Genomic DNA, 59,195 nt, shown 5'->3' with positions numbered 1-59,195 from the left:
CTTACCATCAGAGCAACCCCACCCCCTCTGCCCACCTGTCTGTCTTTTCTATACGTTGTGTACCCCTGAATATGCAGTTCCCAGCCCTGGTCCTCTTGTAGCCATGTCTCAGTGATCCCTACAACATCATACTTGCCCATGACTAACTGAGCCTCAAGCTCATCCACTTTATTTTTTATACTACGCGCATTTCAGTACAACACTTTAACTTCTGTATTTACCTCCCCTCTCACATCGTTCACAATTGGCCCTGCCCTTAATTTCTTTTCCCCTCTAGAACTTCTGTTCCCATTCTTCCGAGAGTCTTTTGCAATATCTCCTGTATTCCCTTTTACCTCATCTTCATATTCACAATTTGTTAACCCCTCCCCCCCACTACTTAGTTTAAAGCCACAGGTGTCACACTAGCAAACCTGCCTGCCAGAATGTTTGTACCCCTGCTGTTAAGATGCAACCCGTCCCTTTTGTACAAGTACAGTCCAGAGATAACCACCTTCGACGTCCTACTTCTCAGTGTTTTTCCCAACTCTCTAAACTCCCGCTGTAGCACCTCCTTCCTCTTCCGCCCGACGTCATTCGTGCCCACGTGCACAACGACTTCAGGTTGATCGCCTTCCCTCACTAGGATTTTCTGAAGCCGGAGATGATTGCACATACCATCTCCTGCCTCCAATGAAGCAGAATACAATGAAACATCAGAGCAACAAATGTTCACAAGGATTTACTGCAGTTGAAGTTTACAAGAAATAAATGCCTGGAAATGTGATGGTCTCGGTGGATTAAGCGTGCGTGGCGTTTAGCGATGGACTTTGTTGTCAGTCGTGGCGAACGTTGACGAGACTTTGCAGACCTGTGACTGCCCGCTCTCATTTCCAAACCCCGTTTGTCGAGCCGTTCCCAGATATTCTTGGAGTAAATAACAACGGTCTCGCGTTTCCCCAAATAACTCCCGACACCTGTTGGCAGTGGAGGGAACGGGCACATCCTAGACCAGCAACCACTTCAGCAGTACCTAGTTTCATGTAGAGAAGTTCGAGGTGCATTTTCAAGTCAATTTCTCGACAGGTGTACATACGTCTGTAGGTGCGGTGAAATGTTATGAACGGTAACTAGAAAGGGTATTCTGACACTGGGCTCAAGGATGGTTTCCTCAGAGCTTGAAGCTTGAAGGTGCAGGTGTGTAGATGCAGTGAAATGTTCTGAACAGTAGATACAAAGGATCTTTCCCTCAAGTTGGGCCAAATGGTTTCCTCACAGCTGGAAGCTTGTGGACGGTGGATGTGGCGGTTGTATCTCAGTTACGGACGCCCATCGTGTGTCTATGTACAGGGCCAAACTCGAGTGTGGTTCAGTAGCTTCGGTCCAGTTGGCAGCACTCTTGCCCGAGTTGGGAGATTTTGAAGTGTGGCTTCCCGCGAGAGAACCGAAGCCAAATTCCTCAGGGCAGCACAGTCAAAGGTGCCACCCATCCAATGATGGTTCTACCGAGGCCCTTCAGCTCTTTTCAAATGACTTTAAAGAACCCATGGCGTAATTCTGAAGCAACATCAAAATCCTGGCCAAAGCATGGCAATGGCGATCATCAAACCCCAATCACAGTCACTTCATTTTATAAATAATCGCCTCCAAAGACGGTCGGAGCAGTCAGCAGAGGGAAATCTTCTCATGATTGATACGTGGTCGTTGTGATGATGAATTTGATGGTGCTGCAACGCCCTCAGTTGAGATGAAGAGCCTGCCTCATGAGTTCGTAGGTGGTAAAGGCCACAGCCTGAGAGGGGATACAGCGGATGTAATTGAGAGTGAGGCCTCGGTATAGGCCCCTCCGTAAGCCGTGTTGCTCGTAGACATATCTCAGAGTCTTGGACATTGTCCTGGTTAAGGAGAAAGATAGAACAAGAAATCATCATCACTTACACATAAAAGTGCCACAGTTTAATTAGTGTCCCTCCGAATCAACTGAATAATTACAACCTCATTGATTAAATGAAACGGGTGGGGGCTTGGAACGCAGCGCCAGGGGTGGTAGTGGCGGAGGTAGATATGGTGGTGGCGTTTCAGAAGCTTTTAGATGTTTGCATAGAAGTGCACAAGAACACAAGAAAATAGGAGCAGGAGCAGGCCAACCGGCCCCTCGAGCCCGCTTCGCCATTCAATACGATCATGGCTGATCCCACCCCAACCCCCTTCCCACTATCGCCCTTCTTCCCACCCAAAAGAACCGTGTGATCTCCTGGGAGAGGCGAAAAACCGGATAAAAACCCAGGCCAATTTGAGAAAGAAATCCGGGAAATTCCTCTCCGACCCCAAGTTAGGCGATCGAAACTTGTCCAGGAGATTACTCAGGTCTTACTATACTAACAATAGCTCATGTCCACTTCCCTGCCCGCTCCCCGTAACCCCTAATTCCCTTGTCTATTAAAAAACAATCTATTTCCGTGCTAAGTGCATGGGATAGGGGTCAGGTACAGGCAGATGAGATCAGTTTAACGGGGCATCGTGTTCAAAACAAACATATCCCAAAGGCCCGATCCTGTGCTGTACCGTTCTATGTTCTATGTTCTATGACTGTAATGGCAGTTTCTATACCGTCTCAAAGTTCCACTTCGATAGCCATTACTGCTCGGGGATGGGATGGAGGTATAGTTTACCCACACACCGCACTCTGAGATAACAAAAACAAATCTTCCAAACGCTGTTTCTTGATTAATTGGTCTTTATTAAAGTAGCACAAAAGTAATTCATAACTTTTCGTTCTTATCAACTGTTTCTTCTTCAAACAATACGGTAAAATTTGTGTAGTCGTTACCGTGTAGTCCTTGTGAGTGTGGCTGGCGCGAGTGTGGCAGTCATGAGTGTGGCAGTCGTGAGTGTGACTGGCGCGAGCGTGGTAAAAAATTGTATGCTCTCCATCCTCCGAGACTAAACTGACCCACAATCCCTGTCGCTACATTAGCCTCCTCCCATGTGGACACTCCCCATTACGTATCAAATCACATCCACAAGCATGCAAAAAAGACAGAAACATGAAATATTATTAACATAGCCATAATACAATGACAGTAACTAAATTAAGCGTAAATGGCTCCTACAATGACCATCAGGGGCGGCACGGTGGCGCAGAGGTAAAGTTGCTGCCTTACAGCGCCAGAGACCCGGGTTCGATCCTGACTAGGGGGGCTGTCTTTCCTACACACGTGATATCCATTTGTTGCTCATGGACATCAAAACTGCACACTCATCATATTACAGTCAATGATTTGGATGCACCTGCGATTTGTGAAGATTGCTTTACTGTGCAGCACAGATAGAACCCGAGACGTTTCATGTTGGCATTGTTACCAGAAATACTGTTACTTACACATATTTGTCAGCTTCAGCCAAAGCGGAACCCAATTGCATTCGCCGTCGAGCCACGTCTAGTGGGTACCTACAAAACACACAGTTTGTTAATAATTTGTTAAAATTAACCATTGGTATTGCATTTTTTTGTTCCGAATCAACCTTCAGGAAAACAAGCTGAATCAGTATCAAGGTCAAATCTCAGTTCATGCATCTGATTTTAAAAGGAACACTCCTCTTGGAAAGTCTGCGTGTCATAGAGACGACCAGCATGGAAAAAGGCCCTTCAACCCCAGTTTTGACGCAGGCCCTTCGGCCCAACTTGCCCATGTTGACCAACATGTCCCATCTACATTAGTTCCACCTGCCTGCATTTGGCCCATATCCCTCTGTACCTACCTAATTGTTTCGTAAATGTTGCGATAGTATTTGCCTCAACTACCTCCTCCGGCAGCTTGATCCATACACCTACCACCCTTAGTGTTAAAAAGTTACCCCTCTGTTGTACTTCGTGGTCCGGTATCTGTTATACCTTTGTTATGACTCTGGACGGACCACAAGTACACATGTTTAAAAGGTTTAAAGGCTGGAGCTTAAATCCATGCTATTTATTCCACGGCCACCTGGAACCAGAGTGACCACCAAATCACCTCATTCTCTTATATACATGTTACTACACAGGCAAACAAAGTAGTCCTTGTGATACAACAAAGTAGCCCTTGCAATATCAAAACACCCTCTGGTTCCTATTAAATCTTTCCCCCCTCACCTTAAACCCATGTCCTCTAGTTCTTGATTCCCCTGCTCTGCGCAAGAGACTGTGCGTTTACCCGATCTATTCCTCATGGTTTTCTACACCTCAATAAGATCACCCCCTCATCCTCCTGCGCTCCAAGGAAGAGGCTCCTAGTTTGCTCAACCTCTCCCTATTGCTCAGACCCTCGAGTCCTGGCAACGTCCTCGTAAATTTTCTCTGTACCCTTTCCAGGTTAACAACATTATCCCCCATAACACGGTGCCCAAAACTGAACACAATACGTTAAATGTGGCCTCACCAACGTTTAATATAACTGAAACATGACCTCCCAACTTCTATACTCAATACTTTGACTGATGAAGGCAAATGTGCAGAAATTCTTTTTGAGCACCCAATCTACCTGCGATGCCACTTTTAAGGAAGCATGTACCTGCACTCTTTGATCCCTCTGCTCTACACCACTCCTCAGAGCACAAGCATTCATTGGGTAGGCCCTGCCTATGTTAGACTTCCCAGAATGAAACACCTCACATTTCTCTACATTAAATTCCATCAACCTTTCCTCAGCCCACTTACCCAACCGGTCGGTCTAGATCCTGCTGCAATTTTTGACAACCATCTTCGCTTTCTACAATACCTCCATCTCCCTCCACTTCTTTCCTATCCGTGTACTTGTTTAAATGTCTCACAAAGATTGAAATTGTGCCCGCCTTCCTGTGGCAGCTTGTTCCACATCAGACCCGCCATCATCTGTGCAGTGGTGGGTGTGTGGATAAACCTTCCCCTCATGTCTCCCGAATCTTTCCCGTATAGGATGGAGATGGACAGTGGAGTGAGCGAGCACCTTTGGGGAAGGGCGGTGGGAGGCGGTGGAGAAAAAAAAAAAGAGCGTCTACTGATGCTGTGATATCCATCCACACGTACCAGGCCCGAATCCAACATGGATGGGTGACGTTTCGGGTCGGGACCCTTCTTCAGACCGACTGTAGTATAGAGAATGCGGGGATAAAACTGAGAGTTCAGCATTGTGTCTACCTTTGGTATAAACCAGCATCTGCAGTGCCTTTTTATTACACATTAACTATTTCAACTTTTTCTTATGAATATGGGCAAGTATTTCCAACTGAATTGTATCTTGTAAATATCTCTCAATAAAGAAATATTTGTACTTTTCGTGAATTATATCTTTAAAATAGAAGTGAAGTATTCATAGAGTCATAGAGTGATACAGTGTGGAAACAGGCCCTTCGGCCCAACTTGCCCACACCGGCCAACAATGTCTCATCTACACTAGTCCCGCCTGCCTGCACTTGGTCCATATCCCTCCAAACCTGTCTTATCCATGTACCTGCCTAACTGTTTCTTAACCGCTGGGATAGTCCCAGCCTCAACTACCTCCTCTGGCAGCTTGTTCCATACACCCACCACCCCTTGTGTGAAAAAGTTACCCCTCGGATTCCTATTAAATCTTTTCCCCTTCACCTTGAACCTATGTCCTCTGGTCCTCAATTCCCCTACTCTGGGCATCTGCCCGATCTATTCCTCTCATGGCCCGGATCATTCACGGCACGGATCAATACTTTCTCCACCCTGGCCCCCCCCCATGCCAACAAAGGTGAAGATGAAAACTTACGATATTGTTTGGGCTAACGCCCCCGCTATTCCACCACACATCAGATTCACGTGAGGTTTTAATACCAAGACATTGGGATTGTCAGAAGAAGGCCTTCCCAGCGCACCAGGGGCGTGGCTGAGTCCAACACTCTTCAAGGTGCCGAACGTGAAGAAGGAAATACCTGAAAATAATATCAATGATGCAAAATAAATGTCTCGATTTTTTTAAATTGCTGCCAATCCTGAAAAACACAAGATGCTGCAATTGCAAATGGGCTCTTCTGATCAAACTAAAAAATACTGAAGAGTAGGATGTAAAATAAATCAACATGGAGGATGCAGGATAAACGCTGCAGCGGGCCAGTGTGGGACTGTTTAAATCTTCAAGCTGCAGAAATACATAACATCTCACTGAGTAACACTTCAAGGGCGGCACAGTGGTTGAGTCGCTGCCTCACAGCTCCAGAGACCCGGGCTCGAACCCGACTCAGGGTGCTGCCTGAATGGAGTTTATATGTTCTCCCTGTGACTGCGTGGGTCTTCTCCGGGTGCTCCGGTTTCCTCCCACACTCCAAAGACGTCCAGGCCTGCAGGTTATTTGGCTTCTGTAAAATTGTAAATGTAAATTGCCCCTCGTGTGTGGGATAGTGCTAGTGCATGGGGTGATCGCTGGCTGGCACGGACTCGCTGGGCCGAAGGGCCTGCTTTGACGCTGTATCTCTAACGGCAGCGGCTGACTAGCAGTCTGTCCGTCTTTTTTTCCCCTTTTTTTGTTGTGTGTCGGTGTTGGGATGGTTTTTATATATATTTTTTTGGTTGTGTATGTGTGGGAGGGGGTGGTGGTGTGGGTGGGTGGGTGTGGGGGGGGAACTTTTCTCTTCCTCACGGCGCGGGGTGCGGCTCGGCTGCGGGGCCTAACATCGCCCGCTGCGGCTCGGCCGCTGGTCTTTACATCCCGGTGCGGCTCGGCCGCTGGACTTTACATCCCGGTGCGGCTTGGCCGCTGGACTTTACATCCCGGTGCGGCTTGGCCGCTGGACTTAACAGTGCCCGGTGCAGCTCGGCTGCGGGGCTTAACATCGCCCGGTGCAGCTCGGCTGCGGGGCTTAACATCGCCCGGTGCAGCTCGGCTGCGGGACTTTTCACCGCTGGTGCGGCTCGGCTGCGGGACTTAACATCGCCCGGTGCGGCTCGGCCGCGGGGCTTAACATCGCCCGGTGCAGCTCGGCTGCGGGGCTTTTCATCGCTGGTGCGGCTCGGCTGCGGACTTGACATCGCCCGGTGCGGCTCGACCACGGGACTTAGCTGCGCAAGGCTTGGTCGCGGGCCTTTCATCGCCCGGTTCGGCCGTGAGACGTTTCAGCGCCCGGTGCGGGGACTGTGCGGGTCGGTCGGGGACGAGCTGTCTGTCCGTGGGCGTGGGGAAGAGAGTGGAAGTTTTGTTGCCTCCATCACAGTGAGGGGGTGTTTGGAGTCACTGTGATGGACGTTTGTGTTGGGGTTATGTGTCTTGTGTTCTTTTTTTTTCTATGACTGCTATGTAGTTTCGTTCGGTACTTCGGTACCGAACGACAAATAAAGCTCTGTTATACCTGTTATACTGTTAACAGAAGTAAAAATGGCAAAATTGGGAGAGTATTTACTAAATTCATCATAACCCGTTTTCACATTACCCTGCCAAAAACTATTATAAATTTTACACCAGCAAAAATAAACCAAATGAGATAAAATGTCCTTCTACATTACCTGCATAAGGAGCCATGCCAATGATAGTAGGAGTCAGGCCTCTGTAAAATCCTCGATATCCTCCTTCCTTACAAAACAAGAAGAAAAAAACAAGATATGTATAATATTACAGTGAAACTAAGTTACCACATGTTAATAACAAATTTAAGTCAGGACCGTATGTAAAGGTATTGATTTCCTTGAAATCTGACAACATAAGGCAAGTGAGCAGAGTCCATAGTCTGTCCAGTCGAGATAATGTATCACAGGGAAAATATATAGGAAGGAACTGCAGATCCTGGTTTATATCGAAGACAGACACAAAATGCTGAAGTAACTGCAGGTCAAGCAGCCTCTCTGGAGAAAAAGAATAGGTGACGTTTCGGGTCAGTCTGAAAAATGATTCCAACCCGAAACGTCATTTATGCCTTGTCCCCAGAGATGCTGCCTGATATGCCAAGGAATTGCAGCATTTTTGTGTCTATCTTCTTAATTTATCACAGGCACCAGTGAATAATTCAAGAGTTCTCAGTGAAATAGAGTGGGGATGAAAAAAGTCAAAATGTCAATTACGGAAACAAATATACGTGTGTACAATAAATCTAACAATACATAAAAACAGAGGACGGTACAGGAACAGGAGCTTTGAACCACCATGTCTGCACCAACTATAATGCCATCTGCCTGCACATGGTCCATATCCCTCCATATTCTGCCTGTACTTTGTGTCTGCTTCAAAGATCGCTATCACCTTCCCCTATCACCTTCCCAGGCAGGCACCTACTATTCAATGTGTAAAAAAGAAAATCGCCTCACAAATCTCCTTTAAACTTTCCCTCTTTGACATCTTGTATTTTGTGCGAATGCTCCTGTTACAGTGATACAATAGAAAGTATTCAGATGCGATGTATCTCAGCCTGGTATGGCCACTGCTCTGCTCTTCAGCACCTGAACCTTCAGAGAGTGGTGAACACGGCCTAGCCCATCATAGACTGGTGCCTTCCTTCTAGGGGTGCCAACTATCTCACTCGCAAATAAGGGACAAGGTGACGTCACCGCCCCGCATGACCTTACCCAGCCAACGGCCACGTGCTCTCACTCCACCAATGGCAGACGCCCGGGCCAGAAGGCAGGTTTCCAAGCAACCTCCGTTAGGCGGTGCCCGGGACTCTGGACCTACACTGCCCGGGCCTACAGCAGCCACAGGGCCTAGTGTTTGGACCTACAGCCCCCCCCCCCGAGCCTAATACGGGTCAAGGGCGGTCCCGTACAGGACAAACCAATTTAGCCCAAAATACGGGATGTTCTGGCTAATACGGGACAGTTGGCAACCCTGCTTCCTTCTATCTTGAACAACTTCCTATTTTGAGGAATAGATCGGGTAGATGCACAGGGTCTCTTGCCCAGAGTAGGTGAATCGAGGATCAGAGGACATAGGTGTAAGGTGAATAAGAAAAGATATCATAGGAATCTGTGGGGTAACGTTTTCCACACAAAGCGTGGTGGGGGTATGGAACAAGCTGCCAGAAGAGGTAGTAGGGGAGGTAGGGCTAGTGTAGCTGGGACATGTTGACCAGTGTGGGCAAGTTGGGCCTGTTTCCACGCTATGACTTTATCTTCATGGCGCATTGCATCAGGAAAGCTGGAAATATAGTCAAAGATGACAGTCGCCCTGGCCATTTCCTTTTCTCATCCACCGACCGGAGGAACATAGAATAGAGCGGCACGGTGGCGCAGCGGTAGAGATGCGGCTTTGATCCCGACTACGGGTGCTGTCTGTACGGAGTTTGTACGTTCTCCCAGTGACCGCGTGGGTTTTCTCCAAGATCTTCAGTTTTCCTCCCACACTCCAAAGACATACGGGTATGTAGGTATATTGGCTTGGTATAAGTGTAAATTGTCCCTAGTGTGCGTAGGATTGCATTAATGTGCCGGGATTGCTGGTTGATGCGGACTCGGTGGGCCGAAGGGCCTGATTCCGCGCTGTATCTCTAAACTAAAATGCCCCTAGTGTGTCGGAAGCGGATGAGAAAGTGGGAACTAGTGTGAACGGGCGATCGATGGTCAGCGTGGACTGAGTGGCCTGTTATTTTTTTTAAGCTGTATCTGTAAACTAAGCTTAAAAATGTCATAAGGTTTAAGGATGCAGTGACTTTTCTTGACTGCTGCAATCATGAAATCAAGTGGACTCTGTTGTGGACATAGATTGAGTTGGGGAACAGAGGTTTAAAAGCTCAGCACTTTAAAGAAAATATACACAGGCTCAAAGACCATAAAGAGGCGAATGAAGCAAAATGCACCTGAGTTATAAAGGCTTCAGGGGGCAAGGGCTGCAAGTTATTGTCAACTATTGCATTTTGTTAGGCATAAAACTCTGTCCTTATAAAATTATTTTACCCAGATATTCTGGATGCTGCCCAAGAACTGTTCGCGTCATGCACCAATAATAACTTGCAAATGACTACCTTTGAATTCCTCGTTAAACATCCTCCCCGTGATCTGCCCACAGAAGTTCATCCTTAGAATCAAGAGCTGAACGTAAGATCGCAAGTTCCAGTGAGAGAAAGAGACAATGATGGCAAGGTTTGGGACCCGTGGGCGATGTGAAATTTTAGAAATTTAGTCAAAAAGCAAAATAAAGCACATACAAGGATTTAGAAGGCTGATATCAGACGTGGCCCTGAAGGAATATAAAGAAAGCAAGAAAAAGCGAATCAGGAGGGCCTGAAGAGGTCATGAAATGTCCTTGTGAGTACGATTAAAAAAATTCAAGGTCGACACAAAATGCCGGAATAACTCAGCGGGTCAGGCAGCATCCCGGGAGAAAAGGAATGGGTGACGTTTCGGGTCGAGACCCTTCTTCAGACCGAAAAAAATTCAAAGGTATTTTCATGTTCATCAGCTATAGGAGCAGAATTAGGCCATTCGGCCCATCAAGTCTACTCGGCCATTTAATCATGGCTGATCTATCTTTTCCTCAACCCCATTCTCCTGCCGTCTGACCATAACCCCTCACACCCGCACTGATCAAGAATCTCAATCTCCGCCTTAAAAATATCCATTGACGGCCTCCACAGACTTCCGTGGCAATGAATTTCACATATTTCGCCACCCTTTGACTAAAAAGATTTTATACAACCACTAAAAAGAGGGTAACAAGGGAGAGGGTTGAACCATGAAGAATAAAGGAGGGAATTTGAGCTTGGAGTCAGACGATGTAGCCACAAGGGTCTAAGGGAGTACTTTGCATCTGTGTTCACCAAGGAGGAGGAGGATGCAGAGAATAGAGATTGGTGTGGAAGGCACCAAGATTCAAGGTCATTTTGAGATCGAGAAGGTGGCAGTGTTGAGCCTCTTGAAAAGCCTTAAAGTGCCACAGCGCCAGAGGCCCGGGTTTGATCCTGACCACAGGTGCTCTCTGTGCGGAGTTTGCGTGTTCTCCCCGTGGCTGCGTGCGTTTCCTCCGGGTGCTTCGGCTTCCTCCCACATCCCAAAGACGCGCGAGATTGTCGTTTAATTGGCCTCTGCAAATTGCCCCTTGCGTGCGGGAAGCGGAAAAACAGAGAAATAGCGTGAACGGGGGGGATGAATGGTGGATGTGGACCCAGTGGGCCGAAGGGCCTGCTTCCATGCTGTGTCTCCAAACTAAACTAAACTAGTCCAACATTTTACAATTCAAGCAACGATGCTGCCATTGCTGTACTCTTGAGGAATTATTGGCTTCCCCAGAAGGCTGTTATGTCGGAAGGAACTGCAGATCCTGGTTTCCACAGAAGATGGACCCAAAAGGCTGGAGTATCTCAGCAGTCTGAAGAAGGGTCTTGTGCGGACTGTTGAGCTTAGGGTTTTCATGCATCATGTGTTTGGCCCTTCCGATCAGCTCAGCAGTCATTCATTCTATCCATCTCTATATACATTTAAACAGCAGGCGATCACCCACGTTACACCGAGTCCAATGGTTATGGTGTTGAGCCATTGCTTCGAGTCCTTTCCTTCAGCAGTAAAGCAAGCAAGACTCCAGCTTGGAAAGCCAAAGAGAAATTACAGTGTTTTAATGGAGGGATGTCTGAGAAAAAAGCCTGCAGAAAATATGAATGAAACCCAGATCTATTTACTACTATTTAATTGAATTTAGTTTAGTTTAGAGATAGTGCGGAAATAGGTCCTTTGGCCTACCAAGGCCGCGCCGACCAGCGATCCCCGCACACTAACACTATCCTATACACACTAGGGACAATTTACATCTTAACCGAGCCAGTTAGCCTACAAACCTGTACGTCTTTGGAGTGTGGTAGGAAACCAGAGCTTCTGAAGAAAACACACGCAGGCCATGGGGAGAATGTACAAACTCAGTACAGACAGCACCCTTAGTCAGGACCGAACCCGGGTGTCTGGCGCTGTAAGGCAACAACTCTACCGCTGCACCACTGTGCTGCTCAGTGAATTTTGCACACAAATATGCTCGTTGCATCCATCATAAAATAACTGAAAGCCAGTAACGTATAAACAGTACGCAAAACAAATGTGCACCGGGTTCTTGAAGATACGGCTAGTAAACTCAAAGCTACCATAATCACAAGTCCTTAGCTGGAGTCCTACATAGTGTGACGGAAAGTTTCGGTACGCACCTGTGTGTAAATAACTCTGAAAGCATCAATGATTCCAGCGTACCTGTGCTCACCCTTTACCTGGAAGGCCAGACGTGCTCGGATCATATCCAGCGGATAGGTGCATATCACTGCAGTAATCCCTGTAAGACAACACTATTTATTGGCCAGCGTCAGTAAAAACTCCCAACATGTGAGGTTGAGATATGTTAACTGCAATACCAGTACATTAACAGCTTGTATAACACAATGAAAGCTAGCCATCTCAGTTTGGAGACACAGCATGGAAATAGGCCCTTCGGCCCACCAAGTCCACGCCAACCATCGATCACCCATTCATACTTGTTCTGTGTTATCCCACTTTCTCATGCACTCCCTACTCAAGTTAGAGGCCAATTAACCTACAAACCCACGTCTTTGGGAAGAGAGGGGAATCTGGAGCACCTGGAGGAAACCCATGCAGTCACAGGGTGAACATGCAAACTCTACACTGACAGCACCCGTAGTCAGGATCCAACCTGGGCCCCTGGAGCTGTGAGGCAGCAGCTCTACCAGCTGCACCAATGTACCACCCTTGTTGTAAAATAACCACCTATAACATAAATCAATTTCTCACAAGCCTTAAGAACATATCATATCATATCATATATATACAGCCGGAAACAGGCCTTTTCGGCCCTCCAAGTCCGTGCCGCCCAGCAATCCCCGTACATTAACACTATCCTACACCCACTAGGGACAATTTTTACATTTACATTTACCCAGCCAATTAACCTACATACCTGTACGTCTTTGGAGTGTGGGAGGAAACCGAAGATCTCGGAGAAAACCCACGCAGGTCACGGGGAGAACGTACAAACTCCTTACGGTGCAGCACCCGTAGTCAGGATCGAACCCGAGTCTCCGGCGCTGCATTCGCTGTAAAGCAGCAACTCTACCGCTGCGCTACCGTGCCGCCATACAACAGGATAACACAGGAACAGGCCCACATCTGCACCAACCATTATACCAAACTACACGAATATAAGAAATAGGAAAACTAAATGGCTGCTCCACCATACAGTAAGATCACGGCCTCAATGCCATTTTCCACATTCAGTCCACCCATCCCACGACTGCCTTTGTGCAGACTGATATCGATTCCATCGCCACAGCTCTCTGGGATAAGGAATGAGAACAGCACAGGTGACGCAGCTGATAGAGCTGCTGCCTCACCGCACCAGAAACCCAGTTTCAATCCTGACCGTGGGCGCTGTCCGCATAGTTTGCACGTTCTCCCTGTGCTCGTGCGGGTTTTCTCCGGGTGCTCCAGAGTCCTCCCACATCCCAAAGACGTGTAGGTTACTTGACCGTTGTAAATTGGCCCTAATGTGCAGGATAGTGTTATGGTACTCTGTGATCACTGGTCGGCGCACACTCTGCGGGCCGACGGGACCCGTTTCCTTGCAGTATCTGGGCACGGGGAGCCGGTGTCAGTAATATGACGAGTTAACTGGTGTGTGCGGATGATTAACAAATGGCAAGATGATGTCAGTAAACTTGATGATTATTCCTTCTTCCTACCAACTGGGAATATTCAAATCCTGATCCTTGCGATTCGTGTAAATATTCATTTCAAAACTTCTCGATTCAGGAATGAGATATTTGGGAATGTTGCAACAATTCTCGACTGAAGATACCCTGGTAATGTATCTGGAATTCAAAAGGAGAGAAATACCTGCCATGGATCCAGCCATTAATCGGTGAATGTGCCCGGCAATACCTAGTTTGTTGATCAAAAACTGTACAAAACAAAAGAATGAGCTGTTTAGTTTCCAATTTTAAATTCAAACTCCAACCTAATTTGTACTGATGCAACAGCACCATGTGGCATTTCCAGTAAAGGTAAAATAGGTCTATATTATATATTATGTCCATCTGCAATATTAATTCGATATCAACCACCGATTTTCCGGCAACCTTGGTTCCAGAGGCTTTGTGGATTATCCGTTTTGCTAGACCAACAGAGGTCACGGTCTCCGAGAGAGTCCAATGGTACCGGAATGGTCTGCCTTGGCAGCCGAGATATCGGCCCGAGGACACGCCAGCGGCAGGGGCCTATTGCGACCCATGGATCAGCCTCGGAGGTCAGCTATGGGAACTGACCTGCTGCCCCCAGCCGGCCAGAGATCCAGAACCCTGCAAATTGGCCGCAGACTGCAAATTCAACCCGCCAATCGGTGCACAAGTTTCGATGAGGTCGAGATCGGCCACCTCACCCGGCCTAGGCGCCAAATTTTCAGGGGGGACTTCCGGTGTGGGGGGGGGGGGGGGGAGGGAGGGTGTATTGATTTCAAGTGCGCTCTCGTAATTCTGTCTGGATTTTTGAGATTTAGAGATACAGCGCGGAAATAGGCCCTTCGGCCCACCGGGTCCGCACCGCCCAGCGATCCCCGCACATTAACACTATCTTACACACCCTAGGGGGAATTTTTACATTTTACAATACGGTCGCTGTCGATATGCATCAAAAGAACCATGAGATCATCCGACCAAAGAGCCACACAGTGCACAGGTGGAATCACCATTGCTCATCCAACACATTGAGAAATACTCGATGCTGCAAAAAAAGCTGCAGTTCACAGAAAAACATACTGTCCTGAGGTGTGATAGCATAGAAGCCAATTACTGGATGAATACCTGGATACCAAGACTGCTGACCAGAGGAAAAAGGGAAATTTAAATTAGAGTCATACAGTGTGGAAACAGGCACTTCAGCCCAACTTGCCCACAACAAACAAAATGCCCCATCTACACTACTCCCACCAGCCTGAATTTGGCTCGTATCCCTCCAAACATCCCATCCAAATGTTTCTTTAAATGTATTGATAATACCTGCCTCAACTACCTCCTCTGGCAGGTTGTTCCAAATACCTACCACCCTTTGTGTAAAAGATTTAAATAATTAATAAATCATTTTTTAAATGATTATCTATATTGTAGTGGCCTAGCATCAGCCACTCTTTTAGGCAGTGCATTCCAGTCACTTATTATTGTGTGGTTGAAGGTGGCCCCTGCCACAGATCCTCCCTGAATCTTTTCCCCCTCACCCTAAACCTACACCCTCTAGCTTTATCAGCCTCTGATACTGGGAAAGGTTCCCTGCGCTCTTCTCTACTTATACCCCTCAATTTTATACATGGTAGGGCGGCACGGTGGCGCAGCGGTAGAGCTACTGCCTTACAGCGCCAGAGAGCCAAGTTCGATCCTGACCACGGGCGCTGTCTGTGCAGAGTTTGTACGTTCTCCCCGTGACCTGCGTGGGTTTTCACCGAGATCGTCGGTTTCCTCCCACACTTCAAAGACGTGAAGGTGTGTAGGTTAATTGGCTTGGTGTAAATGTGAAATTGTCCCTAGTGTGTGGAGGGAAGTGTTAATGTGTGGGGATTGCTGGCTGGTGTGTACTCAATGGGCCGAAGGGCCTGCTTCCGTGCTGTATCGCTAAAGTAAACTAACATCACCCATTCCTTCTCTCCAGACATGCTGCCTGCCCCGCTGAGTTACTCCAGCATATGAATGAATGAATGAATGAAGGAATAAGATTATTGGCCAAGTATGTGCAAGTACAAGGAATGTGCCTCGGTGCTCCGCTCACAAACGAAAACATACAGTTAACAATTAAGAATTGTGGCGGCACGGTGGCGCAGCGGTAGAGTTGCTGCCTTACAGCGAATGCAGCGCCGGAGACTCAGGTTCGATCCTGACTACGGGCGCCGTCTGTATGGAGTTTGTACGTTCTCCCCGTGACCTGTGTGGGTTTTCTCTGAGATCTTCGGTTTCCTCCCACACTCCAAAGACATACAGGTTTGTAGGTTAATTGGCTGGGCAAATGTAAAAATTGTCCCTAGTGTGTGTAGAATAGTGTTAATGTGCGGGGATCACTGGGCGGCCGAAGGGCCTGTTTCCGCGCTGTATCTCTAAATCTCTAAATCCAAGAATAAAGCATAAACACATCAAAACAATAAGGGTACAACATTACAGTCTAAACATGTGGGTTTAGAGCAAAAAAGAAACTACAGACTTTGGTTATTTTGTGTCTATCTTAAACTAACCATGTCCCCTCTTAATCTCCACTCCACGGAGAACAGACCTAACCTTTCCTGTCTTTCCTCATAACTGAACAGCTCCATCTTGGGCAACATCCTGATGCTTCTCCAGCATAATCACTTTCTTCATATACTTTGGTGACCTGAACTGTGCGTGGCACTCCAACTGAGGTCTGACCAAGGGTTTTTAAAGTTTTTCATATATGGTATTATCTGATTTGACTGAATAGCCTACAAAACAAAGCTTTTCACACTGTACCTCAGTACATGTTACAATAAAGTTAAACTATTAACATACCACATGATACCTTCTAATTTAAGTTGGCATGAAATAGAAAAGAATGCTCACAAACTGTTGTGGTGCAATATGTAAAAGCCAATCTGCTTCAATTAATAACACAGTTTATTAATAATGTTGGCCCAGAATTGGCATTGTGACAGGATGCCTGGCCTGTAGAGAATTTCAAACTTAGTTGATATTTCCCAATAGTAAAATGTCGATGGCTGATCACAACATAGCCACATAAAAGCTGGATTAATTCAGCAGGTTAGACAGCCTCTCTGGAGAAAGGGAATAGGTGATGTTTCGTGTCGGGAACCTTCTTCAAACTGAGAATCCGGGGAAAGGGAAACAAGAGATTATAGACGGTGATGTAGAGAGAGAGAGATATAGAAGAAATTAATGAAAGATATGCAAAAAAGTAATGATGATAAAGGAAACCGGCCATTGTTAGCTGTGGCCTAGGTGAGAACGAGTACAGACAATGAGACTCAACAAGACGACTTTGAAGCTGGTACGACTTGGGTGGCAGAGGGACGGAGAGAGAGGGAATGCAAGGGTCACTTGAAGTTAGAGAAATCAGTATTCATACTGCTGGGTTGTATGTACCCAGTGGTTTGAGTGTTGATTTATTGAACTTCAAGTACGCCCTGCATTCCCTCCATCTTCCTATCCCACCCCCACCCAAGTCACACCAGCTTTTCATTCTCACCTCGCTACATTTAACAATGACCCGTTTCCTTTATCAGTTACTTTTTTTTGCATTTTTCATTAATTTGTTCTATATTTCTCAACATCATCGTCTACATCTCTTTTCCCTTTCCCACGACTTTCAGTCTGAAGAAGGGTCTTGACCTGAAACGTCCCCCATTCCTTCTCTTCAGAGATGCTGCCTGTCCTACTCAGTTACCCCAACATTTTGCGTCTATCTTTGGTTTAAACCAGCATCTGCAGTTCCTTCCTACACAGGAAAGAGGGGTGGGTGGGGGTATTACTTAAAATTGGAGAATTTAAGGGACATATCGCTGGGTTGTAAGCTACCCGAGCGGAGTACGAGGTGCTGTTCCTCCAATTTTCATGTGGCCTCACTCTGGCAATGGAGGAAGCCAAGGACAGAAAGGAATAGAGGGGAATGGAAAGGGGAATTAAAATGGTTACCATCTGGGAAATCCAGCAGGCCTTGGTGGACAGAGCGCAAGTGATTAACAGCCAGAAAATGGGGCCATAGATCCAGAAGTACAAGTTCAAATCGTGTCATGACAACAGGGTAAATTAAATCAATGTAATTAAACAAATCTGAAATTAAAGCCGCTCTTAATGGTAACGCTGAAACCAGTAAAAATCCACCTGGTTCATCAGAAAATGAAGTTATTAAGTTATTAGTTAAATAACTTTAGTTATTTGTTAAGTTATTAGTGAAACGACTAACTAAATTGCCACCCTTTTCTTCGGCACCAGCCACAACAATGTGGTTGACCCTTAATTATCCACTCAGTGCATGGGCAATTAGTGTTGGCAAGAGCACTTCCAGCAATCTCCACAACTCATTGGGAACTTGGGAAAAGGAGAACTGTTACTGCTTTGTGCGCACTGAAATAATGACAATGATGGATTCTGGGGAGTGGAGGGCTTTACGGAGTTTGGACGTTCTCTCTGTGACTGCATGGGTTTTCCCCAGATGCTACAAGGGACACAGGTTTCAGGCGAGAGGGGAAAGATTTAATTGGAACCCGAGGTGCAACCTTTTCCACACAGAGTGCGATGGTTATATGGAACGAGCTGTTAGAGAAGGTAGTCGAGGCAGGTATTATAACAACATAAAGCAACACTTAAAAGGCATTTGTTCAAGGCCAAACGCAGGCAGGTGCGGTGACTAGTGCAGATGGGGCATCTTGGTCAGCATGGGCAAGTTGGGCTGATGGACCTGTTTCCATGCTGTTTGACTTTGGCTCTACCTGGAGAAGGGAATCGAGGGTGTGGAGGAACAGAAGAAAATTCCACGTGGGGAAATAGAGAGAGTACGACTTGGCTCAAGATCACCACTACTGAGTCAACTAACTTTACCTTTCTGTATCTGTCGAATGCAGTGAACTGAATGGCGCCGTATGGAAAGATCCTGACCATCATAGCTCCGTTACCTTTATACAATCCAAGGAAGCCTTCTTTCTTTGGCACAGCGCAAAGAGCAGAAAACACTCCTGTAAGAAAGGTCGCAATCTTTAATTTCATGGGTGTTGCCAATTGTTAAACCCCACCCCCTCAACCAGATTCTCCAATATCTTTCCCAGAGTAACAGTGAGAAAACTAGGCTCTGCCACTGGACTCCAATTTCAGCAGCAAAGCAAACCTACAAATTTAGTATCCGAATCTAATCAGTCCGACTTGAATTTGAGCGTTCTTGAACAATGTGCAGAGGTCCAGCCATTTAGCATTGGCCCAGACTATCAGAGTCAGACAGGAAAGCGTACAGTATCGTCCAGCATCAGAGATCCACACCAACCTGGCCAAGCTTCCATCTCGCTCCTGCCATCGGGAAGAAGATAGAGGCCTGAAAACTGTATCATCCAGGTTCAGGAACAGCATCGTCCCTACAGCCATCAGGTTAGTAAATACTACAACCTCCAAATAAGCTCTCAACTACGTAGACTTGGGATAGCATTGGTTTTAGTGTGTGAGTGTGCGGACATTCTTAAATATTATATTTATAACAAATATATATATATCTATATATATCTATATATATATGTATATATATATATACACATACACACACACAATATATCACAAGCATTATTACATTGTTGGCCTGGACTCCGAACCTTTAATTAGGACAGGGGGTGGACAAGAGTTGGAGGTTTGTAGAATGTAACATATGTCTCACAAAGATCACCAGCGTGCAAGCTAATATTAAGTACCTCAGCATCTTTAACCTCGACTCAAACAATAGACAATAGGTGCAGGAGTAGGCCATTCAGCCCTTTGCGCCAGCACCGCCATTCACTGTGATCACGGCTGATCTTCCACAATAATTCCCCCGTTCCTGCCTTCTCCCCGTATCCCTTGACTCTGCTATCTTTAAGAGCTCTATCTAACCCTCTCTTGAAAGCATCCAGAGAATTGGCCGTCACTACCTTCTGAGGCAGAGAATTCCACAGCTTCACAACTCTCTGGGTTGGCTGAGTTCTCCAAGTTACATTGCACTGGCCTACAATCAAACAAATAGGTGCAGGGGGTGGGACAGATGTTTGAGTGTAATTACCAAGGTGATTGTAGTGACGGTTGTGAGCCTGTAGTAAAATCTTCACCCTGTCCAAGGGGGCGATAGTTGACTTTGCACAACATCCTGCAACACCTACGTAAAAAACAAAATGAGCTTTTATCTTCAACACCAACAAAAAAATTCTGCAACATCTAAATCCAATTTGCATAGATATACAAAGTGTACATACAATAGGACAAAAGAGCTAACATTGACCATTGCCCAAGTCAGAAGGATTGGTTCAAGCCGCACTAATTAGTTTGTGCACAGTGATTACAGCACCAGAGTGCGAGAGTTTTCATCCTTCATATAAACATGCATTGTGGCTCGGTCTACCCTCTCAGTTGATAAGCAATGGCATCTTTTCCAATGTGGAAACCAGATTTCCCACCATGATCCCATGAGTAGGTTAACCTGTGAAGGAGATGAGAAGGAATTTCTTTTGTCAGATGGTGGTGAATCTGTGGAATTCTTTGCCACAGAAGGCTGTGGAGGCCAAGTCAGTTGATATTTTTAAGGCAGAGATAGATAGATTCTTGATTAGTACGGGTGTCAGAGGTTATGGGGAGAAGGCAGGAGAATGGGGTTAGGGGGGAGAGATAGTTCAGCCATGATTGAATGGTGGAGTAGACTTGATGGGCCGATTGGCCTAATTCTACTCCTATTCCTTTTGACCTTAATGAACAATCAAGCAGATTCAAAGATAGACACAAAATGCTGGAGTAACTTAGTGGGTCGGACAGCATCCCTGAAGAACGTGTTTCGGTGATGTTTCGGGTCGGAAGCCTTCTTCAGACAGATGGTAGGGGTGGGAAAGCTGGATGTGAGGAGGGCCAGGGCCAGGACAGAGCGACAGGTGGACAAAGGCGAGGGAGCCATTTGATAGCCAGATTGTTGGACAAAGGCCAGAGTTGAAGAAACAGGTGCGAGCTGAAAGGATAAAGAGTTGCAAACCTTCGTTAAGCCCAAGGATAGAAATGTTGTGAAATGCAAATTTGTTGTAAAATGTACAAATGGAGGGGGAAGGGGGAAAAAACGGTTGCGAGGTCAGCCGTGTTTCAGGAGAGAGTGGAAGGGTGGATTTGGGAAAGATAGGGGAGGGGGAAGAAGGCCGTTTGTTGATTAGTTGCTTAAATAGAATCCCTTGGACGATCAACAAAACAATTTAAACACAATGGAGAGGTTGAGAGAAAAGGCAGAACCAAGAGTCGTCAGCATACACATGAAAGCACAAACTCTCTCGTTAGGTGATGCTATCATATTGATCAGAAAAATATAGATCCTTGGAAGTACCGAGAGGTACCGGAGCAAAGAAAGGGGATTCATTTTAAAGGATTCTCAGGCCAGAAGCCGATAAAGTCCTGGAGAAATACAGCATGGAAATGGGTAGAACGTAGAACAGTTCAGCACAGGAACGGGCACAATGTTTGTGCCAAACATGACGCCAAGTTAGACTGATCTCATCTTCCTGTATATGATCCATGTCCCTCTATTTCCTGAACTTGCAAAGCCTCTTAAACACCACTACCTTATCGGGGCCCTCCACTGCTCCTGGCGATGCGTTTCAGGCCCCCACTACTCTCAGTACAAAAAGGAAAGGTTTAAAAGGATATGGGCCAAACGCTGACAATTAGGAGTGGCTTAGATGGGACATCTTGGTTGACATGAACGATTTGGATGAAGCATCCGTGCTGTATGTCTCTAAACAGGCCCTTCGGCCCAACTCAATGCCGATTAAGACATCCGCCCAAGCTAGTACCATTTGCCGGCATTTGACTCATAATCGTCTAAACATTTCCTCTCCTTGAATCTGTCCAGAATATCTTTTAAAACCTTTTCCAAAGTGTCTGTTACATTGTACCAGCCTCTCCAAATTCCTTTTGAAGTCCTTCCATATACACTCCACCCTGTTGAATGTTGACCCTCGGGTTCATTTAAAAATTTCCCCCTCTCCTTAAATCTGTGCCTTCCAGTTTTGCACTCCGCTAAGTCCCGGGAAAAAAAGACTGTTACTTTCCACCTTTTCCACGCACCTCATGGTTTTATACAGGGTCCGTGTTTCTACAATACCTGTAAAACTATGAACAATTTATTCAAATTTATAGTTACCTCCTGCTACAAAGGAGCGGAGCCAAAAATAGTTTTGATGAGCAGGGGTGTGAAGCTTGGCGTTGCCAGGAATGGAGGCTTCCGTTGTCATGACTAACGCGTGCCAATCCTTTCACGGATGATCAAGCTGCAGTGCAAAACCTGGAAATAAATTAGATGAAGTTTATTTAATAGCTAGATACCACACAAAGTTTCACTATCGTTTCTACATACTTCTGAATAAAAACCTTTACTGATTTCAACAGTGTGAGTAAAAATATGTTGCATGGCTTACAGAAAAAACACCGATACTTCTTCTTGTATGCCAGACATACGGAGATAGTACGGTTGATTTAGCTAAAGCTGCAAGCCACAGTAAAGATTACAACTGCCTTCTCTGGAAGTGGCTAACGACTTCTGGAGAAACTAAACTTAGCTTAGGAAAACACATTAAAAAGTTGTTCGTCACAAGATAGGCGGAGTATGTGTCAAGCGGGAATATTGTTTGTCTCTGCCTATAAAGACTGACTGAATGTAACCAAGTCAGGCGAGACTCATACAGATGCTGGTCCTCTGTGAGACGCTCCCTCATAAGAGAATAAAATCAGGCAACCGTCGAGTAACTAACAACTAAGTGTGGACACTGAATTTATTTATCCACAAACAGTGAAAGGGATTTGTTTTATTTTAATGTATTCATTTTCCAGGATCAAGGAACCATTGACAAGGCCACCGTTTCTTGCCCATATCCAGAAGCTGTCTGAGATGGCAGAAGCCCCCATCATAGATTTCTGAGGTCATTCTGGTGAAGATGCTCACAGAGTATTGTTGGGAAAGGATTAGACCAGCAACGAAGAAGAAACAGCGATGTTCTTTGGAGATGTACTATTTGAAGGGGGATTTACACAAGAGGTTCTTGTGTGCCTGAAACCTTTGTCCTCCTTAATGGTAGATCCATGGCCTTGGGAAGAGCTTTGGAGCAGTCTTGGTATATTTGTTTGATCGTGGATTCACACAACATGGAAACGGGCTTCACAGACAACCACATTCATCCTTTAGGGGCCCTATTTTTATTCGAGTTACTGTTTATTTTTTGTTGAAGATACCATCCTCTGCACTCTCCTTGAAGTCCATGATTATGGGCATATTGACGGTTGAGATGTTAAAGGAATATTTCCGATCTGCATTTACCGTGAAGGTCACGAACGCAAGGGGTTTCAGAGAAGTGCACAGTGATGTCAAAGACATCTCCACATTACAAAAGAGGAGATGGCGACGGTTTTAAAGAACAGAAAGGCGGATCAATTCTCAGTATCCGACGGCATTGTGGGAAGCTCAGGAAGCAATTGCTGTGGCCCCTGGCCGGGATATCAGCATCACTGCCAGCCGCCTGGGAGGTACCCGAAGATTGGAGGGTGGCTAATGTTGCGCCAGGACGCCTCACATCAGTGATGGAAAAGTTGGCAAGGGGATTCTGGCACCGGATTTGCCTGCATTTGGAAAGGCAAGGAGTGATTAGGGATTGTCAACCTGGCTCTGTGCGTGGGAAATCATATCTTGCCAATTTGATTTGAGTCTTTGGAAGAGGTGACCAACAAGATTGACGAGGGCAGGGCAGTAGAGATTATCTATATGGAAGCAAGACAAAATGCTGGAATAACTCAGCGGGTCAGGCAGCATCTCTGGAGAAAAGGAATAGGTGACGTTTCGGATTGAAACCCTTGTTCAGACACCTACGTGGACTTCAGCAAGGCCATCGACTTGGTAGGCTGGTGTAGAATGTTAGATCACGTGGGATTCAGGGTGAGTTGTCAACTGGATGCAAAATTGGCTTAGTGGTTGGAGTCAGTGGATGGTAGTGGAGAGTTGTTTCTCATTGACCGGCAATGTGTCACAGGCGATCAACAATGTTGGGTTCATTGTTGTTTGTCATCAATGAATGATGGGATGAGGATGTATTTTGGCACAATTAGTAAGTTTGCAGATGATACCAAAGATTGGTGGAAAAGTGGAGAGTGAAGGTTAGCCATGATTATAACAGGACCTAGATCAACTGGGGAAATAGGGCATAGAAACAAAATTGATGAAATGACTCAGCGAGTCAGGCAGTATCTCTGGAGAACATGAATAATCGCCTTTTTGGGTTGATCTATTTTTTTTTCATATTTCAGATACAGCGCGGAAACAGGCCTTTTCGGCCCACCAAGTCCGCGCCGCCCAGCGATCCCCGCACATTAACACCATCCTACACACACTAGGGACAATTTATACATTTACCCAGTCAAATTAACCTACATACCTGTACGTCTTTGGAGTGTGGGAGGAAACCGAAGATCTCGGAGAAAACCCACGCAGGTCACGGGGAGAACGTACAAACTCCTTACAGTGCAGCACCCGTAGTCAGGATCGAACCTGAGTCTCCGGCGCTGCATTCGCTGTAAAGCAGCAACTCTACCGTTGCGCCACCGTGCCGCCTGAACTACAATTAGTCTGAAGATCCTTCTTTAGACTAATTGTAGTAGAGGGGAGAAGGCCGGAAGAGAGGGAAGGGCAGGACAAATCCAGGAAAGTGATAGGTGGATGCAGCAAAGGGGGTGGGTTGATTGGCAGATGATAGGGCAAAAGCCAGGATGTGAAGACAAAAGGTGTGAGATAAAGAGCGAATAGGCGTGAAATGTGAAGCCAGAGGAAGTTGTATTTTGACAAGTTAAAACCAAAGCGTGACTTGCACAGTAAATGACAGGCCCCTTGAGAACGTTGTAGAACAGAGAGACCTAAGTGTACCAAAAGTATATTGATCCCTAAAGGTGGCAGCATAGGCAGACAAGGTCTTGAAGAAGACATTTAGCACGCTTGCCTTCATCAATCAATGCACTAAATACTAAAGTTGGAACACCATGTTACAGCTGTACAAGACGTGGATTAGACTACAAATTCAAGGTGTAGCCATGGGCACTCATGTGTAGTCATTTTTCCAAACCAACTCCGGCACCAGTCCCACTCTTTATCCGCGATGTTAACAATTGCACCCGTCAATTTGACTGTCCACATCCCTCCACAGATACTGCTTGTCCCGCTGAATTCTTTCAGCTAGTCACCTCAGGTTTATCAGGATTAAAAATACATCTGTAAATGCTCCACTAAACTCTTCACCTGATCTTTATCCTGTAGTCGCCTTAGATGACCTTGCACGCTATTCTCAGCACCACCAAAACTGGTGTTGTCTGCAAACATCATCATACCTCTGACATACACGTCCAAGTCATTAATGTGCACCACAAACAGTAACGGTCCTAGCACTGATCCCTGCGGTGCACCACTTGTCACAGACTTGCATTCAGATAAATATTCTTCTACTCCCACCCTCTGCCCATCACCAAGCCAGTTTTGGATACTATTATGAACACAAGGTGCTAGAGTAACTCAGCGGGTCAAGCAGCATCCCTGGAGAAAAAGGAGGGCGACGTTTCGAGTCTGAAGAAGGGTCCCGACCTGAAGCGTCACCTACCCTTTTTCTCCAGAGATGCTGCCTAATGCGTTGAGTTACTCCAGCACTTTGTCTCCGTCCTCGGTATAAAGCATCATGTGCAGTTCCTTTCTATACACTTTGGATCCTATTTGCCAGCTCACCTTGGATCCCATATTGCCATGACCGCAGATAAATGCAGAGGATGAATTAGGAGAAATATTTTGTAAGTCATGCAAAACAACCAACTTAGGTTTTATGTCTGCACTTTTACCACGAGTTAGCTGATGTCAAGGCTTTAAAAAAAAAAAAAATGACATTTCAGTGAAAATAATTATTTGTGCATGTTAGGTCGTCTTCTTTGGCTGCCCCTCAGAAATGAGGATGGCTTGTTTCCACTCTGGTCTTGTAGGAACCACAGACTCTAACAGTCAGGGCACTTCTTCTAACAGTCAGATTAACACAGAGAGTGGTGAATCTGTGGATTCACACAGAGAGTGGTGAATCTGTGGAATTCTCTGCCACAGAAGGTAGTTGAGGCCAATTCATTGGGTATATTTAAGAGGGAGTTAGATGTGGCCCTTGTGGCTAAAGGGATCAGGGGGTATGGAGAGAAGGCAGGTATGGGATACTGAGTTGGATGATCAGCCATGATCATATTGAATGGCGGTGCAGGCTCGAAGGGTCGAATGGCCTACTCCTGCACCTATTTACTTTGTTTCTGCTTACATATAAACAACACATGGACTTGAAGCTTGCACTAATGGTCCCACTCCATTTTGAACAGTCGTGGTTAGAAATTCCCCGGAGTCAAGCGAGCAAGGATTGCGCCCGAAGGATACTTTGAACACATTTTTCCAAATACTGTCCCTCTGCTCACTCTCTTCAACGGCATTCATTAGTTCCAGGATCATAATTAGGCTAATCGGCCCATCAAGTCTACTCCACCATTCAATAATGGCTGACCTATCTCTCCCTGTCAACCCCATTCTCCAGCCTTCTCTTTGGAAGTATATATATTTTTTAAACAGATATAAGCAAACAACCTACTACAGGCCCACTGCCGTTTCTCCAGCACCCTTGGTTCAGGAGCCTTTCTGGATTATCCGTTTTGCTGGATCAACAGAGGTCACAGTCTCCAAAAAGATTCAGACGATACCAGAACGGTCCGTGTAGGCTGCCCATGGCCAGGGTGCCAGCCCGCATTGTCAGCCTCGGAAATCGGCTATGGGAACGGATCTGCCAACTACGGCTGAGCCGGAGTTCCAGAGCCCTGGCCGCGGGGGGCAAATTCGGCCTGCCAATCGGCGCGAACATCTGACGTGGTAGAGATCGGCTGCCTCACCCAGCCTAGCTACCATATTTTCGCGGGGACTTCTGGTGGGGGAGGGGGGGGATTTCAAGTGCGCTCTCGTAATTTTATCCGGATTAAAGGAGGTGCCAGACCACCAGCCACCGTTAAATCTGTGGTGGAGCGTTATTACAACGTAAACAATTCTCACCAGGTATTTCCATTTCGTAAAGTTCCGGCTCACCCAGTACCAAATCCAATTTCGACCATCATCAGATATGTTGACAAAACTAGAGATCTTCGGACCAAAATTCACGGCCACGCTCCCACCCCCGGTCTGCATAACCCAGCCCTCGATGTTTGCAGCACAGGGAAGAAGACATATAGAATTGCCAGCAAATCCACCCTGAACTCTGGCTCTCCCAAAGGCTTCCTTTTATGTCTGGGGTGTCCAGAAGCCAGACCTTCGGAATATACGATTAACGTTTGACAGCACTGGGCCTGTCTTCGCAGGGGTATAGAAACATTGAAAATAGGTGCAGGATTAGGCCATTCGAGCCAGCAGCGCCATTCAATATGATCATGGCTGATCATCCAAAATCAGTACCCCGTACCTACTTTCTCCCCATATCCCTTGATTCCGTTAGCCCTGAGAGCTATATCTAACTCTCTCTTGAAAACATCCAGTGAATTGGCCTCCACTGCCTTCTGTGGCAGAGAATTCACAACTCTCTGGTTTCTGTCTGCAAGGGACCTACATTTGTCTTCGCTAATCTTTTCCTCTTTACATATCTATAGAAGCTTGTAGTCCGTTTTTTTAAATTCCCTGCAAGCTTTCTTTCGTGCTCTATTTCCCCCCTCTTAATTAACCCCTTTGTCCTCTGTTGAATTCTAAATTTCTCCCAGTCCTCCGGTTTGCTGCTTCATCTAGCCAATTTATATGCATCTTCCTTGGATTTAACACTATCCCTAATTTCCCTCGTTAGTCACGGTTGAGCCACCTTCTGTTTTATTCTTATGCCAGACAGGGATGAACATTTGTTGCAATTCATCCATGCGATCTTTAAATCTTTGCCATTGCTTATCCACCGTCAACTCTTTAAGTATTATTTGCTAGTCCTGGGTCCTGGACTTTCTCACTGCCAGGCCCCAAGTGGTCAGGATGGGGGAACACACATCTAGCTCCCTCACCCTGAACATAGGATCTCTCCAGGGCTGCGCCCTTAGCCCCCTACTGTACTCCCTGTACACACATGACTGTGGGGCCAGGTTCAGCTCAAACTCCATCATCAAGTTTGCTGATGACACTGTGGTGGTGGGCCGGATCTCCAACAACGATGAGAAGGCCTACCGGGAGGAGGTGGCTGATCTGGCACTCTGGTGTCAGGACAATAGCCTCCTCTTGATTGTCACTAAAACAAAGGAGCTGATTGTGGACTTCAGAAGGGCTAAACATCCAAGGACGTACACGCCACTGGAGATAAATGGGTCTACTGTGGATAGGGTAAGCAGTTTTAAATACTTGGGAGTCCGCATCACAGAGGATCTGACGTGGGCAACGCACATTGCCGCACTGGTGGGTAAGGCTAAGCAGCGCCTTTACCACCTTAGACAATTGAGGAAATTCAGTGTCTCTGAGGATCCTTCATTGCTTCTACTCTGGGGCTGTAGAGAGCATCCTGTCCGGCAACATTACAGTCTGGTTTGGGAACAGCTCTGCCCAGGACAGGATGGCCCTGCAGAGAGTAGTGCGTTCGGCAGAACGCACCATGGGAACTACACTCATCCCCCTGCAGGACCTATACATCAGGAGGTGCAGATCCAGAGCAAGCAAGATCATGAGGGACCCCTGCCACTCCAGTAACGGACTGTTCCAGATGCTACGATCAGGCAAATGCCTCCGCTGTCACGCTGCGAAAACGGAGAGGATGAGACGGAGCTTCTTCCCACAGGCCATCAGGACTGTCAACTTTTATAACCCCAGAGACTAAATTTTTGTCAACACCAATAGTAACTTATTAACTTTATTTATATGCTGTAACTGTAATTCTTTTTTGTGCACAACCCGCAGGCATTGCCACTTTCATTTCACTGCACATCGTGTATGTGTATGTGACAAATAAATTTGACTTGACTTGACTAGTCTATCCTAGCCAATTCCCATCTCATTCCATCAGTTACATTTCTTTAAGTTCAGGACGCTTGTCTCCGAATTAACCATGTCACTCTCCATGTTAATGCAAAATTCTACCATATTATGATCACTGTTGCCCAAGGGGTTTTGCACAAGATTGCTAACTCATCCTTCCTCATTGCACAATACCCAGTCCAGGATTGCCTGCCCTCTGTTTGGTTCCTCTGCATTTTAGCTTAGAAAACCATCCCGTATCCATCCAGGAAATCCCGGGAGAGTCCAGGGCCAAAGGTCACAGCCTCACTATTAAAGGACGTTTCTTTAGGAGGAAGATGTGGAGGAACTTCTTTAATCAGAGGGTGGGGAATCTGTGGAATTCTTTTTCCCAGAAGGCTCCTGAGGTCAACAATGGATATTATAAAGGCAGAGAGAGTGATAGATTCTTCATTAGTACAGATGTCAAAGGGTATGGGGAGAAGGCAGAAGAATGGGGTTAGGAGGGAGAGATAGATCAGCCATGTTGAATGGCGGAGTAGACTTGATGGGCCGAATGGCACAATTCTGCTCCTATCACTTATGACTTTATGACTTGGAGAGGATCGGTAATATTATATTCTCCCCACATTCCTCCGGGCCACTTTTCTCCTCATCATCATCCAAGGGAAACAATTAATCAACCTACCAACCTGTAATAAAAAGAAACTGCTGGTGCTGGTTTATACTAAATATATAGACACAAAATGCTGGAGTAACTCAGCGGGTCAGGCAGCATCTCCAGAGAACATGGATAGGTGATGTTTCGGGTCGGGACCCTTCTGCAGTCTGAAGGTTCCCGACTTGATACGTCGCCTATCCGTTTTCTCCAGAGATGCTGCCTGACCCACTGAGTCACTCCAGCATTTTGTGTCTATCAAACTACCAACCTGAGATAGACAAACTGCTGGAGTAACTCAGCGGGTCAGGCAGCATCTCTGGAGATAAAGAACAGGGGACGTTTCGGATTGGGACCTTTCTTTGAAGAGGGGTCCAGACCTGAAATGGGACCTATCCAAATTCTCCAGATATGCAGCCTGACCCATTGAGTTACTCTAGCGCTTTGGGTCTTTCGTATAAACCTGCATCTGAAGCTGTAATGTGTAGGAAGGAACTGCAGATGCTGGTTTAAACCAAAGATAGGCACAGAAAGCTGGAGTAACTCAGCGGGACAGGAAGCATCTCTGGAGAGAAGGAATGGGTTATGTTTCAGGTTGCAACCCTTCTTCAGGCAGGGTCAGAAGTTCTTTGCAGTTCTTTGCAGTTCTTTGTTTCTGCAACTTACCAACCTGCACATGTTTGAGATGTGGGAGGAAACTGGGAGGATGCAAAGGAACCTCTACAAGTCACTGGAAGATTGCAACAATACACAGGTAGTACTGGTGATTGCACAATACACAGGCATTGACTGCCCCAAGGTGGCGCAGGAACTGAACTCACATTTGTTTGTGTCCCACAGTAATGCCTGAATCACACTGCTAGGCTGCGCCAATGTACACAAGTGGAAATAAATAATTGGAAGGATTTTGCACTGAGGTTTACAAATATAACGATGCGGCTGTTAATCAATGACATTGAACTCAATGAGGATCTTTCCATGTAGAATCAGGGGTTACAGAGCACAGATGGTAGCAATGCCAAATTTCTAATTATGGGCTCCTTGGTCTTTTCCTTGGTCATCTGTTGCCGGCCCCGATTTTTTTCTGGCATTTTCCTATCTTCAGGTGGAAGACAGGGGGCGGGGGTGAAGTGTGGAAGGTAGGGGGCTGGGGGGGGGGGGGGGGAGAGGTGTGGCAGGTAGAGAGGTGTGGAAGGCAGAGGGCTGGGGGGGGGAAGTGTGGCAGGCAAGGGGCGGAGGGAAGGTGTGGAAGGCAGGGGGGGAAGGTGTGGAAGGCAGGGGGCGGAAGGTGTAGAAGGCAGGGGGCGGGAAGGTGTGGAAGGCAGGGGGAGGTGTGGCAGGCAGGGGGCCGGGGTGGATGGCAAGGGGTGGGGGGAGAGGGTAGGGGAGAGGAGGGGCACAAGGCAGGGGAAAGGGGAGGAGGGGCGGAAGGCAGGGGGGGTAGGGGCGGAAGGCAGGGGGGGTAGGGGCGGAAGGCAGGGGAAAGGGGAGGAGGGGCGGAAGGCAGGAGGGAAGAAGATAGGGAGAAGGGATGGGGATATGAGTGAAAGACAGAAGAGATATGGGTGGAAGAAGAAAGGGAGGCAATAGGTGTGGAAGGAGGCAGTGGGAGTGGATAGAGGGTTAGCATAGGATAGAGGGTTAGCATAGGATAGGGTTAGGATAGGAGAGAGGGTTAGGATAGAGGATTAGGATAGAGTGGATAGAGGATTAGGATAGAGTGGATAGAGGATTAGGATAGAGTGGATAGAGGGTTAGGATAGTGTGGATAGAGGGATGGGACTACATTTTAAATCTGTAACTGCGTGCATGAGGGACTGCAGTATGTTTATAGCCCAACAGCGGCGGTTGGTGCAGTATCAACAAGAGTCTAGACAAGAATTAGGAGGGTGGAAGGAGACGGAGAGAGGAAAGGGAGGGGGGGGTATTGGTGGAAGAGGAGGGGGGGTATTGGTGGAAGAGGACGGGGGGGTAGAGAGAGAGTAAAAGACAGGGAGGTGGATAAGGGAAGAAGGTGAAATAAAGGGGAGAGGAGCGCACGTTGGAGGAGCAAGGCATGGGCAGAGAGTGACTGGGGACAACACACGTGCGAGGCGAGGGGGTGCCGAGAACCAGCCACTCCATCTTGCTTCTTCACCTTCACCCCACACTGTGCAGCAGGATCACTCTCCCAGCCAGCTCGGGGTCACCCCCTCGCCCAGCAACACTCCCCTCTCTCGATCGCTCCCCACCGTGGCGGCAAGGCCTCCCTCCTCCTCCTCCTCCTCCTCCTCCAGCGCGCAACCCACCGACCTTATCTCGGCTTCTCCTCGCCTCAGCCGCCGGTTAATCGGCCGTCGTCGCCGCCGCCTCGTCCGTTCACAGCCCGACGACAGCCGCTGCATCCGGGCGTCCGCGCGCAGCCCGCCTCTCCATCACCGGAGCAAATGACCGCGCGGCTGCAGCCCGCAACCCCGGTCTGCATTGGTCGGGGTGTACCACCACAGCCCGAATCAAATGAGTGCATCTCAAACTGCAAGGAGTCAAGTGTGTGTGTGTGTAAGTGTGTGTGTTTGTTTGGTTGTCATATGATCCCTAACTGTGCAAACCACATTCTTACCTAGAAACGTCGAGAAACAGGGTGCAGGAGTACGCCATTCGGCCCCTCGTGTTCTGCTGCCACTTGCATCAGCACAACACGCAACGTTACCTATATCCTTCCTTTGTCCCGCCCCCCCCCTGTCATCAGTCTGAAGAAGGGTCTCGACCCGAAACGCCACCCATTCCTTCTCTCCTGAGATGCTGCCTGACCTGCTGAGTTACTCCAGTATTTTGTGAATAAATACCTTCGATTTGTACCAGCATCTGCAGTTATTTTCTTACGCAATGTAAACATTAGGTTGGCCTCTGGCCAAGGGAGCAGGCCAACCTCTCGATCACCGGAGCAAATATAATAATAATAATAATAATAAATTGTATTTGTCATATGTAGGTTGGCACAGGGTCAACGGTACAATGAAATGTATTTGACAAGACAACGGGTCACCTCAGCAGTAATATTCCAAGGATAAATAAGATTAAAAATATGACATTAGTAAGGTAAAAAGACAATATTAAAAATAGGTAAAAAGACAATATTAAAAATAATCAACATATATGATTTGAAATGTGTTTATGAGTTCAGAAGCCTGATGGCCTGATGGTAGAAACTGTTCTTAAGTCTGGTGGTACGCGCAGCTATACTCCTGTATCGTCTGCCTGACGGTAACAAGGAGAACAGCCTGCGTGCTGAGTGGCTGTGGTCCTTGATGATGCTGCGTGCCTTCCGCAGGCACCGCCGGTAGAAAATGTCCTGAATGGCCGAGAGACAGTTGCCAGTGATGTGCTGTGGCCGTCTTCACCACTCTCTGTAGTGATTTGTGGCTGTAGGCCGCAAACCTGCAACCCCGGTTTGCATTGGTTGGGGTGCGCACAGCCTGAATCAAATGAATGCACCTGAAACTGCAAGCGTCACTGGAATTTAGAAGGATGAGAGGGGATCTTATTGAAACATATAAGATTACTAAGGGATTGGACACGTTAGAGGCAGGAAACATGTTCCGAATGTTGGGGGAGTCCAGAACCAGGGGCCACAGTTTAAGAATAAGAGGTAGGCCATTTAGAACGGAGATGAGGAAAAACTTTTTCAGTCAGGGAGTTGTAAATCTGTGGAATTCTCTGCCTCAAAAGGCAGTGGAGGCCAATTCTCTGGATGATTTCATGAGAGAGTTAGATAGAGCTCTTAAAGATAGCGGAGTCAAGGGGTATGGGGAGAAGGCAGGAACGGGGTACTGATTGTGAATGATCAGCCATGATCACATTGAAAGGTGCTGCTGGCTCGAAGGGCTGAATGGCCTACTCCTGCACCTATTGTCTATTGTCAAGTGTGTGTGTGTTTGGTTGTCATATAATCCGAAACTGAACAACCACAATCTTACTTAGAAACATAGAAAAACAGGGTGCAGGAGTACGCTATTCGGCCCTTTGTGCTGTGCTGCTACTTGCAGCAGCACAACACGTAATGTAATCATTAGTATGGCCTCTGGCCAAGAGAGCAGGCCCCCATTTCCTTAGAAGGCATGTCATGTTCGTAATTGAGGAATTAGACCATTCGGCTTTCAAGTCATGGCTGATCTATCTATCTTTCCCTCTCAACCCCCATTCATTCCCCTGCCTTCTCCCCATAACCCCTTACACCCAAACTAATCAAGAATCTATCAATCTCTGCCTTACAGGTATCCTTCTGTGGCAATGAATTCCACAGACTCACCACCTGACTGAAGAAATTCCTCCTCATCTCCTTCCTAAAGAAGCGTCCACTAGTGGAAACATCCTCTCCACATCCACTTTATCCAGGCCTCATATGTCCCCAACAATCCTCACTGACTTCTACAGATGTCGGGTAGAAAGCATTTTATCGGGATGCAAGGTGGCGCAGCGGTAGAGTTGCGGGCATGATCCTGACTACAGGTGCAGTCTGTATGGAGTTCAAACGTTCTCACCATGACCCCATGAATTTTCCCCGGGTGCTTTGGTTTCCCTCCCATGCTCCAAAGACGCACAAGCTTGTAGGTTAATTGGGTTTCGTAAAGATTATAAATTGCCCCTCGTGTGTAGGATAGTGCCTGTGTATGGGGATCACTGGTTACAGCAGACTTGGTGGGCCAAGGACAAAATTCCCGACACAGTGGTCTTGGAACGGGCTGGAATCCCCAGCGTCCACACCCTCCTACGGAAAGCCCAAGCCAGATGGGCAGGCCATGTGGTCAGAATGCCCGAGAGTCGACTGCCAAAACAGCTTCTGTATGGAGAACTGTGTCAGGGCAAGCGCTCAGTAGGAGGACAGAAGAAATGGTTTAAGGACTGCCTCAAAGTGTCCCTCAAAGACTTGGACATCAACCTCAGCATTTGGGAGTCTCTTGCTCTGGACCGTCCAACCTGGAATAGCAAGCTCACCACAGGAGCCCGTGCAGCAGAGAACAGATGCACTGCAGAGGCCCAGAGGAAACACACCGCGCGCAAGGCCTGGGCTACCTCCACTTCTACTGCAGCACCCATCCACTTGTGTCCTACGTGTGGGCGTGCCTTCCGGGCCCGGATTGGCCTCACCAGTCACTTCAGGACCCACAGTCACCAATCCTCCAACTGAAAGTGAAGTCATGGTCATCATCGGCTGCTCACTGTCCTGAACTCCTCCAAAACAAAGGAACTTATAATTGACTTTAGAAAAACCAGTGTAGACTACGACCCACTCTACATCAATGGGGTCTGTGTGGAAAGGGTACCAGCTTTCAGGTTCCTGGGTACGCACATCGCAGAGGATCTTACCTGGTCTACCAACACCATCACCACAGTAAAGAAGGCACAGCAGAGACTCCACTTCCTGAGGATCCTCAGGAAAACCAACCTGCAGGAGAAGCTCATGTTGTCCTTCTATCGCTGCTCCATCGAGAGTGTGCTGGCATACTGTATAACCACATGGTATGCCAGCTGCTCAGAAAAGGACAGGAAGGCCCTTCAGAGGGTCATCACGACGGCCCAGAAGATCATCGGCTGCTCACTGCCCTCCCTGGAGCACCTGTTCAACCTACGCTGCCTCAGTAGAGCGGGCAAAATAATAAAAGATCCATCCCACCCCGGCCACCGTCTGTTTGTTCATCTGCCCTCTGGTCGACGTTTCAGGTCGATCAAATCCCGAACAAACAGACTTAAGAACAGTTTTTACCCCAGGGCCATACGAGAACTGAACACTACCTTTGCACTAGGCAACACCGTTAAAAAATCTTGTACTTAATATAATTGTATTTATTTGTATTTATGTATTTATTTGTTTTTGCATTTATTGCATATATGTTTGTACGCACCGTCAGGATTGGCTATTTTTTAATTTCGTTGTACTCGTTGCAATGACAATAAATGAATATTATTATTATTATTATTATTATTATTATTATTATGAACAACATGGGGATCACTGGTTACAGCAGACTTGGTGGGCCAAAGGGCCTGTTTCAGCACTGCCTAAATTAAAACTAAACCAAACATCGCAGCATGATTTGGCAGCAGCTCCAAGACCGCAAGAAATTGCTGTGAGTCATGGACATTGCCCAGACCATCACGTATAAATGTGAGGTTATCCACTTTGGCGGCAAGAACAGGAAAGCAGAGTATTACCTGAATGGTGACCGATTGGGAGAAGGGGAGATGCAACGTGACCTGGGTGTCATGGTGCACCAGTCATTGAAAGCAAGCATGCAGGTGCAGCAGGCAGTGAAGAAAGCGAATGGTATGTTGGCATTCATAGCAAGAGGATTTGAGTTTAGGAGCAGGGAGGTTCTGCTGCAGTTGTACAGGGCCTGTGTGCAGTTTTGGTCTCCTAACCTGAGGAAAGACGTTCTTGCCTTAGAGGGAGTACAGAGAAGGTTCACCAGATTGATCCCTGGGATGGCGGGACTTACATATGAGGAAAGACTGGATAGACTGGGCTTGTACTCGCTGGAATTTAGAAGACTGAGGGGGGATCTTATAGAAACATATAAAATTCTTAAGGGGTTGAAGAGGCTAGATGCGGGAAGATTGTTCCCGATGTTGGGGGAGTCCAGAACCAGGGGTCACAGCTTAAGGATAAGGGGGAAGTCTTTTAGGACCGAGATGAGAAAACATTTCTTCACACAGAGAGTGGTGAGTCTGTGGAATTCTCTGCCACAGAAGGTAGTTGAGGCCAGTTCATTGGCTATATTTAAGAGGGAGTTAGATGTGGCCCTTTTTGCTAAAGGGATCAGGGGGTATGGAGAGAAGGCAGGTACAGGCTACTGAGCTGAATGATCAGCCATGATCATATTGAATGGCGGTGCAGGCTCGAAGGGCCGAATGGCCTACTCCTGCACCTATTTTCTATGTTTCTAAACTAACCTCTCTTCCATGGATTCCGTCTATACTTCACGCTGCCTCGGCAAGGCCACCAGTGTAATCAAAGACCGGTCTCACCCTGGTACTTCCATCTTCTCCCCTTTCCCATCAGGCAAGAGGTACAGAAGTTTGAAAACACGTACATCCAGATGGAGGGACAGTTATATCCCAGGTGTTATCTGGCAACTAAAAGGTCCCCTCACCAGCTAGAGCGCAGTCCTGACCTCCCATCTACCTCATCGGAGACCTTTGCACTATCGTTAATCTGACTTTATCCAGAATTACTGTGGTTCCTCCTTCACAGTTGAGATGAATCAAACGTTGAAGTCTAGGACTAGAAGACAGCCTCAGAATAAAAGGACGTTCCTTTCGGAAGGAGATGAGGAGGAATTTCTTTAGTCAGAGGGTGGTGAATCTGTGGAATTCTTTACCACAGAAGGCTGCAAGTAGGAACTTCATTGTCCTATCTGGGACACATGACAATAAAACATTCTTGACTCTTGACTATGGAGGCCAAGTCAATGGATGTTTTTAAGGTAGAGATAGATAGAATCTTGATTGGTATGAGTGTTAGGGGTTACAGGTGAATGGGGTTAGGAGGGAGAGATAGATCAGCCATGATTGACTGGCGAAGTAGACTCGATGGGCCCAATGGTCTACGTCTGCTCCTGTCTCCTATCACTTATTACACCGAGAGGGGGGGGGGGGGGTCCGTGAGACCACGTGGGCAGCCGGTGGGGGGAGAGAGGAAGGAATCGGATGTCCCGCCCCCCCCCCCGTGGGTCCGCGTGATTGACGGCCCTTGCGGCCAATGGAGAGACGGGCGGGCGCCGTTTCAAATCCAACGGGCGGCCGGACACGTGACCGGGCCGCGCGCCGATTGGCCGCTGAGCGCGCGCGGGGGGAGAGTGCGCAGAGGGAGGGGTTGCGGAGACACCAAGATGGCGACGGCGGAGCCGGTAGCGGCCGCGGAGCCGGTGAGAGCAGGAGTGGGGCGGAGTTGTGGGGGAGACATACACACACACACACACCCACACCCACAGAGCGGCACGGCATGGCACAGCCGCCGGCTCGCTCGTTGTTTCTCTTGTTTTACTATCGGTCCACTTCAATCGTGTGGCCGGTTTCACACGTGTGCGTCGTGGGGAAGTGGCCAAGTGTGACAGGAGATGGACTCGGGGAACCGGCATGGCGTGCAGGGAAGCAGAGAGGGATGGGAGAGGAGTTTATATGTGTGTGTGTCTGTATATGTGTATGTATATATATATATGTATGTATAGTAATGTAAGAATCAACATCCCCGTCCCCCCCCCCGCCCGCCTCTGCCCTTCCCCCTCCCCTGCCCTTCCCCCTCCCCCTCCCTCCCCCCCCTCTTCCCTCCCCCCCTCTTCCCTCCCCCCTCTTCCCTCCCCCCTCTTCCCTCCCTTCCCTCTCCCCCTCCCTCTCTCCAGATGAAGGGGGGGGGGGGGGAGGTTGATTCTTACCTTACAATTCAGGCCACTTAGTGCGTGGGGCAATATTTCTTGGGTGGAAGAAGGCCCCGTGAGGCCTAGGGCTGTTATGCTTTCCGGAGAGGGAAACATTCTAGTCCAGCGGTGAGGTGTGGTGGTAAAAAGGCAGAGGCCATGTCAGGGGACGGGGTAGATCAGGGATGAGAGGTAGGGGGGATGGACGGTGGAGGAGGTGTTGGACTCTCATTGGAGTGGGGAGCGGGTTTCTTGAGTTGACCAAGGGGGTGAGGTGTGGGGGGAGTTTTTTTTTGGGGGGGGGGGAGTTGGCAAGGGATGATGGGAGAGTGGGCTTGGGCCTGTAATGCAGAGAGTGGGGGAGTGGGCATGCGATGGCAGGTGAGTGGGCACAGGCGATGGAGTGGGTGCCAGATGGCAGGCGTTAGGTACTGGATGTTGAAGGCAGGGGAGGGTGTGTGAGGTGGTTCTTTGAAGGGTGGGGGTGGGGAATTGTGGATGGGAAGTGCCAATGCGAGTACAAGTCTGGGTGTGGGAATGATGAGGTGGAGGATGGGTGTGCAAATGAATGAAGAGTGCAGTCGGTGTCAGGTGTGTGGAAGTGGTGGAACAGATATGGTGGATGTGGGATATGGTGCAGTTATTTTGAAAGGAGGTATTTGTTTTGTAGGGAAGGAATGTGTTGTGCAAGGGAATTTCAGGCCAGCAGAGGGTAAGGGATGATGATTCTGTATGTAACAGAATTTTTGGCCAGGAGTAGGTGTAGGAAGGTGGATATTGCAGCAGTAGGAGGGAACCGGTAGATTGGTCGAGGTGTGGGGTTGTGAAAAAAGGTGGGATTGTGGTTCGGTGGGGGTGTAGAAGGAACTCTGCGCTGACTGGTGGTGGACTGCAAGGAGAGTGGGGTGAGGGGGGGGGGGGGTGCAGCAGATTGTATGTGAGATAGTGGTGGGAGGAGCAGGGTTTGTGGTTGGCCGAAGGTCATAAGTGGTAGGAACAGAATTAGTACATTCAGCCCATCAAGTCTACTCCGCCATTCAATCATGGCTGATCTATCTCTCCCTCCTAAAACCAGTCTCCTGTCTTCTCCCCACAATCCCTGACATCTGTATTAATCAAGAATCTGCTTTAAAAATATCCATTGACTTGGCCTCCACAGCATTCTGTGGCAAAGAATTCCACAGATTCACCACCCTCTGATTAAAGAGGATGGAAGCGTTTCTGGGAGGTGAAGAACTTAACAAATTGTACGGTTATGGAGTTGTAAAGCATGAAAACACTTCAGCCCAACTAGTCTGTGCCAGCCAAGATGTCCATAAATGCCAGTCATATTTGCCCGTGCCTGACCTATATTGTTCTGGCTCGAATTCCTACTCGTGTATGTGTTCAAATGTCTTTTAAGTGTTGTTATCTCTGCCTCAACTATTTCATCTGGCAGCTTCCAGATGTACCAAAAAGTAGTCCCTCAGGTTCCTATTAAATATTTATTCTCTCACCTTAAACCCACACCTTCTGCTTTAAAAATTTTGTGCATGACACTGAATTTTTTTTTGTCAAAGTCTTAGAACAGCTCGAGTGGAGGTTTTCCAATATGTTGTTAGAGGGGGGTCTGCATTTTATGAAGCTGAAAGAATTCGGATTGTTAAAAAAAAACTGCAATGCTGGGAATATAAAATAAAACGGGGAATGCTGGAATTGTTCAGCAGGTTAGGATTTGTGTCAGGAGGGTCTTCAGAAAGCTGTTTCTCTTCCTAAGCTGTGGCTTGACTTGTTGAGCATTTCCAGTGTTTTCTGGTGTTAATTTTAAGTTAAGACTTCTCTTTTTTTTTGCTATGTAAATTGTGATACTTTGTTTTCATTTCCAGTGTCTGGAAACAGAAACTGGAAGTCATAGATTGAAATGATTAACAAAAGATTTACAAGAGGCGGAGTGAAGTCTTGAGTTATTGGAACAGTTCTTGGACAGGACAGGTTTAGAGACATATGGGCCAAACCCAGGCAGGTGGGACAAGTGTAGATAGGACATGTTGGCCGGTGTGGGCACGTAGGGCTGAAGGGCCTGTTTCCATGCTGTAAGACTATGACTGTGCCAGTCGATAGGGGTAGAACTGATTCCATAAAATTTAAAGGAAGGCAGATAACCATTTGAGGATTGTGGGCTGACTAGCAAAATTCAGGATGTGTGTCAAAGTAAAACTGCCCCTTTTAAGAATCAGCACAAATATGTAGGTTAAATATCATCCACATTAGCTTTCAATATTTTGTTTCAAGCAGAGCTTCAAATGTATGTCGCTTTTGTCGCCAGCTTCTACCTATCTCTTCTGCCTTCAGCCTGTTTGCCATTAAAATAGTCAGCCTTGTCTGTTGTATATCAACTTGGAGTACACACGTGGATGGGCATAAGATCAGTGTGTACCTGGTGGACCAAAATGCATGTTTCTGTGTTGTACGATGCTAGCTGTTGTGCATGGTGGTACAACTGGTGGAGCTGCCTTCCTGCAGCTCCAGTGACCCGGATTTGATCCCGACCTGTTGTGGAGTTTGCACATCTTTTTCTATGACTGCATAGGTTTTCACTGGGTGTTCTGGTAACGTCCCACATTTCCAAAGAGATAAAGGAGTGTGAAATGATAGTTTGAGTTGCCACTAAATTGCCCCTAGTACAGGGGTGAATAGTAGAATCATGGGGAAAGTGTTGATGGGAATGTAACAAGAATAAAATGGGATTAGTGTAGAAATGCGGAACTGCAGATGCTAGATAGTACACAAAAAGACACAAAGTGCTGGAGTAACTTTGAAGAAATGTCACCTATTTCTTTTCTCCAGAGATGCGGTCTGGCCTGCTGAGTTACTCCAGCTTTTTGTGACTACATCTTCTGGAGTAACTCAGCAGGTCAGGCAGCATCCCTGGAGAACAAGGGTCTTTGAAGAAACATCACCTGTCCTTGTTTTCCAGAGATGCTGCCCATCCTGCTGAGTTACTCACGTACTTTGTGTCCTTTCGGGAGTGATGTATGATTTTTATAAATAGGTGTTTCATGGTTGGCCATTTTCATGGTTTGATGACTCTCCAGGTCTCCTTTCACATGCAATCAATTTAAATTTGTATTCTGAATCCTGTTGTCTGGACTTTTATGCTTGACATGCATTGTCACCCGGTCTAGCAATATCTCAGTTTTAAAGTTCTTATCATTAAGACACGAGAGGCTGCAGATGCTGGATACTGAGGCAAAAATCAACCTGCTGGACGAACTTGGCGGATAAGACAGCACCAGGAGCCCTGATGCAGACCTGCTGAATTCATCAAGCAGTTTAGTTTAGTTTTTGCTTCTTATCCTTGAGTCTGGCCTTGAGTCTGCATGGCCTTGATAATCCTTGTCTATGCTACACAATCTCAAGCCCTCTGTTTTCTTCCAATTCTAGCCTTAGAAATATCACCCATCACTTTTACTGTTGCCGTTTGTTCTTTCAGCTCTCTATCTCCGGAATTTCATTGTTAACCTTTAAACAATTGCATGTTTAAACTGGTCCTGAAACTCTTCCTTTGCCCAAACCTTGAGATATGCAATCTCATTCTGTGTCTTGTTGTTAGTTCAGGTGCTTGTGTTTAAGAAAAGATGTGCTTAACTTATCACTGTTTTAATCTTAATACTGCAATCCTATTGCAATGCAACAAGGGACAGAAGCTGAGAGATTCAGGTGGGTGGGAGGTCAGTTGGGTCCTCTGAACACCATGTTTAGGATCTGTGCATTTGTAAACCTTGCATCTAAGTTCTGTCCAAAGCAGTCAGTAAAACGATCTTTTCCCTGATGCTCTGTTGTATTTATTTTGCAGCAAGAAATAACTGAAGTGGTAGAAACTGAAACGGCAGCTGCAGATGGGTGCTCAGAAAATGCACCCCAAGATCAATATCTGAAACATCCTCTACAGAACAGGTCAGTCTATGCACAGCAAGATAAAATGAACAAAGCAGAACTGGTGGGGGGGAGGAGCGGGGTGGGAAAACTAGGAGTTGCTAAGTGCCATTTTGGAAAGTAGGAAAAAGACCAAGCAGCTGAAAGGAATTTTGAATTTCCATCAACAGAACTTCAAGTTCCTTTTCAAGAGTGTAAAAGTATGCATCAAAATTCCCGTGCTGCGCGTTGCACTGAGGTTCACCTTCCTCAAAATCTCATTACGTTGTGGAGGAGTGTGGAATTATTCCTGCTGTCCTTCAACCAATATAGTTAAAGTAGTGCACAAAATGCTGGAGTAACTCGGCAGGTCAGGCAGCATCTCTGGAGATCATGGATAGGTGATGTTTTGACTTGAGTCTGATGAAGGGTCCTGACCCGGAACTTCACCTATCTGTGTTGTCTGGGGATGCTGCCTGCATCTAGCTTGTTCAGTCCTTTTATAATTTTATACGTTTCTATAAGATCCCCTCTCATCCTAAATTCCAGTGAATACAAGCCCAGTCTTTCCTCATATGGCAGTCAATAGACAATAGGTGCAGGAGTAGGCCATTCGGCCCTTCGAGCCAGCACCGCCATTCAATGTGATCATGGCTGATCATTCTCAATTAGTACCCCGTTCCTGCTTTCTCCCCATACCCCCTGACTCCGCTATCCTTAAGAGCTCTATCGAGCTCTCTCTTGAATATTCAGAGAATTGGCCTCCACTGCCCTCTGAGGCAGAGAATTCCACAGATTCACAACTCTCTGACTAAAAAAGTTTTTCCTCATCTCTGTTCTAAATGGCCTACCCCTTATTCTTAATAATGTCCCGCCATCCCGGGGATTAACCTCGTGAACCTACGCTGCAATAGCAAGGATGTCCTTCCTCAAATTAGGAGACCAAAACTGCACACAATACTCCAGATGAGAGAGCATGTTTATATTTTGGGTAGGAGGTAGAATCGGGCCGTGCGGGGCTGGGGAACTATGAGTTTGGAGGCATTGGGGGGTAGATCGCCGGAGATGGTGAGGTCTGTGATGGTGCTGATGATAAAGGTCTGGTGTTTATCGGTGGGGTCGTGGTCCAGGGATAGGTAGGAAGAGGTGTCTGAGAGTTGTCGTCTGGCCTCGGTCCGGTAGAGGTCAGCACGCCAGACTACCACAGCACCTCCCTTGTCAGCGGGTTTGATGATTAAGTCCGGGTTGTTGCGGAGTGAGTGGAGGGCTGCACGTTCAGGAGGGGAGAGGTTCGAGTTATTCAGGGGAGTGGAGAATTTGAGGCGTTTAATGTCACGTATTTTGGGTAGGAGGTAGAATCGGGCCGTGCGGGGCTGGGGAACTATGAGTTTGTATTTTGGGTAGGAGGTAGAATCGGGATGAGATCTCACCAGGGCCCTGTACAGCTGCAGAATGACCTCTTTACTCCTATATTCAAATCCTCTCATTATGAAGGCCAACATGCCATTAGCTTTCTTCACTGTCTGCTGTACCTGCATGTTTACTTTCAGTGACTGATGTACAAGGGCACCCAGGTCTCGTTGCACTTCCCTTTTTCCTAATCTGACACCATTGAGATAATAATCTGCCTCCTTGCTCTTACTGCCAAAGTGGATAACCGCACATTTTTCTATATTATACTGCATCTGCCCACTCACTCAACCTGTCCAAGTCACCCTGCAACATACTAGCATCCTCTTCGCAGTTCACACTGCCACCCAGCTTTGTGTCATCTACAAATTTGCTAGTGTTACTTTTAATTCTGACAGGGACACGTTTATTCCTACTCTTTGTTTCCTGTCTGCCAACCAATTCTCTATCCTTGCCAATACCCCACCCCCAATACCATGTGATCTAATTTTGCCCACTAATCTCCTGTGAGGTACCTTATCAAAGGCTTTCTGAAGGTCCAGATACACTGCATCCACTGGCTCTCCTTCATCCATCTTACTTGTCACATCCTCAAAAAAATCCAGAAGATTATTCAAGCAGGATTTCCCCTTCATAAATCTATTGTGACTTGGACTTATCCTTTTACTGCTATCCAAATGCGCCGTGATTACTTCTTTAATAATTGACTCCAGCATCTTCCCCACCACCGATGTCAGGCTAACTGGTCTATAATTCCCTGTTTTCTCTCTCGCTCCTTTCTTGGAAAGTGGGATAACATTAGCTACCCTCCAATCCTCAAGAACTGACCCTGAATCTATAGAACATTGGAAAATGATCACCAATGTGTCAACGATTTCTAAGCATATCTAAATTATTTTCCACATTTGGGTAGAGGCCACTTGTTGGTGTATTGGCTAGAGTTTATATTTGTTTTGGAACACAGTTCCTCAGAACCGGTTTTAATTGGTTCCATTATCTATGCTCTATATAATGATCTCAGCCGGTTTTTGATGTGAAGCCAATCAAATTGTGAAGACTTTTTTGTGAGACGGAGGAAGAAACTTCAGGCTGAATATGGGTTTGCATTCTTCCGCCTGTGTTCCTAAGTTGCAGTACAAAATAGTGAGAGGAATAGATCGGGTAATCGTGCAGTCTCTTGCCTGAGAACCAGAGGACATAGGTGTCAGGTGAGAGGGGAAAGATTTAATAGGAAAATATCTGCAGATGCTGGTACAAATCGAAGGTATCACAAAATGCTGGAGTAACTCAGCAGGTCAGGCAGCATCTCAGGAGGGAAGGAATGGGTGACGCTTTGGGTCGAGACCCTTCAGGAAAGATTTAATAGGAATCTGAGGGATACCTTTTTACACAAAGGGTGATGGATGTATGGAACAAGCAGCCGGAGGAGCTAGTTGAGGCAGGTACTATTGCAATGTTTAAGAAATATTTAGAAAGGTACACGGATAGGACAGGTTTAGAGGGATATGGGCCAAACGCAGGCAGAAAGAACTAGTGTAGATGGGACCAAGTTGGGCCGATGGGCCTGTTTCCATGCTGTATGACTATGAATCTACTTAGAGATGCTCCTTCCGTCAAGGCTGCAGACCTGTGACCTGATCTGTCGGTTGTGAGATAATAGATTCATGCATCAAAGAAACAGGTCATTTGGCCCATTGTAACCATGCAAACCATGAAACACCCATCTGTATTAACCCATTTTTTTCCCTCGTGCCTCCCCATAAATCATGCTTTCTTTCTCACATTTCCCCCTCTCCAATTCTCCTGGCACTGACTTACGCTGGAGACAATTTACAGCAGCCCATTAATTGACCAGCCCACCCATTTTTGGTAGGGTAGTGGGAGGCAACAGGACCACTGAATGGAAAATCCATACGATCACAGCAACTTTCACATTCTCAGCATCCTACGTCAAGATTAAACAAGATTCCTTGGAGCTGTGCCCCACCTGGATTTGCCCCTATTTTTCCCTTCCCCCTACATTCCTTCATCTGGTTTCACAATTTGCAACTCTTCAATCATTTTGTTTCCCACCTTCTGCTTTAATCTCTGGCTTCTGTTCCAACCATCTGCCTATCAAAAACATCCCTTGCCTTTGTTTATCCATTACCCGGCACATTTTATCCTGTCCTCCCTCCCTGCTTTCTTTTATCTCTTTCCCCCTTACAATCGGTCTGAAGAAGGGTCCCAATCTGAAACATCTTCTATCCATGTTCTCGAGAGATGCTGCCTGAGCCGCTGAGTTATTCCAGCATTTTGTGTCCTATTTTTTAAACCAGTGTCTGCAGTTTCTTGTTTCTACAACTGACTAGGCAGCACTCAAATGACAGTAGCAGCACTCTGGAGAACCAGCAGAACAAACACCATGCCGATGGGTCACTGGAACTGCAAGGCCATTATGCCACCCATTTTGTTTTGAAACTGCTTCTATCACTTGGCTTGTGACATGCAGGTTTGGCTTGTCTAACACGTATGATGTTAGACTTTTAGACTTCAGAGATATAGCAGGGAAACAAGCCCTTTGGCCCACTCAGACCACGCCAACCAGCGATCCCTAGCACTATCCTACATATTCGGAACAATTTACAATTTTACCAACGCCAATTAACCTACAATCCTATACCTCGTTGGAGTGTGGGAGAAAACCAGAAAACCCAGGGAAAACCCAGGTGGTCATGAGGAGAACATACAAACTCCGTACAGATAGCACCCGTAGTCAGGATCGAACCCAGGTCTCTGGCGCTGAGAGGCAGCAACTTGACCATTGCACCACAACGCTGCTCCGAATCTGTAGTCCTGTGCAGAGTCCCACGTTGACATCTTATTTCTAGGCATGCTTGGTGTGCATCCACCATGACCTGCATTTGCTGATGGATTCCGGCTTGATTGTCATCACGGGGATGATTGAACCAAGACATCACAGATGCTAGTGACGATCCAGACGGCCCAGCTTGCAGACTTTCCCATTTGGCAGAATTGTCCTGCCACATCTCCTAGTGGTGGTGTCGTTGGTGTGAAGCTGGACTACGGCCACTGCACAGCCCAAGTGGAGACTCTTTGACCAGTGTTATTGTGGGGAGGTCCGTGTACGGCACATACACCTGCACAAATGAGATTAAGAATCTTTATCTCCACTATTTGTTTGCTCTCTATTTGTCTACAGGCCTAATTTGGCATCTTGATAAGGGGTAGTACTGCCAATCCCCTCTTGTGGAATGAAGTACTCTACCTATTCTGTGCCCTTGCTGCTTGTGATGTTTCTTGCAAGTATTGCTAGTGTGGTGGCACGAATCAGCAGAGGGAGGGTGTTCTGTGGCGACAGATGGAATTTTTGTTGCCTGTTGTTGACCTTGACTTTAATAGACAATAGGTGCAGGAGGAGGCCATTCGGCCCTTCGAGCCAGCACCGTCATTCAATGTGATCATGGCTGATCATTCTCAATCAATACCCCGTTCCTGCCTTCTCCCCATACCCCATGACTCCGCTATCCTTAAGAGCTCTATCCAGCTCTCTCTTGAATGCATTCAGAGAATTGGCCTCCACTGCCTTCTGAGGCAGAGAATTCCACAGATTCACAACTCTGACTGAAAAAGTTTTTCCACATCTCAGTTCTAAATGGCCTACCCCTTATTTTTAAACTGTGGCCCCTTGTTCTGGACTCCCCCAACATTGGGAACATGTTTCCTGCCTCTAACATGTCCAACCCCTTAATAATCTTATACGTTTCGATAAGATCTCCTCTCATCCTTCTAAATTCCAGTGTATACAAGCCTAGTCGCTCCAGTCTTTCAACATATGATAGTCCCGCCATTCAGGGAATTAACCTAGTCGGGGGGGGGGGGGGGGGGGGGGGGGGGGGGGAGAAGAAAGCTGGAAGAGAGAAGGGGCAGGACAAAGCTCGGCAGGTAATGGGCTGATAGGGGTGAAGTGATAGGCAGGTGGCTGGACAAGGGCCCGAGATAACAATACAGAAGGTGTAAGACAAAAAGATTGAAGAATTGTGAAGCTGGAAGAAGGAATGTAGGTGGAAGGGGAGGGGAGAAATATGTGCGAGTCCAGGTATGCACAGGGGAGTGTGGTGGGTAGTCAAGTCAAGTCAAGTCAATTTTATTTGTATAGCACATTTAAAAACAACCCACGTTGACCAAAGTGCTGTACATTTGATTAGGTTCCAATAGAAAAAAATGAAAACATACAGTAGCACGCAAACAGTTCACAGCGCCTCCTCAATGAGCCTCAAACGCGAGGGAGTAGAAATATGTTTTGAGCCTGGACTTAAAGGAGTCGATGGAGGGGGCAGTTCTGATCGGGAGAGGGATGCTGTTCCACAGTCTAGGAGCTGCAACCGCAAAAGCGCGGTCACCCCTGAGTTTAAGCCTAGACCGCGGGATAGTGAATAGCCCCAAGTCGGCCGATCTGAGGGACCTGGAGTTAGAGAGGGGGGTTAGAAGATTTTTGATGTAGGGGGGGGAGTGTCCAAGGGTAAGGGGGAGGTATATGGGGGAAGGAGGGGTGAAGATTATGCAGCTACCGAAAATTGGACAATTCAATGTTCATACCGTTGGGTTGAAAGCTACCCAAGCGGAATATGAGGTGTGTTCCTCCAGGTTGTGTGTGGCCTCAATCTGGCAATGGTGGAGATTATGATTTGTTCTGCAAATTAATAAAATAATATGTACAATTGCATTGGCATAATTGAATTTTTTTGGAAAAAGTTTTTCTTGCTGTTGAATGTTGTAACTATAGCAAGCTATTTTCATAAATAGGATTGATATGGTAACATTAATGGGTTAAATACATCAAAACGCTGCCTGGTCAGATCTCCACCTCTATGAGGCTTGCAAAGCTGTTTTCTCCCTCGCATGTCCTTGAAATTCTAGTTTATTTCTGAACACTATCTTTAGAAGCCAGCAAAACAGGAGTGCTAATGTGTCACTGGGTTGCCAGCATTTAGACACAAGATTATACTTTAGGCCTCCCTTGACGGGTGAAAGTAGAACATTAGGTGCAAGATGATACGGTTTGCTCAGCTATAGAGATGCTGCCTTACAGCACTAGAGACCCGGGCTCGATGCCGACTATGGGTGCTGGCTGGACTGAGTTTGTACGTTCCCCCCGTGACCGTGTGGGTTTTCCTGGGTGCTCCGGTTTCCTCCCGCACTCCAAAGACGCAGAGGTTTGTAGGTTAATGGGCTTCAGTGAAGGTTGTAATTGTCCCTAGTATGTAGGATAGTGCTTGTGTGCGGGGATTGCTGGTCGGCACGAACACAGTAGGCTGAAGGGTCTGTATCTCTAAACTAAACTATCTTTTCCAATTCAGGAGATCACAAAGTTCTGTCTTGTTCACACGATATCAAGTTCACTGCTTCTGATTTTTACTATAGGTGGGCACTGTGGTATTTTAAAAATGACAAGACCAAAGGTTGGACAGAAAACTTGCGACTTATCGCTAAATTTGATACAGTGGAAGATTTTTGGGCGTAAGTACTTGGTTTATGACTGTTGTTTGGGTAACCGGTTCTTGACCTTGAAGTTGCAGTGGGAGAATACAAATGTGTGAAGTCAGTGAGGTGTGTGTTGGGTATAAAGTGTCATACAGGGGAGAGAGCCCAGTCCCTGTCAATTATATTTTACAATTATATATTACAATTATATTGCATTTGGGGCACGTGGGGGAGGAGGTGGCCACGAGGGTTGTGTTCCTCTTTTAAAACAAAATTATGTTCCTTAATGTGAAGCTAAGCATCTGCGCATATGTTTAAGAATGCATGTTGATAAAGTTTTAGTCATACTGCATAGAAATAGGCCCTTCAGCCCAACCTGCCCACACCCATCTGCATTAGTCCCACCTGCCACCCCATCCCTCTAAACCTGTCCTATCCATGTACCTGTCCATGTGTTTTTCAAAAATTGTGGTACCTGCCTCAACTACCTCCTTCAACAGCTTGTTCCATACACCCACCACCCTTTGTGCAGTTTTTTTTTAAAGATGCCCCTTGGCTTCCTATTAATCTTTGCCTCCTCACCTTAAACCTATGTCCTCTGGTTCTTAATTTCCTACTCTGGGCAAATGACTCTGTGCATTTAACCTATCTATTCCTCTCATAATCTTATACACCTTTATAAGATCACCCCCTCATCCTGTGCTCCCAGGAATAAAGTCCTAGCCTTCTCAACCTCTCCCCTTAGCTCAGTCCCTCAAGTCCTGGCAAAATCCTTGTAAATCTTTTCTGCACCCTTTCTAGCTTAACAACTTTATTTTCTTCCTCCCCCCCCCCCCCCCCCCCCCCCCCCTCACAAATTCAGTGGGAGCAAATTTTATTCTGTATCTGAAGTGCCAGCGGGAGATAAATGTTTCCCCTACCGACCCTTGTATAGTTTTTAAATGATTGTGGAAAAAGACCTTTGCAAGCTGTTGTTGAATACCTTCTAAATTTGCCTTGCTGCAATTTATTGATTTTAATTTGTGAACCAGTTCAATCTTCTCCATAACTATTTAAAAACTAATAGAATTAAGGTCACTGTGAACACAATGCTTCCACAATGACACTTCAAGCCACTTGCCCAGCCTAGTTGACCCAACTGTGTCTGGGTCCTTTGGTGCCCCTTTTTAACAGGTCTAGGTGTGATCTGATCATACGTTTGATCCTGACTACGGATGCTGTGTGTACAGAGTTTGTATGTTCTCCCTGTGACTGCGTAGGGTTTCTCCGAGTGCTCCGGTTTTCTTCCACACTCCACAGACTACAGGTTTGTTGGTAAAATTGTCCTTGATGTGTAGGAAAGTGTTAGTGCATGGGGTATTCGTTGGTTGGCACGGACTCGGTGGGCCGAAGGGCCTGTTTCTACGCTGTATCTCTAAATGTAGTATTGTTTCCTTTTCTGCAGATTATATAATCATATACAACAACCAAGTAAACTGCTGTTTGGGTGCGATTATTGTTTGTTTAAGGTAAGGCAAAAATTTAGATGCACTAATTTTTCATCTGTTAATTACAATCTGAGTCGTATGAAAATTGACATAAGCTCAATGAGTTCAGAAAGCTGAATGCAGGCTTAAACTTGGGTGTGGGAGAATTGGGTTTCAGTTCATTGGCACTAATATTCTGCTGGCCTTCCTTCAATTGAATTGAATTGAAAAGAGATCAGTTACTGAGCCGGTCAAATATCTGTGGCTTCAGATAAGGTTTTAAACGTGGGGGAAGAACAACACTTAAAAAGTTGGAGGTAGAGCAAGTTAACAGTGTGGGTTAGTGAAGTGGTGATTAGGCATTTTTTAAATGGAGGGAGATGGATTCTTGATTAGCAAGGGCATCAAAGGTTACTGGGAGAATGGGATTGAAAGGGGAAAAATGGGTCAGCCGTGATTGAACGGCAGAGCAGACAGTGGGCCTGAGAAAATGGGGATAATATCATTCAGAAAGTTTCTTTCAAGATAAAGACGCGCAATATGTTGGATGAATCTGATGCACTATTTATTTAACAGGACGGTATTAAGCCAATGTGGGAAGATGACAAGAATAAAAAAGGTGGAAGATGGCTAATGACGCTGAACAAGCAACAGAGGCACAATGATTTGGACCGATACTGGCTCGAAACAGTAACTGCATTTCACCTATATCATGCGTTGATTGTCATGGTAGTTAATACACTTGGGATCCCAGGTTCTGAACATTGCCACAGTGTGGAGTGACGACTGATTAGCCTATCTGTCTTGGTTCTTTAAAAAAAATCTGGCAGTTTTCTGTTGGGATGGACTGTCGCAGCAGAGGAACTGGCCATTTGCCTTTCACTGACCTGCGCTTGATCTGAGCTTTCCCTTGCACACTTTCCATTTCATCCCGTTGGCATATTGTACATCCTTGTAAGTTTTTCCTAAAACCTATCCCAATATTGCCATCAGACCGTCCTTCTACAGGTTCCACATGATTCCTGCTCTGGGTATCTTAGAAACAAGAATTCAAAGCAAATGTAGGCTCTTGAATATGCTGCATCATTCGATAAGGTCAGTGGATCTGATTATTAGCCTCGGCACTATCTTCCACTAAGCTCATAACTTCCAAATTTAATTTAAATTCCAAATAATTTCCCAAAAACTAAACTCTTCCTTAAATATATTTAAATGAATTGGCATCCACAGCTCTGGCAGAAAATTCTCTTCATCTTACGCCATGTCCCCGAGTCCTTCTCTTCCCCCCCCCCCCCCCCCAATATTCAGATCATCATTGTGACCAGTCCTTTCCAAAAATTTAATGGACACTGATTCGTAGCTGAGTATCCAACGTCCCATTCCCCCTGTTACTTATTCTCCTGTGTGGCCATCTTCTAATCCATGCCACCACTTTCCCAATTGATCAAGGTGCTATTGTAATCTTGGATAACAACCTTCGCCATCCACTATACCACTCGTCCATAAACTTGCTAACTATGCCAACTGCATTCTCAACCAAATTGTTCATATAGATGGCGAACAGCAGTGTACTTAGCACCGAACTCTGCAACACACCCCTGGTCACAGACCTCCAATCTGAGAAACAAACTCCCCTGTCGCCTCTCAACGTCTATTACTAAACTAATTTTATGTCCCAATTTGTTAGCTCACCCTGGATGCCATGTGATCTAACCTTCTGGACCAGGCTATCATGTGGGCCCTTGTATAAGGCCTTGCTTAAGTCCATGCAGACAATATCCACAACCCTACCCTTGTCAATCCTTCATCTCTTCAAAAATTAACTCAAATCACACCCCTGAGATACTATCACCCTCGCACCAAAACCCTGCTTAATATCCTTAATCAGACCTTGTCTTTCCAAATACAAACTATCTTTTGGAATCTCCACCACCAATATTACTACAACTGGGGTCACCGACCTGTGGTTCCCTGGCTTGTCTTTACAGCCCTTTTTAAAGGGCACAACATTAGCCACCATCCAGTCTTCCGATACCTCGTCCATGGCTAAAGATGTTGCAGATTTCACCTGAAATTTAATCAAATGTCAGTAGACAGGACTTGGCATACATAGACTGGAAGCAGCCACTTGCAGGTTCAGTTTAGTTTAGAGATACAGTGCTCTAACAGGCCCTTCAGCCCACTGAGTCTGCACTGACCAGTGATTGCCACACACTAACGCTATCCCACGCACGCTGGAGACAATTTACAATTTTATCAAGCCAATTAACCTTTCAAACCTTGTCTTCCCCTACGACAAGATGACGTTGGCTTGTCATCGGGGAAGAAGACGTGTTTCTTCCCACACGTCTTTGGAGTGTGGGAAGAAACCGGAGCTCCCGGAGAAAACCCACGCAGGTCACGGGAGAACGTGCAAAGGCCATACAGACCGCACCCATAGCCAGGATAGAACCCGGGTCTCTGGTGCTGTAAGGCAGCAACTCTACAGCGGCGTCACCATGCCGCCCAATATCTACATTTGGGAAGTGAGAGTCTTTTAAAAATGAAATGGGGTTCAGTGCTGATCTGTTCCTATAAGGGTGAAGGACAGGGACAGCAAACTCTGGAAGTTGACATATGTTAAGGATTTGGATTTTCTAAAGAAGGGATTTGTGTGGTTGGTGTAGTGCATTGAAAATTGAGAGGCCCTTCTGGAATACAGAGAATGCAAGAGGGATGCTTTAAAAAGAAATTAGGAGGGCAAAGTGGATCATGAAATATCACGGGCAAATAAGATTAAGAGAAATCCCAAGGCATTTTATAAATGTATTAAGAGCAATATGATCACTACAGAAAATGTGGCCCATTAGCAGCCACATAAGCTAGATTATACAATGCAACATACAGCCTCTGGTATTTTTAGCTTGCAGCCACAAAAATAAACTTAAAGCTATTAAAAACATATTTTATTTTTCTAAATCTTCTGGGAGGGAAAATAGCATTGTTATTGTGAGTCTGAAATTCTCTAGTATCTAACCTCCTTTTGCCCATTGACACAATTATTTCACTAACACTATTTTCTATAACAGGAGGTTTGTTAGGACCACTATCACATTATAGCAGAACTACCTGTAGTGGGGATTTGTTGGTTAAAGATCCTGTCTGACTATTTTAATTGGGTGTTTTGAAGAGGTAACTTTGAAGGCATTGCAGTTGATGTGGTTTCCAGAAAGCCTTAGAGGGAGGTGCTGGTCCAAAAGGATGGAAACCTTTTGATCAAAAAGGCACGTTGGCTTGTCATCGGGGAAAGTGATAGTGGAGGGTTGCTTTTCTCTTGGGAGCCTGCCTCAAGCAGCGGATCACAGGGATCACTGCTGACACCTGTGGATGTAGGCAATAGACAATAGGTGCAGGAGTAGGCCATATGGCCCTTCGAGCCAGCACCGCCATTCAATGTGATCATGGCTGATCATTCTCAATCAGTACCCCGTTCCTGCCTTCTCCCCATACCCCCTGACTCCACTATCCTTAAGAGCTCTATCTAGCTCTCTTGAATGCATTCAGAGAATTGGCCTCCACTGCCTTCTGAGGCAGAGAATTCCACAGATTCACAACTCTGACTGAAAAAGTTTTTCCTCATCTCCGTTCTAAATGGCCTACCCCTTATTCTTAAACTGTGGCCCCTTGTTCTGGACTCCCCCAACATTGGGAACATGTTTCCTGGCTCTAACGTGTCCAACCCCTTAATAATCTTATACGTTTCGATAAGATCCTCTCTCATCCTTCTAAATTCCAGTGTATACAAACCTAGTCGCTCCAGTCTTTCAACATATGACAGTCCCGCCATTCCGGGAATTAACCTAGTAAACCTACGCTGCACGCCCTCAATAGCAAGAATATTGAGGAGGTATGGTTAGTAAGCCTACAGTTGATATTTGGTGGTGGTCTTGCTAGGAGGGTTGACTCGGGCAGCATAACGATATTAATCAGCTGGTAAACTGGGAGGGCAATGAAAGATAAATTGATCCTGATAAGGGAAGTTGTACGGGTATCAGGGGTTAGGGGGAGAAGGCAGGAGAATGGGGTTAGGAGGGAGAGATAGATCAGCCATGATTGAATGGCTGAGTAGACTTGATCGGCCGAATGGCCTAATTCTGCTCCTATTTTGACTTTATGACATTTTTACAGTTCCAATAAGAGTGGGACTTGTATCATGAGTAGGAAGGAACTGCAGATGCTGATTTAAACCGAAGATAGACACAATGCTGGAGTAATTCAGCGGGTCAGGCAGCATCTCTGGAGAGAAGGAATGGGTGATGTTTCGTGTCGAGACCCTTCTTCAGACATGTACCATGAATGGTATGGCCCCTAAGAATATTGAAGAACAGGTGCTCAAGACCAAAATTCCCTGCAGGTGTTGGGGAATATATATCCAGTATATTGGATGCTTGCCACATTAGCTGGGCAAGGCAAGTAATGCGGTAGGAACATTACCACAGAAAGATAAGAACAGGGTGGTCTTGGTATAACTTTATAAAATCTAGTTAGGCCACAACTGGAATGTTGGGTGTGCCACCACACTGTCGGAAGAGAGCAATTTAATTCGATAGGGTGATGAGGGGATTAACATATTGCTTGGGGCTTACCATCTTTTCAAGGTACAAGACTAGACTCCAGATACCAACCGCAGAATGAAAGATATTTTTGACCTGTGATCTCAACGGTGTTGTGTGCATTTGGGATCATATTTATTCCTTACTTGCCCATGATATTCCATTGGTAACCGTTTGCACAATTGGCAGCAAAAAAAATTCAAGGCTGCATTGCTTGTGGCCTGTATGTATGTCCGTGGTAAGTTTGTGGCTTTTTTTGGGGACTTATTAGATAAATCTTGATTCTGTATTGTGTGTAACTTTTCTCCTGTTCCGTGTGCCAGCTTTTGTGTCTGATTGGCGAGTCCTTTGATGAAAGTAGTGACGAGGTTTGTGGAGCTGTTGTAAACGTCAGGCCTAAAGGTGATAAAATAGCAATCTGGACAGGAAACTGCCAAAACAGAGAAGCAGTCGTTTCTATAGGGTAAGTACCAGTGTCACGATCTTAAATGTTCAAATCTGGTGAACTGTTCTGTATCAATCTGTGGTTTAGTGTCAGTCTGAAGAAAGATTCAGACCTGAAACGTCACCCATCCTTTTTTTCCAGAGATGCTGCATAACCCGCTGAGTTACTTCAGCAATTTGTGTCCATCTTCGGTATGAACCTGTGCTCCAAGGAATAAAGTACTAACCTGCCCAACCTCTCCCTCGTGCCCTGTCAACATCCACATAAATCTACCCTGCACTCTTTCCAGTTTAACTTGAAATTGCCTATAGCAGGGTGACCAAAACCGAACTCAATATTCCCAAGTGCGGCGTTGCCCAGCCTTTTGCGACTGTAACCCTAGCCCTAACATAACATCCCAACTTCGATACTCCATTCCCAGACTGATGAAGGCCAATGTGCCAAAAGCCGCCTTCACCACGCTATCTACCTGTGACGCCACTTTCAAGGAACTATGTACTAGTAGTCCTAGATCCCTCTGCTCTACCACATTCCTCATGGCCTTATTATTTACTGTGAAGTTCTTGCCCAAAATCCACTCATCGACTTGATGAAAGGTTTCCACCCAGAGGGTTGACAATACCTTTCCCTTTGCAAATGCTGTTCGATCGGCTGCCAGCAGATTGGTGTTATTACTGAATGCTAGTGCAGGCGAGAGAGGCTAAATGACCTCCCATTCCTTCAGTAGTTGTTGCAGGGTGGAAGACAAATATTACTGTACCATTATAAAACTGCAAGAATCCATGCAATTCAGGTAGAGAACAAAGGCAGGGCTTGCCCAGAATCATCTGAATACTGATGGAACACATCATCAGAAATTAGCCTTTCACTGATTTAACTCTTATAATTTCTTGTTCATTGTCTAGGTTGCACTTGTAAATCTGTTTCAATTGAATAGCACACGACCAAAAGCTTTTAGAAACATAGAAAATAGGTGCACGAGGAGGCCATTTGGCCCTTCGAGCCAGCACCGCCATTTATTGTGATCATGGCTGATCATCCACAATCGGTAATCTGTGCCTGCCTTCTCCACATATCCCTTGATTCCACGATCCCCTAGAGCTCTATCTAACTCTCTTTTAAATTCATCCAGTGAATTTGCCTCCACTGCCTTCTGTGGAAGAGTATTCCACAAATTTACAACTCTCTGGGTCAAAACGTTTGTTCTTTTATAATTCTATACGTCTCTATAAGATCCCCTCTCATCCTTCTAAACTCCAGTGAATACAAGCCTAGTCTTTCCTATCTTTCCTCATATGACAGTCCCTCCATCCCAGGCATTAACCTCGTGAACCTACGCTGCACTGCCTATTATTATTGTCACAGTGTCTTTGTACACCTGACAATAATAAACCAATATCAATAAATCTTTCTCCTCTCAACTTAAACCTACGCCTTTTGGATCTTCATTTGTGTACATGTGCATTCACCCTATTTAGTCCCCTCCTGATTTTATATACCTTTATTAAGATCACTCCTCGTCCTCCTGTGCTCCAAGGAATAAAGCACTAACCTGCCCAACCTCTCCCTGTAGCTCATGCCCTCAAGTTGTTTGTTGATTTAGCTCTTACAATTTCTGTGTAGGAAATTAACTGCAGATTATTAAACCAAAGTTAGACACAAAAAGCTGGAGTAACTCAGGGGGTCAGACAGCATCTCTGGAGAAAAGGAATAGATGATGTTTCGGGTCTGAAGAAGGATCTCCACCCGAAAGGTCACCTATTCCTTTTCTCCAGAGATGCTGTCTGACCCGCTGAGTTACTCCAGCTTTTTGTGTCTATCTTTTTATAATTTCTTGTTCATTTATCTATCAGCAGTACTTTTGATTTTCACTTCATATTAATTTCTGTTTTGTGTTTACATTTTACAGGCAATTGTATAAAGAACGCTTAGGACTGACTTTGAAAATCGTTATTGGGTACCAATCACACGATGATACTTCTAGCAAAAGCGGATCTACAACAAAGAATATGTTTTCAGTCTAAGGAACAATCTCAAACGCAACAAACTTAAGATTCATCTGCTACTGTGTTTAACAAAAAAAATTAACTAAAACTTTGGATCGGTCAATATATACTTGGAATGAGCAGAAGCAGAGCAAGCCACGTTCTGGGATTATCTTGCTGCTGAATGGATTTGGTTTCTATTGGCAAATGAAAGGAGAATGCAGAAAGCCTTAACATTGGGTCTATAGATTTTTTTTCTCTCTTTATTTTGCAGATTTCAAATTCGACAATAGTGAATGAACCAGCTATACTACATTTGTTTCAGTTTTGATTGCCATTTCTAACCTATAATCCGCTTAACAGAAGTTGCCAGCTGCTTGTGTATAACATTACATTGCTTGCTTCAGTACAAAAGGCATGGTCCAATGAATATTTCCCTAATATTTGGCAAGACTCCCGGTGGGCTGAGACCTGTCTGGATTTTGGCTGCTGGAGGTGAGAGCAAACAATAAACTGAACAACACTCCATTCCCATAGTAAGGAAGTTGATGCGCTTGTGCTGTTTTTTTTAACAAATAACACGTCGTGTCTTAAATAAAGCATTCATTAAGGAATGGTCCTCTGCATGGAAACAAGTACAATTTGACACAGCCACATCAGTGATATAACCAGAAGGGGGTGTGTTTGTGCTCGGGTGAGATTACTTCCCAATCTGTCTAAACTCACTGTAGATAGGTGGTTAAATTATGGCTTGCTACACTCGTGGGTCTGCGTGTGGAATGACTGGTTACTCCCTAATGATGGATCTGAGGCGCATAATTGCAAGTCAATAAGTTAACATCCAATGCCTCGCCCAGAAGTGTCTGTGGGATTGTACTGACTTCATCTTTTTTTCCAGTTTGTTTCGTCCGCATCAATGTTAAATTATTATTTGAAATGGCGTTTTAAGCAGAACGGATACTGGCCAAAAAAAAAGAAGAAATGGTACTTTAATCTTAAATTTCCAAGACGGTTAGCTGAAAAATATGGGAGGCCAATCCAAATGTTTCTAGTTGACAACAGCACAAACCTTTACCTTTTTCTCACTTGCCTCTCTGCTTATTTTCCTTTATTTTGCTGCATTTTCTGCATTAAGTTTGTTTTGCAGGGCTTTGACTTGACTGCCGATTCCTATTTCAGCCCGTATTTTACTCCGATACCCAGAAACATTCCCACAGCTATTTTAATCTGCAGCCCTAATTTTATTCACTGTCGCATTTTGAGGTCAACGCGTTTGCACGCAGAACCATTCCTTGGAGAATATTTTCTAAGATATTTAACATTTAAAAGAATCGCTGTGAATTTAATTTGCAACTTTTAAAAGGACTTTGAACAGTTATCCTTTGAGATTCATTGGATACGTATGGCTTTTCACAGCAGATAAAATCAAAGTTAGGAACAAGAAATTAGATGCTTTTAATATTCTCCATTTGGTATTGTGCATTGTGTGAATTCCAGAACCTGGTAATAAATGGCAACGTTGGAACAATCCATGAATTATTTTGCTGTCTAGCCCGGTTAATTCTTTAAATGGATTATCTAATTTAAATGTCTGTGATTGAAATCTTTTTTTTCTTCCTGTTTTGATTCAATTATTAATACTTTTTTTACTTGCTAACAAATCTCTCAACTTTCATGAGACTCTCTGAATGTGCATCCTTCACCCTGCATGCCCCCACTCACACCACCACAGATTGGCCTTGCAGTGAAGACGTCCTTGGGTCACTGATGGAATGGGAGGAGAAATTAAAATTACATGCAACTAAAAGTTTCTAAGAAAGGCTTTACAGACACAGAGAAGGTAGACTAAATGAACAATGCATCACATTCGCAACTCTTTGTCCTTTTGGCTTACTTCTGTCTTTTCATTCCTGACCTTTATCCAACAACCTGCCTATCAAATAACCCCCTCGCCTGTGTTAACCTATTGCCACCCATGCTCTGTCCTCCCCCCCCAACTCTTTTCCAGCTTTCCTTCCACTCCCTTGCTATTAGTCTGACCCAAAATGTCACCTATCCATGTTCTCCAGGGATGCTGCTTGACATAGACAATAGTTACTCCAGCATTTTGTGTTTGCCTTTGGTATAAACCAGCATCTGCATTTCCTTGTTATTACAACACTTCATATTCCACTCAGGGCCCCTCCAACCCAAATGGTATGGACATTGAATTATCTGATTTGAGGT

At 46.1% G+C, this 59,195-nt stretch overlaps 2 protein-coding genes across 4 annotated transcripts; one reads left to right on the top strand and one right to left on the bottom strand.

Moving 5' to 3' along the window:
- Positions 1-706: 706 nt before the first annotated feature.
- On the bottom strand, positions 707-31,996 carry slc25a16 (solute carrier family 25 member 16). 3 transcript variants are annotated; one of them, XM_078413129.1, is made up of 10 exons: positions 31,900-31,996; positions 21,779-21,919; positions 19,670-19,762; positions 18,475-18,608; positions 13,763-13,826; positions 12,067-12,188; positions 7,460-7,526; positions 5,733-5,895; positions 3,362-3,430; positions 707-1,874 (listed from the first exon to the last, which is right to left on the bottom strand). In XM_078413129.1, exons 2-10 carry the CDS (start codon positions 21,867-21,869, stop codon positions 1,718-1,720), a joined length of 960 nt encoding a protein of 319 aa, XP_078269255.1. In that variant the 5' UTR covers positions 21,870-21,919; positions 31,900-31,996; the 3' UTR covers positions 707-1,717. The 3 variants fall into 3 exon arrangements, with proteins under 3 accessions (XP_078269255.1, XP_078269256.1, XP_078269254.1); XM_078413130.1 differs by lacking the exon at positions 31,900-31,996 and adding an exon at positions 31,589-31,763; XM_078413128.1 differs by lacking the exon at positions 31,900-31,996 and adding an exon at positions 31,593-31,762.
- A 5,137-nt stretch (positions 31,997-37,133) lies between these two features.
- Positions 37,134-58,514, top strand: eif4e1c (eukaryotic translation initiation factor 4E family member 1c). Its single transcript, XM_078413127.1, has 7 exons — positions 37,134-37,204; positions 41,529-41,629; positions 48,422-48,517; positions 49,926-49,989; positions 50,524-50,637; positions 54,863-55,002; positions 56,894-58,514. Exons 1-7 carry the CDS (start codon positions 37,169-37,171, stop codon positions 57,006-57,008), a joined length of 666 nt encoding a protein of 221 aa, XP_078269253.1. The 5' UTR covers positions 37,134-37,168; the 3' UTR covers positions 57,009-58,514.
- The last annotated feature ends 681 nt before the right edge of the window (positions 58,515-59,195 follow it).

Source organism: Rhinoraja longicauda, chromosome 16 (assembly GCF_053455715.1).
Source record: "Rhinoraja longicauda isolate Sanriku21f chromosome 16, sRhiLon1.1, whole genome shotgun sequence".
Taxonomy (NCBI): domain Eukaryota; kingdom Metazoa; phylum Chordata; class Chondrichthyes; order Rajiformes; family Arhynchobatidae; genus Rhinoraja; species Rhinoraja longicauda.
This window is presented reverse-complemented; position numbering and strand designations above follow the sequence as displayed.

Bases quoted from the DNA above. Each gene is read 5' to 3' on its own strand.
- slc25a16 (XM_078413129.1), bottom strand. From the start codon at position 21,869: ATGACAACGGAAGCCTCCATTCCTGGCAACGCCAAGCTTCACACCCCT. The intron at 5,896-7,459 runs GTAATGTAGAAG...TATTATTTTCAG, and splicing joins TGGCATGGCTCCTTATGCAG to GTATTTCCTTCTTCACGTTC. The intron at 1,875-3,361 runs GTAAGTAACAGT...CTCCTTAACCAG, and splicing joins GCTGAAGCTGACAAATATGT to GACAATGTCCAAGACTCTGA.
- eif4e1c (XM_078413127.1), top strand. From the start codon at position 37,169: ATGGCGACGGCGGAGCCGGTAGCGGCCGCGGAGCCG. The intron at 41,630-48,421 runs GTCAGTCTATGC...TTTTTACTATAG, and splicing joins AAACATCCTCTACAGAACAG to GTGGGCACTGTGGTATTTTA. The intron at 49,990-50,523 runs GTAAGGCAAAAA...TTTATTTAACAG, and splicing joins GCGATTATTGTTTGTTTAAG to GACGGTATTAAGCCAATGTG.